Genomic DNA, 72,089 nt, shown 5'->3' with positions numbered 1-72,089 from the left:
CCGGCAATCTTAATTCCAACTTTTGATTCATCTAGCCCTGCCTTTTTCATGATGTGCTCTGCATATAAGTTAAATAGGCAGGGCGACAGTATACAGCCTTGCCAGACTCCTTTCCCAATTTTGAACCAATCAGTGGTTCCGTGTCCAGTTCTCATTGTTGCTTCCTGGCCCACATATAGGTTTCTCAAGAGACAAATAAGATGGTCTGGTACTCCCATCTCTTTAAGTACTTGCCACAGTTTGTTATGATCCACACAATCAAAGGCTTTAGCATAGTCAATGAAGCAAAAGTAGATGTTTTTCTGGAACTCTCTAGCTTTCTCCATGATCCAGCGTATGTTGGCAATTTGATCTCTAGTTCCTCTGCCTCTTCAAAATTCTGCCTGCACTTCTGTTAGTTCTCGATCCACATACTGCTGAAGTCTAGCTTGTAGGATTTTAAGCATAACTTTACTAGCATGAGAAATGAGTGCAATGGTGCAATAGTTTGAACATTCTTTGGAACTGCCTTTCTTTGGAATTGGAATGTAAACTGATCTTTTCCAATCCTGTGGCCACTGTTGAGTTTTCCAAATTTGCTGGCAAATTGAGTGTAGCACTTTTACTGCATCGTCTTTTAAGATTTTGAATAGCTCAGCTGGAATACTGTCACCTCCACTAGCTTTGTTGTTGCTCAGCTTTTCTAAGGCCCACTTCACTTCACATTCTAGGATGTCTGGCTCGAGGTCAGTGACCACCTCATTGTGATTATCAGGGACATTAAGCTCATTCTTGTATAGTTCTTCTGTGTAATTTTGCCACCTCTTCTTAATCTCTTCTGCCTCTGTTAGGTCCCTGCCGTTTTGGTCCTTTATCATGCCCATTTTTGCATTAAACGTTCCCTTCATCTCTCCAATTTTCTTGAAAACATCTCTGGTCCTCCCTATTTTATTGTTTTCTTTTATTTCTTTGCACTGTTCATTTAAGACGGCATTCTTATCTCTTCTAGCTATTCTCTGGAATTCTGCATTCAATTGGGCATATCTTTCTTTTTCTCCCTTGCCTTTCACTTCCCTCCTTTCCTCAGCTATTTGCAAAGGTTCCTCAGACAACCATTTTGCTTTCTTGCATTTCTTTTTCATTGGGATGATTTTAGTTGCTACCTCTTGTACAATGTTGCGAACCTCTGTCCATAGTTCTTCAGGCACTCTGTCTATCAGATCTAATTCCTTAAATCTATTTGTAACCTCTACTGTATATTCAACAGGGATATGATTTAATTCATACCTGAGTGGCCTAGTGCTTTTCCCTACTTTCTTCAGTTTAAGCCTAAACTTTGCAATGAGAAGCTCATGGTCTGAGCCACAGTCAGCTCCTGGTCTTGTTTTTACTGACTGTATAGAGCTTCTCCATCTTTGGCTGCAGAGCATATAGTCAATCTGATTTCTGTGTGACTGTCTGGTGATGTCCATGTGTAGAGCCGTCTCTTGGGTTGTTGGAAAAGAGTGTTTGCTATGACCATCGTATTCTCTTGACAAAATTCTATCAGCCTGTGCCCTGCTTCATTTTGTACTCCAAGGCCAAACTTGCCTGTTATTCCGGTTATCTTTTGGCTTCCTACTTTAGCATTCCAATCCCCCATGATGATAAAGACATCATTTTTTGGTGTTAGTTCTATAAGGTGCTGTAGGGCTTCATAGAACTGGTCAATTTCATCCTCTTCAACATTGGTGGTTGGGGCATAGACTTGGACTACTGTGATATTGAATGGTTTGCCTTGGATTCGAACTGAGATCATTCTGTCATTTTGAGGATTGTATCCCAGTATTGCTTTTCCTACTCTTATTGACTATGAAGGCTACTCCATTTCTTCTGTGGGATTCTTGCCCGCAGTAGTATACCTGATGGTCATCTGAATTAAATTCACCCATTCCTGTCCATTTTAGTTTGCTGATACCTAAGATGTCGATGTTCAGTCTTGTCATCTCTTGTTTGACCACGTCCAGCTTTCCTTGATTCATGGATCTTACATTCCAGGTTCCTATGGAAAAAAAATCTTTACAGCATCGGACTTTCCTTTCATCACCAGACACATCCACAGCTGAGCGTCCTTTCAGCTTTGGCCCAGTCGCTTCATTCTTTCTGGCGCTACTAGTACTAGCCCTCTGCTCTTCCCCAGTAGCATATTGGACGCCTTCCGACCTGAGGGGCTCATCTTCCAGCGTCATATCGTTTTGCCTTTTGGTACTGTCCATAGGGTTTTCATGGCAAAGATACTGGAGTGGGTTGCCATTTCCTTCTCCAGTGGATCATGTTTTGTCAGAACTCTCTGCTATGACCTGTCCGTCTTGGGTGGCCCTGCATGGCATAGCTCATAGCTTCATTGAATTACGCAAGCCCCTTCGCCACAACAAGGCAGTAATCCATGAAGGGGTTGGTATATTTAGGCAAGTACAAAAACTCATTTATTTGTAGAATGTTAAAAGAAACTATAGTTCATTAACCAAATGACAGGCTCGTTTCATTGTAAAGAATATGAGTTTCACTTTGGTTTATCTGTGCATTATGTTTTTTAAAATATGGTTTATTGAATAAAACACAATTGGCTTAGTTACACAGCACTCTAAACCAAGCCTAGAGAAGCCACCTTATGGCTTAGCATGATGTATGAACCTCGTCGTACATAAATATATGCATTTGCAAAAAGCAATTTAAAACATGTTCTGCCACCATAACCTTTAACAGCTTTTAATAATACTGCTGCATGTTGTGTGTTAATTGCTCTTAGGGGCTCTGATTACATTTTGAGAATGCCAAGTCAATAATACATTTACATTTCAATACTTTGTTGTTATAAAGCACCTTTGGTTCAATATAAGCAGAAACCATGATAGGTTTCTCCTGCTATAGGCAAAGAAAAAAATCTTGTGAAGAAAGCACACAGCTGTCTTTGTTAAAATTCACATTCCAGAAAGAAGGCAATGATCACAGTCAGGATTAAGTAGGCTAAATACGAAATGGAAGAGATAAATCATCCCAATGCACTAAAACTTGCAATGTGTAACTCTTCTGTTTCTTAGCTCCTTCTCTGGAGCAACATTGCATGTTGCCTAGCCTTCTGTCTCCTGAAGCATGTGGTTGCCTGTCTTTTGCCAATCAATTTTTTTCACTAGTCTCCATCCTTTATGTACCAAACTGATTCTAATAATCTGCAGAAAGTGTTGCCCTGTGGATAAAATGGCCCTCATGACCTCTGTTCCCTAGAGGCACTACTTATTTCTGATAGGAAAGGCCTACTTCATTTATAATCTTCATTTCTGCCTGGTTCCCACTTTAGCCATATTGGCACTTCCTTGTGTGAATTTATTCAGCCCTTGCTTGTTACTCATTATTACATGAGTAGTTTATTATTTATGGTTTGTAGCATTGTACAATGGTTCTCAAGCTTTTGGTATCTTTGGTATCTTTCAAGGAAGTTTTCCAAATTCTCACATTTGTTCCCTAAATGTGTGTGCATTTGGTACCTTTTTTCACTCATTTTAATATCATCCATTGGGGAACTTTTACAGACCTCTCTGCAAACCCCTTAAAGACTGGGTATTAAACTCGTTCGCACCACGACGTATCACATTTTTTTTTGCCTTTGGGGAGCTGGGGTGGGCGTGGCCTGCGTGTGATGCATCCCGCCCATGGGCCGCCGGTTTGACACCCTTGCCTTAAAACCTCATTCGGCACTCTGGGTGTGTTGTCACGCCCGATTAGAAACATCAAGTTAAGTGGACCGTGGCAGTTTCCAACAACGATTTGATGAACAATGTCTAAACAAATCCTCTCTGAAACTTGACTGTATGACATTGTCAACTGCTGCATTGTCCATAGTTCGTGAAACTGTGTGGTTCTAACATAGGAAAATTATCATAGTAGAAAGAGTGGTCTGATTTGGAACTGTTCCGCTATAATGGAATCGATCACGACATTGTAGTTTCCTTGAGTTGCATTAAGAGAATTGCATTTACAACACCCAGAGGGATTTCTTTAATAAACAAATTTCTTTAATTGGCGTGTTTGGAAGTATGCACATGACAAAATAACCACAATCATGTTCACTCTACCAGTTTGTTTGGTTTGAAATGAACATTGCTAAGTAAGGATCTTTAAACTCAAATTAGCGGGCCATGGTGACACAGCATTTGATTCTACTCCATCGATGTTCAGAACATTGTATTTGGTTTAACAGATTATCACTGCAATAACACTTTAGCCCTGGAGTTTCAAAATGATCTGTTCTCTCCAAATGCCATTTAAAAATATATCAAGCTGTTAGGAGTCATCTCATGCAAAGCCTCAAGTAAAGGACACAAGAATGGCCTTGAAGGCCAGTGGCAAGATCTGTTACCAAGGCAACGATCTGATAAGTGCAGCTTCAGTCCATTCCCCAAACCTAACTTAACCTACATACCTCAGACAGGCCCTCCTTAATTCCCCCCCCCCCCAAGATAAAGTGAAGGAGGAGGGAAACACATTGGTTTTACACCTATATGGTATTGGTTTATTAGTTTAGTCTACTTTACAGGGTGACACTTAATTTGTATGCTGATGAAATATTTTTTCTATATTATCTGAGTCAGGAAAGGTTATGCAAACCCTGGACTGGAATCTGAACATTGTAATGGATTGGAGGAACATCATAAACTGAGACCGGATCCCAGTAAGATAGAGACATAGGCAATTCCCTGGTGCAGGGATTTGGAAGTTTCAGATGAAGTTTCGTTTGAAAGAACAGATGCAAGACCAAAGATGTTCCCATATCCAACATTACTTATGGAAGTACCAACAGTTCCTTTTTCTGCCTCTAGTTGGTTTTCCACCTGGAGCTATGGGACAGCCAATGTAGTACAGCAGTTAAGGTATTTACCTTTAAGGATTTCACATATCCAGTGAGAGATTATTCCACGAGGGCTTTCCCAAGACCAAAATCCTTCAATTTCTTCTTCATTTCAGATAGAAGGTATGGCATCACTTTATTTGTATCTGTTCAGTTAAGTATTTAGCTCATTTCCTTTTCTGGTATAGTGCTGGATTTGAGTTGGAGGGGGTTTTATTTATTTATTTATTTATTTATTAAAATTGTTCACTTCAGTTTAGTTGTATATTACTCTTCATTGTTCTCCCACCTTTAAGAGATTTTTTTGTGATATTAGAGGTATTTTGAATTAATAAAAATAAATGAATTGTAAACCATAGTAGAAATTGTTCCTAAATTATTCTAAGCTTACCCTCTTTCAGAGCCCTGGTGACGCAGTGATCAAAATGCAGTATTGCAAGCAAACTCTGCCCACAGCCTGGAATTCGATCCTGACGGGGCTCAAGTTTGACTCAGCCTTGCATCCTTCCAAGGTTGGCAAAATGAGGTCCCAGATTGTTGAGGGCAAAATGCAAGTAATGCTTCTTCATTGTAAACTGCCCGGTGAATGCTATAAAGTGCTATAGGGTGATATATAAGTCTAACTGCTATTGCTATTGTTATATAGAATCAACATTTCCAATTTTCCCTAAACAGTTATTGCTTTGGATCTAAAACCTTTGTTTTTTATATATATTGCTTAATATAAAGAGAATCATGTTTTGAGATGGGCAGCTATAGCAATCAAATAAAAAAGTACAGTATTAATGTAACACTGTCCTTAATCTTTCAGAAAAAAGTCAGCATAAAAAATACCTACTTATGAGGAACACAAATGTCATAATGATATAAACTGTTAATCATTTATTTAAGATTCCCTGATACTTTTCAATACATCTAATATAAGCAGGGAAAAGCACCGTTCTTTACTTCAGAGCTTCTTTAGCATAGCAGTTATTATGCTTTGGAATGGAAAACGAATAATCATGAAAGGGCTATTTATTGCTTCCTTTAAATACAAACGATTAGTCTGTTGCCCCAAATCTGTAAACATTCCTCAACTTATTGTGGAAAGGTTTTTTTAAAAAAAATCTAAGCCAGTGTATCAATTAGTTCCATTTTCCTTTCACTGCCAATGCTTGAAAATGCAAATTCAATTGGAAACTGCTGAAATTCATTAAGCAGATGGTGATAAATTACATTGCTAACCTCCTCCTTGCTCCCAATAATGTAAAATGCATCACTGCTTCTTGTGAAAGAAGTATGTTTTGTTTTTATTAAAGCACAGGGCACCTGCAATAAAACAACATAAACTTTATAGTTTCACGTTGCTATCTTTCTGATGGCATCTACCCAAGTGTTGTTAAAGAACTCAGATGTCAAACTGTCCCATATTATGAAACCCAAACCAGGATCCCGGTGTTGAAGACACGGGGAGATGGCCAATGTGACACCAATTTTTCAAAACGAGATCCGGGGAAAATTATAGGCCAGTAAATTTTACATTTTTCCAGAGAAATTGGCGGAAACAAACCAAGAAAAATAAGCACATTAGAGGAACATGTCTTTTGAGAAAAATCAGCAACGATTCTGCAAAAGTAAATCATGCCATCCTGCTAGAGGTGTTTTTTTAAGAATCTAAAAGAAAATGGATTGAAGCAATCCTGCTAACACCATAAACCTGGACATTCGAACAAGAGCACCACCAAAAAAAACCCTAGATAAAGTTCAAAGTTTCTTGATTAAAACTGAGCACTTATGTCATGAGAAGAGCTAGTCCTTTATGAATAACCATGCTTTATGCACTTTCTGATTAACTTTGGCTTAATCTGGTGCTGTGGCTGGCAATCATTTTTGTGCAAAAAACCCCTTGTTTTGTTCTTAGGTAGTTTTCTTGTCAGGTTGCTTCTCTTGTTTTTGCTTTTAAATGCGGCGAATTTTAATTTTTTTAATAAACATATGTATGTTTTGCACTGTACTCCCACCTAGAAAAGGTATTCATTCAATTGATCAAATACCAGCATTTATATTAATTTACATTAGACCACACTCCAGTATCACTTTCATGAAAAAATACATTACAAGGTTACATGCAATAGCCTCTCTCTAACTCACGTCTCTAACATTGTGCTTAGTAGTGTTCAAACGCTGTTTCCCTCCAACACCCACCCCAGACACTTTTATAATCACAAAGAGTTTCCACTGAGTTTTCTTCTGGCTTTGATCTATTTAACTTTAGCAGCTCCTTGAAAATTCTGAAGATATTTGTGACAAGGAAATCATGTTCATCATATTCCCCTCCCGGTTTCAGCTTCTAATCTGCAGCATTTTGGAAGCACAGCCATTATAATTGTGGTCGACTTCTCTGGCTTTTGCTGGCAGAAATGTTACTTTTTGCAGGCAGAGGCACAGCGAATCCAGTTCAAGTTAATTCATAGCCTACAAAAGTCTCCAGTTATTTTATTAATAAGTTAAATTAACTTTAATAAGTGTTGAGGTTAGGCAAATTTCCACTTATTTTACAGGGTTATTGCCTTATCTACCTACAATTTATTTTTTACCATTTAGAAACCGCCAACTCCAGATGAGTTTGGGAAATGTAACAATTTTTAAGACTTGCTGGAGGGAGGATGCCTCAAAGGAGGTCTTGATTCTTGACAAGATTTGGCGGAGGCAAGGTTGAGGAGGGCAGTGCCAAAACAGTTTTCTTGGCAAGATTTTCAGAATTATTTTGCCCTTGTGTTCTTCCTAGGGCTGAGAGAGAATGACTGGACCAAGGCTACTAGATCAAAAATTACCAGGCTGGTCTTTATGTCTAAGGCAGGACTAGAACTCACGATCTCCCAGTTTCTAGGCTGATGCCTTAACCACACCAAACGTACAATTAAAAAAAAAACAAACCTCTGGATCATAAGCACCCAAAAAGAAACTAACTATAAAATGCTCTACAGGGGATCAACCATCACTTTATCCCAATGCCTGAAAGATCAGCCAAATTTCCAGTGATTTTCAGATCTGTATCTGGGTGGGGAGCCATATGGAACTTAGGCAACAGAAATGGTGATCCAGAGAGTGCAAGGCGGAATTATCATTTTTACTGCATTTCCTGCCAAATTCATTACCAACATGTATTCCACAATTAGGGATCTAAAAGAAATGTACTAGTGATTTCTGTGGGAGCAGATTGGGGGCATCCAGTGTAGTGTGGCCCAGACAGTATGGTTGAATTGAGTCTGCTAGGTCTATCAAATTAGCATCCTATTTGTGTATAAAAGTTTTGTCTAGAAGAGACATCTTGAGGTAAAGATTGCCCACTCAACCCATGAGGAAACAATTCAGCATTATGGACTGAACAAAGCTAGGTGGGATAATGTTACATGAGCCGCCCATATTAGCATTTGTAATATTAATATTTTATTGATTAGCCATAAGGTCATATCAGAATATAAAATACAGTGCAACAATAAGCCAGTTTGATCTAGTGATTCAGGCTAGAAACTGGGAGACTGGGAGTTTCAGTTCCACCTTAGCCATGAAAGGAAGCTGGGTGGCTTTGGGCCAATCATCGGGAGACTGGGAGTTTTAGTACCGCCTTAGGCATGAAAGCCAGCTGGGTAACTTTGGGCCAGTCCCTCACTCAGCAGCCCAATCTCCCTCGCTGGGTTGTTGTTATGAGGAAAATAGGAAGAGGGAGCACTGGGTATGTTTGACACCTTGAGTTATTTATAAAGATAATAAAAGCAGAATATAAATAAAATAAATATGAAAAAATAAATAGAATAAAATACAGTCAAAGGCAGAACTAACAGGAAAATTAGCATTTGTAGAATCCTCTACAAAGGACAATTATTATTGAAACACTTGGCAATTTTCTGTTCAGAATAGGAACTCCTAAGCAGAAAGGCTATGGTCTTCCCAGTTGTAATCTATGGCAGTGAAAGTTGGACCATAAGAAAAGCTGAGTGCCAAAGAATTGAGGCCTTTGAACTATGGTGCTGGAGAAGACTCCTGCGAGTCCCTTGGACTGCAAGGCGATCAAACCAGTCAGTCCTAGAGGAAATCCAACCCTGACTGCTCTTTAGAAGGCCAGATCCTGAAGTTGAAACTCAAATACTTTGGCCACCTAATGAGAAGGAAGGACTCACTGGAGAAGAGCCTAATGCTGGGAAAGGTTGAAGGCAAGAGAAGAAGGGGACGACAGAGAATGAGGTGGCTGGATGGAGTCACTGAAGCAGTAGGCGTGAGCTTAAATGGACTCCAGAAGATGGCAGGGGACAGGAAGGCCTGGAGGAACGTTGTCCATAGGGTCGCGATGGGTCGGACACGATTTCGCAGCTAACAACAACAAAGCAGAAAAAGATTTCAAAATATTTAAGGCTTGCATTTTGGCACTATAGATTTGACTCACCAATAGGGATATGAAACACTCTGGCTTTCTTAGCCCTCATACTTGCTTGCTTGATCAAGGCTAATCCTGCAACATATAATAAAACTCTTTCCTGAAGAAGCATTAAAATCCAGCACTGGGAAGGGGTCTGTGTGTGCCTGAATTAAATCCCTTGAGCACACATTGTAATAAAAGGTTGTCTTGGCTTGCAGTTCTGGAGGAATGTCTAAAAACAAATTGGAATGGGTAAGGAATGCCCTGAGCATTCCTCTTCCACCCAGCCTCATTGATTGATGGGAAAAGCAAGCACCAGTTGATCTCTTTAATACCTTGTGGGGTGGGATTTGTCAAGTGTAGGCAGGTGCTGTGAGGGCCGGATTCAGCCACCTCTCAAGTCTGCTTCAGCACCAAAACCTCAGTGTGTCTTTTCTTACATATCAGTCTAAAATCTATTGCCTTTTCCTAATTAAATGTTATCATTCACTTTGTAGGGGAAAATAATCTTTTAAATATTTCATTTGTTGACTACTGTGGTAATATAAAAGTAGAATAAAATTTAATCATTAAGGCATCAGTCTAAAAAGCAGGAGCCCATCAGTTCTGGTCCACTTTAGGCATGAAAGCCAGCTGGGTGACTCTGGGTCAATCACCAGTAGACGGTGAGTTCTAGTCCCGCCTTAGGCATGAAAGTCATCTTAGTGACTCTTGACCACTCTCTCAACCCAACCCACCTGACAGGGTGGTTGTTGAGGGGAAAATAGGAGGAAGAAGGAGTATCAGGTATGTTTGCCATCTTGACTTACCGGTACTTATAAAGTAATGAAACTGGATTTAAAATATAAATAAATGCTAAGCAAGCTTCTCCTTAATTTGGTGCAAACACAAAAGTATCCTTATTGAATTAAATGGTCTTCTGCTGATCAATCAATTAAAAGTTCTATTTGATTAATCTACTAGTTAAATCATTTATGTTGGAAGAGCTGTTTTACTTGATATTTCCAGGTATGATTCCCCAGCCTTATCCAAGAAATAAAGTTCATCAGACTTTGGCTATGAGAGAAATAATTATACTGTGAATTTTGTCCATGTAATTAACCCACAATGCTAATAAAACAGTGTCTGCATTAGCTTTCAGGACTTGATCAAAAAGATAATTGAAGTATAATAAGTTTATTCTATGTGGCCTGTTCATGGTTGTGTAGACACAAACCAGATGCTTTACAGCACTTGGTTGCAGCCATAAAATAGCCCACGCAATCTGCAATCATGTAACAAAGCTGTTACCAGATAACCTTGTATATCTGGAAAAAGTGAAGAGAAAAGCCAGAAGGCAAAGATCACATCCAGTCTCACCAAGAGGCAAGAGAACAAACTCTTTTTTTTTACCCTCAAAGACAAAGGACTTTACTTGGATTTTCTGTGACCAAGAGGTTATCAATAATAATCAATGTTCGAGGGAAATAAACAATAACCATGAGAGTTAAGGAGTCATCCAGTAGTCTTGGCGGGCAGTTTGAAAGACAAAAAAAATCCTTAATTTTATATTGTATTTCTTGAACTGGTATATTAGCTGATCTAGTATTTCTTGTCAATCCAGTCAAATCATTGTGGGATGCTTCAAACAGTTGTAAATGCATCTGTGTTACTAAGCACCCAAAATTCTGTCACAAGACTCAGAGAGGCTTTCATTGGAACTTCAAGTTAGGGCAGGGGTGGGCAACCTTGGCTCTTTTATGACTGGTGGACTTCAACTCCCAGAATTCCTGAGCCAGCATATCTCAGCTTGGAAACTCTCCCTTTCCCCTCAGCATGGCTGGCTCAGGAATTCTGGGAGTTTATTTATTTATTTATTTATTTATGTATTCGGTTTATATACCGCCCTATTCCCAAAGGACTCAGGGCGGTTTACAAGGCAAAATTTAAAAACAATCCAATATAAAATTAAAATAAATTAAATTAAGTCTAGCCACAAAAATTAAATCACAATTTAAAAACATTAAACCCCTCAGTCCAGACCAGATAGCTCAAAGAGCCAGGTTTTTAGGTCCTGGCGAAATGAACGAAGGTCGGGGGCAGTCCGGAGTTCCGTTGGCAGTTGATTCCATAGGGCAGGCGCGCCCACAGAGAACGCCCTTCCCCTGTGGATCGCCCGTTGGCAATCCTTGACCGGCGGTACCCTGAGGAGGCCCTCCCTGTGGGAGCGCACAGGACGATGGGAAATTGACGCTGGCAGCATCAATTGAAGTTGAAGTCCACGAGCCATAAAAGAGCCAAGGTTGCCTAGTTTTTCTTTTGGTAACTATTGCATTCCTTCCCAAAGATAATCTCTGTGGTTCTCTACAGTTGCATATTAAAGCAGAGTCACCAGAATGACACCTACAATTAAATTTTTTTTATTTATGTTTTTAGTGTGTTCTACCGGCCTGATTTTATGATGGAAAACACCAAGTCACTTGAAATTGTGGCAGTGTAAAAATGCAATCCATCCATCCATCCATCCATGTGAGAGCAGGCAGGCAAGCAAGGGTTTTCCGTAATAATCAGTCAACATGGCCAGCCGTAGTAGTGAGAAAATGTCTTTAAGATGAAAAGGGATTATCTTCCCCTCAGGCCTGACAGCATCATTCAGCTCCATTAGAACTGACATTAGAGAAGATCAAGGGTCAAGCCTCCAGGTTTTACTCCCCACTGAGCAATTATGAATTCTGAGGCTTTCACAGAAATTGCTCTCAAATATTTGTATTTCTCTCTAGTCTTTAGATGTTGAAAGTCCCAAGGCCAGGCATGGTAAGCTTTGCACTGACACGCACCCGGTTCTCCAGCGTTGTCTTAAGTTGGCTGCCCAGACAGAGCGGTAACTTTACAGCAGTGTTCAGTAAAATGCAGAGGTTTATTGTATAACATATATTGGTATAACATTCTTGTGACTGAAGCACCCTGTTGAACTGGGCAAGTTGCAGCTTTGATGACTCAGCAGGGAGTTTCCTTAGCTAGATATAGTCATGCCATAAACAGGTTTACCACTGTCTTGGGTGGGTGTGGCATTACAAAAGCTTTTCTTGGCTTGGAACAGGGTGGAGGACTTGCAGTTGCAAGGAAAGCAGTTTTCTATATTTCTCTTGTTTGGTGTGATACAGACTTGCTGGAATTTTTTTTGTAAAAATACCTTCTACTTTTGAAGCGCAAACATTGCAATAATTACATCTCTTGAGGAGTGTCTTTTAACAATGCCTATTTCAGTCGGTCATACGAAATGAGGATGCAAATGGATTTTATTTGTTAAGTTTCTGGCTGTCCTCTATTTACCACAAAACAATCTATATTTATTCCTGACTACCATAAAAGTGGAGAGGAGGGGGGGAGGTAAGGAAGAGGAGGAAGAGGGAGGGATCGAAACTCTGGACAGTGATGATCTTCCCTGTATTACCAACCCAAAATTGTCAATTCTCTTCCCAATACGCCTCTCCTATTTCAGTGTCTCTATATGCATGTTTGCATATACACTTCCTAGAAGCCATATTTTAAACATCAGGAAGTAACAGACTGAAATTAGATACCATAAAATAAGTTGTTCATTTATAAACTTGGCCCCTCCTGTACATAAATGATTCTCTTATGCACTAGTTAACACTCTACATATGTCATATATATAAATTCCTCTGCCTTTCTCTGGCCGGAATTTCTGATAGTCTACATAGTTGCTGCTCACTATGCAGAACACAATGTAGAACAGTGTAACACTAAATATATGGATTGGACTCCTATTGTTTTATATGGGAAGCCCATTTAATTCAGTGCGGCATATCCATCAGAATTGGGTGGCCAATAAATTTTAAACAAATAAATGTAGAGATCTTATTGCTTTGTGGGCTCATTTCCTAGACCAGGGGTCAGCAACCTGAAACAGTGAAAGAGCCACTCGGAACCGGTTCCCTCACAAAAGGAAAAACCGGGAGCCGCAAAAAATGTGTGCACATGTGCGTACATGCACGCATGCGCAGAACAGGGTTTGACTGAAGAGTGGAGCCAAGGCGAGATATGCACCTACCCTGCATATTTGAATTGGTTGAACTTTTTTAGTCCCACTTTTTTTTTTTTGGACTGCACATGGCAAAGGACTGGGAGCCGCAGGAGACGGCTGAAAGGGCCGCATGCGGCTCCGGAGCCGCGGGTTGCAGACCTGTGACCTAGACGTTTCTTTGCAACAGGCATATTTTCCACATCAGAAGCATTTCAGAAAAACAAAACATTCTGCTGTTCTTTTATTTACTAAGTTTGTTCCAAGTGGATCTTTAGGTGAATCTCACAAGAGATAAGTGCTCCTTGGTACAATCCCTGCAAAATCTCTACATAGGTATTTGCAGCACCGAGCAGCATCAGGCATTATTCCGCTGATAGAGGCATTATTTCAGTGGAATAAGCAATGCCCTGGGCACGCCACTGCCCTCCTTTAGAGGGGAAGGTTTTAGTGTCATTTTCAGATCGTTAGGAAGTTAAGCTGAGGCAAATATTATCCCTGTAATCGTGAAAAACAGTTGTAAGTCACTGTTTTCAGTGCCCTTGTAACTTTCAAAGGTCACTAAACAAACTGTTGTAAGTTGAAGACTGCCTGTAAAGAGATTTCTGGGAAGAGAGGTGTCAAGAACGCAGAACGTTCGTGCATGCATCTATTTTTTCTTAACAGCATTTCTGACTTGGAGGTTGAATGTAAAGCCTGGCTCACTCAAGAAGCTGCCACTTGGCCTTACGCTCTACATCACTCACGGTCTCTGAAGCTAGCAGGCCTAGTCTTAACCTTTCCTGAGCCTGTGAGTCAGGAAAGATGCTGAATCAGATGAAAAGCAACCGGTTTCATTAACCTTTTATCCTCACCTAGGGAGTTCTGACAATGGAATAATGAAACAGAGCTGTGTGTGCATGCAATTAAGTTATGCCTGCAAATACACATGCCTTGGTGAAAAATGTTTCTTAGGCAACAATAACTATTGGCAGTGGTCCAATCTCGGAATATCAAGCATCTGTGGAAGCCAGCAGATACAACTGTTCTCAGGCATAAACAACTGGCTAACTATGTGACCAACCATAATAGTAGCATTATTAATATTCGTGGCGGGGAACTCCAAATCATTGTCATAAATCAAACAAATTCATTCACAGAACATCCTTATTCTCCTTCATAAAACAGTGTAATTTGTGGGGGAGTAACTTCTGCTACCAAATCCTAGTACTTTAACTTATCTATTTATTATGATCTATTAATATGTCTAGAGCCTTCCAGAAATCTAATGGACTCCAGGTACTTGCAGAGCTTAGTGTAAACATACAATATAAAAATCAGTATTGCTTGAAATTAAGTAATTACTTAAAATAATAAAATCCAAACGTTAATTTCCAAATATTCAAAACAGTGAACTAAAATTACTCACTATGGCGACACTGTCTATAATTAAGAGCCAAAAGTTCTCTGGAAGTCATAATTTCACTTGCCAGGAGTATGGGGCCCAAAATCAGCATAACACCATGTCCTCCAACTCCTAGCCCTTGCAAAGGGTCCATAAGGTATTATGGTCTGCATCATCAGTTTGACACCTCTGAAAGATCTAGGCCAGGGGTGTCAAACTGCCAGCTGGTTGCATCATGCAGAAGCTGCACCCACGCCAGCTCCGGCAATGCAAAAAAAAAAAAAAGTCACAATATGTCGTGACACGTCACGTGGCAAGTTTGACACCTGTGATCTAGGATAAAAATGGTTGCACCTTTGCATCTTCTTCCTTCTCATCACAAAACAGCTGTAATTTGACTTCTGCTTTTTGCATTTTCTTTAACAGCTTTCCAACTCATGTCCACTAAAATGATATGCTCTAATGGTATCCCAAACAAGGTAATTCAATCTGGTTTGGTTCTTGTTTTAGAAACAGAAAAGTCTCTTTTGGCATTTGAATCATTGTAAAATGAAAAAAGGAAAATAACCTTTTAAATTAATGTAAAATATATTAGGGGAATTTTGAATATAATCCAATCCCATGAGACACTGGCCCAGAAGATCAACAAGGGAATGGCTAGCAGTATACCATTTATTAAAAGAACTCTGGCTTTTTATCAGAAACTTATATGGCGATTTTTCTTCCATGTGTTTTTAAACTTCAGAGAAACTGTATCAATATTGACATAACACTGGATAAAATAAAATATTTAATTACAAAATATTTTAATGTAGACATGTAAGTTGTTAATCAATATGTAAATTGTTAGTGTTTAAGCTCTGAGGTATTGAAGACCTTGTATTTAATGCCTCAGCGCAAAAATGCAACATGTCATCAGTGGACTTTGTGATTACAATCTCTGCTACAACTCACCCATCCTCAAACATTTAAATGTGTAAGATTTACTCACATTTGAATACCACTGAACTTTACACTCATATTCATGGACACAGGAACCTCAGGTGAGTTGAGATTATTACAGTAAAAACCAACCCTTGCTCACTTATGTTGCCAAAGCCTCCAGCATTCTGGCTTATCTTCTATCCTTAGAGGACTCTATAGTCACACACTTTAAATTAAAAGACTCATTTTCTAAAACACCTTATTTTTGCAAACCCGTGATCATAAAATGGTGTAATTATAGAAGCAGAAAAAATTCTATGCTTGTGAGACCTTCTAAAATCAGGACTTTTTAAGAAGCTGATAGCAGCAATAGCATCTCTAGTTCATTAAGACAGAGATCTTGGGTCATCCATTACAAGTGGCATACGTGTCTTATGACTGTGGGGTTGTAGAAGATAAAACAACTCTGCCTTTCATTACATAAAATACACAAATAGGGAAAAGGCAACGAGAATAATTAAATATGTTGCACCATATCTAGATTTAATAAAACAATTGTCTAAGCCTAAGAATCTTGTTTGGAGATGAGTTGAAAGTTACTTCATTTTTGCATGTGGATTTCTTTCTTAACTTCCTATTTTCCTAACACTAGTTTAGTGGTGATTTGTAAAACGACCAATTGTGCTTAACTTGTTTGAAACTTGAAAGCCATGTTTTGAGGCATTAGAAGTTTAGTTCCCAATGTGGCAACTATGGCTAGAGAACATCAGGAAATAGGGAATATACATGAAAGAAGAGATAAAATGGCAAGCCCATGACAATTTCCTGAGCACCCGTCAGTATTTACATAAAATATTAAGGCATATTTTTAATGATTTATGGAAGACGTCATGGTGGCTTGAATCGTAAGATAAAACTAATCCATAATTGGTGGGTTTGCATATGATGTACATGTGGTTGCTATTGAAAATTAGAGCTAAGCAGAGAATAATTCTGCACTTCCAATACAAAAAATAATATATTATGTACAATGTTACAAATTTCCTTTAGAGAAGAAAAAACTGAAAATCAAATAGACTGTGTGATAAGTAACAAATGATTTATTATAAAAAAGGGAGAGATATTGTGAAATAGGTGGTCTTGTTGTGACTGGAGTTCAAATATTTTCTTTGGCTTGTTATGCCATTTTTTTATATTTAAAATATGCAGCATCGAAATGAATTTGAGCAAATCTCAAATTTAATGTACAAATACATAAAAACCCAATTCCAAAACTTCCATCCAGCCAATGTTTTGGAATGATTATTATATACATATATGGCAGTGCTCTGCAATAACATTACCATTAAGCTTTATGAAAGCTGCCCATCAGCCTAATTTGTTAGATATTTACAACACTGAAGGGTTTTTAAAAGACCCCCTACCCAGGCTTCACTTGTTTTTATACAAAAAATTCCCAAACTTTTGCATAATTCCTCGAAACTTGTTTTCGTTTGGATGCAATGGGTGGTATAAACCAGGACTGTAACTAACCACCTGATTGCTCCTTCCATAACTATTATGGGTGGTCTTGCTATTTCCTTCTGGCAAATGACCGCCGGCTTTGGTTGCGTTGCTCATTGGGTGAGCTGAGTTTTCCATTTTGCAGAATGGTTCAAAGCGACTGTAAACCCGCCTTTCACTGAAGCGAGGCCTTATTAGCTCCTCGTGAGGCTTTGTGCTGGGCAGGCGAGAGCTTGGGCCCCCCATCCTTTGCGGAGGGATTGCTGGAGGAGCAGGCGCAGCTCCTCGCTCACGATTTGCATTCGCATGCAACTCTCTGACATCTTGGTACTGAATTTGTTCTGTGTTAAATCTGGGGGCAGACGGGTCGCCAGGAGGCACTTCTAACAGGATGCTTTCCAAGGGTTTCACAGTAGGACCTCTTTTAGCATTTTCATCGGATGGCGCTTTTGGAGGTTTGGGAGACTTTGGGGACCTGGGAGATTTGGGAGGCTTGGGAGATTTAGGCCTGATGGCAATGTCTTCTTTACTCTTATGTAGGCTTCCTTGTGAATTTGATGAGGAGGTTCTTTTCCTTCTTGGAGAACAATCCGTCTTTGTTTCAGAGGTTTTGGGCTTTTGATTTTCGTCACATTCTGATGTCAAAGTGTCAGAACTGCTACACATTCTATAAAAAGCAGGAGTTTTGTTTTTGGACAAATTTTCCTTCTTTTCTGGTGTAAGATTCAACAAAGATCTTAGTTTCTGTGATCCCTTTTTCAGGAAATTTGGGGAATTCTTATTTTCTTTCTTTGACGAGGCATCTTTATTAGGTTCTTCTTTGCTAGATTCAACTAAGGCAGCTACATAAACAGCCTTGGCAGTGGGTGAGCCTTTTGGTTCGACTTCATGGTTTTTATCCTTATCTGACACATGATTTTCCACACTGTGTAAGCTTTTCGAGTTTTTACAGATGTCCTCTAGAGGTGGCTTTGGATGCTTAAATCTATTCCTATTTAATGTACTGTAGACATAACTGGATGCCTCTTTGCTGTGTCCCTGACCCATAATAGAATTTGAATGATCAAAGATAGGAAAACTTCGCCTTTTCAATATATTTTCATTTTCATGATTCTTTCGAAATTCTCCTGGCTTGCTTCTGTTTAGAGATGAATACAGATAAGGAGGTTTCTCCTTAGCAACAGGTAGTGCTGCACTTGGTTTTATATCTTCTGAAATCTGCAAGTTATGATTTTTTACTACATCAGGCTCCAGTGGGATGTTAGGGCTTGGTTCGGCTTTAGTGTCATCAGTTTCATCTCTCTCTTTAAGGATATGATTGGGGGTTGCTTTAGGTGTTTCGCTGCCCTCTGAACCAATGATCGTTGAATTGGAAGAACTTGCACAGCTGTTTACTTCTTTCTGTTCTGGCAGCGTGGGCTTGAAAACAAATGAGGAGCGAAGCCGAGAATGGGCATAAAGGGCATGGGCCTTGATGTTATCTGCTGCATCGTAACTCTCAGGCCTATCTCCTACCCCTGAACCGTTTGAATCCACAGGGAAATCTGACTGATCATTTAAATATGATTCAATGCGCCAGTTACGTAGAAAAGATTTTGTGGTGCGCTCAAGGGTCGGCATTCTCTGCTGGAGAAAACGGATATGACTGTCAGTGCCATTGAAAGATCTCCGTACAATTGAGTTCCTGTCTGCAATATTGAGCTTTGGCTGTGGAAATCGGTCAGCTAAGCTCTGTTGTGGCACCTTGTGATTGGTATGGCTTCCGTGCAATGAAGATACAATACTGAGACTATCAGATGGTAATCTCCAAAGGTTTGATGGATTATTTGCTCGATTAGTTGTTCTATTGAGCATCAAATAAGGAGTCCTTTCTGGCTTCTCCCCTGCATAACTGTGCCTTTTCCAATGCTCGTTTACTTCATTGGGCTGATATTGTTGTATTCTATTCTGCATATGGAAACCTGGTGCAAATTGGGGTTTGTGAAGTGGATGATTTCTAGGATTGAAGTGGTCATTTTCATTTATTCCATATCTAGCAGTACCTCGTGTCTTCAGAACGGTGGGATCAAAATTATGAACTTTGTCTTGCCACCCGGAAAGGTTACGCTGACTAGAAATGGAAGCTAAAGAAGAACGTGAGTGCTGGTAGGCTTCATTTTCCCAGAGGGCTCGGCAGCTATTCATTCTAACTAATTCTGGAGCAAATGAACTGGGAACAGAAGAACGGGCATACAGTGTCCTAAATTCTTCATCAAAGGATTCAACAAGCTGTCCTGTGATTATCTGGACCATACTGAGATTGGCTTTTTCAAATGACCACATAAAGCTGAAAGTTAAAAAAAAAAGATAATTAATCATTTAAATCAGGAATAGATAAAAACTTTTGTGATATATTTGTGACACGTTTTTGTTTTGTAACTACTACTACATTCAGAAGTCAAAATCTCCAAAGGAAAGTTATGAAAGAACCAAAAACAGCAATCTGAAAGTCTCCTTGGAAAAAAGATATTCCTGATAGAACGAGAGGCTAAAATATAGTTCAGATGTTAACATGAAAAAAATCATGTTGATAAAAATATGGAATGTACAATGGATATAATGATCATTCAGAGATAATGTATTTCAAGTACTCTAAAGCAGGGCTTTTCAACCTTTTCACAGATTGTACCATTTTTAGGACATGACAATATTTGAGTACCACCAGTGCTTAGCGAGATGTCAAAAACTTGATGACTAAAAAAAAAGGGGGGGGGGATTTTGAGTTTTACTGATTAGATTCATTTGTTGTTATAGAAATGGCTAGTTTATAAAATTATGGAAAAGTAAAAAGTTGAGGTTCAATGTTAATGCTTCCGTCTACTGCAACAGAGGAAGTCTCTTCCTTTCCCCCCTTTTTCCTCCCCACTGTGTCCTAGCATTTGCTTTTGTATTTTTGTATTTTATTCTATAATCTAATAAACTATTACAAACTAGAAAAAAAGGGAAAAAAGTACCAGTTTTAATTTCTTCGTTGGCTGTTCCTTTGCTGAATCACTTTCCCTTTGCATTGACAAATGTATGATAAATTTATCCAAGCTTATTAATATGCACCACTACCAGCTAGCTCAGGGGTCTTCAAACTTGGCACTTTGAAGACTTGTGGCTGGTTGAAGAATTGTGGGAGTTGAAGTCCACAGGTTTAAAGTTGCTAAATTTGTAGACTCCTGAGCTAGCTGGTCGGCCCTTCTTCCTCTCTGACTTCTGAGCTCTTTCCAGTGTAGTAAAAATGCACACACACACACACACACACACACACACACACACACACACACACACACACCAATCCCTTCCCTGTACCCTTAAAGACACAGGAATGAAGTGCAAAGCAAGAAAGGCTCACAAAATAAAGAAAACACATAAACTCCAGGGTTTTTTTTTCTTCCTTTAAGCTGTCTCAGGCTTGTCACAATGTTGCAATCAGAGACTGAAAGGTTCTGGCAATTGAAAAGCTTTCCCTTTAAATTAAGCCTGTTTACCTTCAAAGAAGACTTTCTAAAAGCCACAGACAGACTCAAGATAAGGGGGTAAAATTAATTACATTTGTTTAAAGGGATTAAACCTTTCCCTGTTGTCTTTTCCCCCCCCCCTTTCCTTTCCTGCCCAAACCACCTCCTTTTATAGCCTCTCCTCTCCCACCTGCTTTTTTCAGTTCACCTCCAGCTCTGAGCTGCTTCCCGCAGGGCCAATCAGCTGGAGCCCTGCCCGCTCCTGGGGCTTCTGCGAGCCCAGAGAGCCCTACAGCTGCAGCTGCCTCTCCCTCAGACTTGGGTCGCTTTGGCTCATTCCCCTCCCTTGCTACACTTCTCTAGGAAGTGTACCGCCTGCCACGTGCCAAAGTACCGCAGGTGGTACCTGCACCACAGGTTGAAAAGCCCTGCTCTAAAATATGTATCAGGAATACATGGAATAGATAATTATAATTATCACCCAAACTTTAATTATGTTTCCCAAAAGGAAACTATTATTTTTAAACCATTGGCATTTTGTTAGGGTACATCTAGCCAAACGGACCCTTGCTGCAATTAATTTGCCTGCATTATTTAACAAGGGTCTAAATTGCTCCAACATTACTTCTATAATTTAGTTGTGAGACAGAATTCTAAAAATAATTGCTTTAGCCTAACTAATTAATATAGTTAGCACTGCAAACCAAAAATTATCATTTTTTCACAATCCAGCTCTGATGCATTAATTAGGCAATATAGATAGATAACCTTTATTGCCATTTTTTACTATGGGCACAATGGCACACATTAAAAATGAAATTTAGTTGCTTGCTGTCAAAGTGTATACATACATAACACACATTTAAACATACTATATACAACATATGCACTCAGTATGACTTGCACGGAAGCCTAACAACAGCATCTCTTTATTAAATGTCAAATTATACACAAGCCTAAAAAAGGGAGCTCCTGCATTAGACGTTCGCTCCTTAAATAAAGCCTGAAAAAAGACATTTTAGCTATTTTAACCTTAGGCTGATAGCCTGAAATCTGAAGCACTATTTGCACATCAGTTTTTGAAACTTGCCTAGCCTTAATACTATATGGAAAAAACTTAAATCTTGTTCACTTTCTCTTCTCTGCAACAGCATGGGGAGGTCATAAAAGTCAAGATGAGAGTCGTGACACAGAAACTGAAGTTCCACCAGTTTGTACATTGTGTAACATAATACAGGAAGGATAAGATTTTGATCACATGTCTGTGACAGCTATAGTGACTTATAAATCCCCCAGATGCTATTGTGCCTCTGCCATATAGAAATGTTTCAAAAACAACAGCAAATTAAGAATGACAGATCTGAAAAAAATACATGGCTCCCCATCTCTACCCAGAGTGGTTAACAACATATGAAAATACATTAAGAGCATGTTTTAATTATTCCCATTTCTACAAAGTATTATCAAAGGATCCTTGTATGGTATTACAGAAATAATAAATTTCTTTGAGCTGCATTATAGATGGAATAAACGTGTCTTTGGCCTTGAGCTAAGGCAATGGAAGGGATATAAAAGCAGCCTTGAAATACCTGGAACAACATTACATAGAAAGTTAAAACCTGTTCAGTTTCAGAATGTGGGACATGAAACAATGGAATTAAATAACAGGAAGGTTTGTTTTTTACTGTTTTTCTTTTATCTTTTTATTCCTTTTTCTCATTAGACTAGGATCCTGAGGGGGAAGGGACAGTTTCCTTTTGATTAATCTGTACAATCTTCTGGGAATCACTCTAAAGACCGGACTATAGTGAAAACACACACTCCCACACCAGTAGGATGACTTTGGGCCAGTCCTTTCTCTCAGCCCTAGGAATAAGATAACGGCAAACTGCCTCCAAAAATGTTGCTAAAATAACTGCAGGGACATGTTCAAGCAGTTGCCTGAGGCCAACTCAAAGGTACCATATATATTATTCATTTATAGTTTGCTCCTTATGTATATGAACTTCCTTCTTCCAAATAGTTCCAGACGACAAGTACAGGATTAAACAAATCAGCTGCGGACATCAAATGCTGAGCCACCATTAAAGAAAAATAGATAATGCACTTGATCAGTTCTGCCATTGGAAAGTGGAATATCCCAGGACAGCCATTCTGAACTTTCTAAACAATGCTTGCTTATTAGATTCACAGGCATTGTTATCACTTACCATCTGTGAACCTATTAAACAGAAATATTATATTAGGCAAAAAGAATACTTGCCTTAAAATACACAGTAAACGTCACAGCTGTGTAAAAAATTGAAATACGTGTGGAAAAACATGTCAGAATTTGATTTTAATTCTTCGGTCTCACCACACACAGCCCCAACTACCCTACTTCTTAAGGACAGGGTGGGTATAGGCCAGTGGTAGCCAAGGTTGCCTACCCCTGGTATAGGCATATGGATGATACTACCAGATTGGGGTGAGAGGGTAAAAAGGGTAGGGTTTGTGTTGTGACACTGCACTGCTAATTTCATCAATCTGACCTCCAACAGAAGAGGATATTGGTAGCTCAGGGTTGAACTGTGAGTCCTTGGTACTCTCTGAGCTTGGCTGTTTTCTTGCATTTCATTACCCAACTAGGTAACTTCCTCACCAACACTGAGAGGGCAAGCCATCTGTATATAAACAGAGAGTAACATCCATTCCCTTCTAGCTCTGAGGGTACTTGTTGGGTAATGAAACTTCTGCAAGAAAACAACCCAGCTCAGAGAGCACCAAGGAACTCACAATCTGACTTCCCTTCCCTCCCCCGAGAAAAGCCAAGGGTTCACTCATTACAGTCTTTAAAGTCCTGAAACTTACATCCCAAATAAATCCTGTCCTTATCCTCAACATGTTACACTATAGCTTGGGTAGCTTTTAACTGACAGAAGTGGTATTGTCCTCAAGCAGAATAACAGAAAGAAATATAGTATTTTCATTTATACTGAAAACAGATAAGTGTATAGATTCTTACCTATAGGTACCATACATAACTTTCTTACAGTCAACAAGAAGAAACTTTTGCTCCATTTTTCCATGAAATTTTGCCCCTGACTTGGAGAAATAATCTTGCCCTTTTACAGTACGTACTCTCATGTTCTGCAAAAGAAGGCAAAACATAACATAAAAAACTAGAATGTTGTATTACTGAAGTTGCATCTCAATGCAAAGTGTATTTACTTAGAAGTAACTCCCCAGAGGCTTAATACTAAGCAGGTATACATAAAATTGTATTTTACGAGTACATTACACACCACACACTTACAGTAGACATGTATTTTCTTTTCCTAAGACATCTTTAAATGAGTTCAGTAAAAGTGTATTGCCTAGTGAGCGAGTTTAGGAATACAGATTATTTTAAGTTCTTATTACAAATTATTTTAATGCTTAACCAGCAGTGTGTGCATGCAGAAAATGGTTTCCATATATAATCTTTCAGATAGATGTGAGAAATCTAGCAGCCACGGTGTTACCCAGTAACACTGGTAACATAGATCAACTATGATTCCTTCTAACCCTAACTTTTATTTAATTTTCCATCTGCGAGGAATGAGGCTTATTCAGTTAAGATGGATATAAAGATATAAATAATCCGCATTCCAAGGCCATCATAGGTCATCAAAAAGTACCATCAACGCCATCTCAGTGCGTCCATCTTGAAACCTGACTGAAAAGAATCTAAATAATCTGCTTCTTTCAGACTCCTCCAGGACCCTGACCTGCAGAGCCTCCAGGCATGGGGACAAGACTTAGATAGCACCACTTGGGTAGCCCAAGATGCCTAATTGGGTTTCATGTTGATACTTGACCCCAAAGTGACAGATAACCTCCTATAGTGGTTTCATGTAGATGTGAAACAGATTGCTAGAGCATCGAGCCTTGTAGTACCCCATAACTGAGGAACTGTTAGCTCAATCTCACTTATACCGTTTTAATACCAACTGAAATTGGCCACAAAGGCGACAAAAATTCCTGAAAGAGCAAATATTATGGACATTCTTCAAAGCAGGTGGAACGTCCCCTCACTCAAAGAAGCATTCACCATCACAGGCATCTACCTACATGTCATCTTCTGGGAGGACCTAGTCAATCTAGAGAAATAAAAATCTGGAACACAGGGGGCAGAACTCCAAGCCGCAAGTTCCCTGTCCCAAGAACTGACAGGCTCAAGTTCTTCCCAGCTAACCAAGCAAGATCGTATCTCAGGCAATTCCATGGGTTCTGAACAGCCAGAGCCAATTCTGAGTGACTTTATCCAACAGTTCAAATTCTCATAGTGGCCTTGCAAAGGTTGCCCTGGCTCCTCCTTACCTAGGAGGGATCAAGTCGCCTTAAAGAAGGCTACTAGTCAATGATCTGCAGGTGCAATAAGAATGGAAATATAAATACATGCTGGTGCTTTTATTGTCACAAAATACTCCTTAATAAAGGCTCCTATGTGTGCTTGGTTGAATTTATTCATTGTTTTCCTCCAGGAACACTTTGAGCATCTCTTGTGCTGTTTTATCTCTAGGACTTCCTTCGAAAACCACAAAGCCCTACACCAGGCATGTCAAACTGCTGGCCCGCGGGCCGGATGCATCATACTGAAACTGCGCCCACCCCATTGCTGGAAATGGGGAAAAAGTCACGATATGTCGCGCAACGTCACGAGTTTGACATGCCTGCCCTACACAATCTATACAAACACAGTATCTGTACAGGAGCATTCAATCCAAAGTTGCCATCACCTGCTCCATCCCAGCATGAATCACTCAAGCCATGAAGTAAAGCTTCAGGACTAACTTCAAGTTCTCTCTCTGAAACTGATCTGGGTTCATCAAGTACCTGGGGTAGACTGATTTAATAACTCCCAAATAGCCACAGAGAACTCCAAGGTAACTCTCTCCCATCAAAACTTGGACTGCATTCTGGAAACTCAGAAATCAAATGTGCCCAATGATCTCAATCGCAGCTTCCATTAAGACCTTGCATCACAGATTCAACGGCCACCACGTAGTAGTTTATCCTGTGGATATCCTAGAATCCAATGGCTGTAGAATGGCAACACCAGTGGATATTTTTGTTTACCATTCCATAAAAATATTGGTTTCTGCCACTTCTTCCCCATATATGATAATAAAACAATAACAACGGTAGCCCAGAGAGAGGACATTTTATCACTCTTTCTACTTCTCTACCAATTTAATATACTCATTCCGACTCACTAAGACAGTGTGGTATAATCCTTTGACTATCGGACAATTCACACATATGAAGCTAGCATATATATTCCAGCTATAGCTATTTTGTGAAGATTTTCAGACATTGTTGGTCCTTTTTAGTGCATTTTTGGTATTTGTTATAATTTATATATTTATGTATATAAAGTGGTATTTGTTAGAATTTATTTTAATAGTTCTCAAGCTCCTTTGTGATACCTTGAATAAAAATAACCATAATAACATAAAAATGAACAATCACAACAAAGGCAACAAAAGCCAAACAACAAAACTAATTGTATGTTTTGTGGGAGAAATGTATATTTGATCCTTCCAAATGACAGTTTAGAAAAAAAATGAACTTACACTTCCTCAGGAAGTTGATTCCCTAAAACTTTCTGGGCATTTCATTAAAGCCTTCCATTAGCCAGTGAAAACTCTAACTCTGAATAGCAAAGCAACAAAACTGACTTGCAATAGAGTATAAACGATGGAAGAGCTCATAGTAGAAGAATTTACATTTCTGTATATGATGGACTTTTTAAAAAGTTCCATAATCTGATAGGTTTGCTCAGCCATCACTCACCACATGTGAGACTACCTATCCACTGAAGGAACACTCCAAATAGAATATAAATTATCTTCTGTGTATCATTTTTAATCATCTTCTTACTATACTTTGGAGAACAACAACTGAGACCACTGCACATTTGATATGTAACATGAACTGGAATATTTCCTTTTGGAATGTTTTGCAGATACTGCTATTAAATAATATAATTACATAACACAGAATATGTGTGATCAACTTTAGGTTGGCATAAAATAATGAGCTGTAACCGAAAATGCAAAATATTAACATTGGTACCCTACGCAACCTCATTGACATCAATAAAATGTACTTTAGAAATGTGATTATTTTTATTATTACTAAAAGTAATAGTAGCAGCAGTAGTGTACACAGTACTGCTCTTCCTTCCTAGTGGTGCATAGGATCAGACTGTAACCTTGTCACTGGGAAAAAATACTAGAAATTAATAATAGTACAGTAATGTAAAAGAATTTCCAGTAGTAATCATCTCACCATTATAATCTATAATCAATAATAAAACATCTCATGTATGTATGACCCATTCATTATTAAGCAACTAGTGCACAGTTAAAGCTAGCATGTCAGTACTTGCCAAAATATTTGGATTGTCAGATTCATCAGCTTAATTGGAAAACATTTTGAAAATGAACTGTTTTAGAACTTTTTTTTTAGAAAGAAAAATCATATTGAAGCACTCCCCCGCAAAAAATCTTAGTCCCGTGGTAGTTGTTAACAAGCTTTGTTCCCATTATTTCTTTCCCCCCACTTTTCTCTTTGTTACATGGCTTTGTTTTTTCATTGTTTTCTAGTTCACAGCAGACCATAATTTGTAGTATCTTGAGGGCAAGGAAAGGTTTGCTTTTTTTCAGTAAGCAAACTTTCACCCAAAATTTTAAGCTTGTCCAGCATTTCAGATTCAATCTTGCATCAGAGCGTGGAGGAACGAAACATTACACCTGTCCACATTGCCTTTAAGTAACAAGTTTGTGTTATCATGGAACAATGCCATGCTTTATGATACTGCAGAAAGGTGCTACGCATGTCCTCCCACATGCCCTAAAGCATCTTTTAAAGATCAAAATAAGCTCATGCAGCCTACCAAACAGTACACATTCAGCTGAAAAAAAAGTGAGAAAGCTGGACCAGGAGTGGAGGAAAGAAAAGATGGGAGAAGAAAGTAGTTAATGGTTTAGAAAACAAAAACAAAAGAAACTACTTCACAAGTGTTTTGAGCTAGAGTTTGTAATTACGGCATAAACATGAAATATGCCTCTTTTAACCTTCTAATAATCTGTACATTATAAAGCAACAGAGCATAAAACTTTTCATTCGTTTGTTTGAATTCCCAATATATTAAACATTACATTTCTAGACTTACCCTGAGCCTTTGAACTTGGCAACCTTGTTTCTCTGTCATCTTAAGAAAATGGCTGAAGTTTGATTCATCTAGTAGCAGATAGACTGAAATTCCTCTGGTGGATGCTTCTACAATTTCTTTGAAAATATCTACATCTGTAAATATATCCATAACTATAGCAATAACCTAAAGGAAAGAAAGAGAAAGTTGTACCATTTTACATGTTAACCATAACTAATATTAAAATATTACAATTTCTTGTAACACACCATTCTGATACTGCACACAGGGTGTTACTATTTATAATGCACATAGGATGATACTATTTATTTATTAGTATGAGGCCTTACATATATGCCTGTAAATATTTCCTAGGTGCTTCACACAAAAATAAGCAATAAACTACAAAAAAATTAAATTCATCAGATATTATATAAAGGGATTTAAACCCGAGCTCATTGATTTGTTACTAAAAGCTTTGTTTCATGGTTAAAATCTGTCTGTTGCCATTGTAATCTTAGGATTTTCATCTGCAAGTACATTTTTTCCATACTTAGAGGTATCTCTCATAGTTTAGATTTTAAAATAAGCCAGATAACCTTCACAAATGAAGGTGAATATACATGTCTCAGGATAATGTTGCAGGATCCAATCTGGGTCGGTCACTGGGACCAGAGTTTTAGTCTTCCGAGCTTTCGGATTCATGCTTTTGGACTAAGCCAACCATCAACACACCCAATCAACATCTAAAAAGCCACATACAACAGGCATTGCAAATACCACACAGAGAACACCACACATTCTGCTAGAGAACTTCCCTCAGGATGGGGCCACAGCAGAAGTCCAAAAGCTGGTGGATTTTATAAGATTCCTCGGTAGAAAGTTATCTGCAGGATCCAATCTGGTTGATCACTGGGACCAGAGAGACAAAATCTCTGGTCCCAGTGATCAACCAGATTGGATCCTGCAGATAACTTTCTACTGAGGAATCTTATAAAATCCACCATACAATAAAATATGACCCACTGTTTCAGGATCAGTACCATTATAAGACAAAAACTGAGAAGTGGAAATTTTTGATATCTATTACATAGCATATTTGACGGTGACACATTTAATGTGGTTTTGAAATTTAATGTGGTTCTGCATTTACTTAAACATAAGCTATTCACATATATACAGAGTTGAAAAATATATCTATGATTAATTGCAGATGTTGCAGGTGAACACAATACTTTGGCTTTGTCCATTAATTCTTGTACTGAATTATCCCATAGTATTTGTCTGATACCATGAATTGTGAATGACATACCCCTATAGAATAAATAATTAGGAACAATGCCAATTTGACTAATCGTTTCAGTCACCTGTTTAAGCCACATACCTATAAAGGATTCATGTGGGATTTCCTGAAGCAGTCCTTCCTTGTTCTTAGAAACATATTATTTGTAACCAAAACTTAATAGCACTTAACCAAACTTTTGTTATCAAAGGGCACTGCCCAGTTTCCAAGAGATTAACTGAATTTGGACTACTGCTTGGGGCACTTCAAAAACATCTTTAAAAATTCACCTGCAAGCGTAAATGTGATCCAAATGGGAACTCCATATCAAATTTGAGATGTAATTCTGGCATTAAAAACTATTATTGCTGCAGGAACATTTTCTTTCTTTTGAGTAAAAATACTGAAGCGAGGCCATCATAGTAGATTTTGCTTTCAAACATTTTGCCTTACAATGATGTTGCCAAGTTAGAGCATGGTTAAATAAAATGCCAAATAACTAAAATTCTCAAGTTGTCTGATTATACGATCTTGAATTTTCCAAACAGACCTTTTCACTTTTTTCCCAAAAACCAAAATCTTATTTTTATCATAATTAATCTGCAATAGGTTTTCCTGACAATACAATATTTCAGGTCCAATTTAATAGATTAAAGAACGGCATCATTCATAAATATTAATGCATAAATTTTCCTTTTAGCTAATAATGGACAAAGTCCCTCAACCTGACTTAGTGTGATCTTCAGTTCATCAAGGCAAAAGTTAAATGATGTAGAGGCCAGGATGCAACCTTCTCACTCTGTTTGTTATTTCATTGAAATGCCAGCTAAGGGAAACTTTTATGTTTTATCTAAATTGCATTATACTATCTTAATATGGTACCCTCATTAGATATGTAAAATGCCTGTCAGGAACCAAATTCTTTAGTCCAAAGTTTGGTTCTGTTAACAAATCAAATAACCTGAAGTTTAAAGCAGTTAAAACATGCATAAATAAAACTACCAAGCGTTTTTATGCCTCACACATTTTAGAAGTGCAAACATAAAAGTATCTAATTAATGAAAAGTGGAACTGAAATAAGTTTTTAAAACCTGCTTAAATATCTACCACAACCAACTTTAAATTGGCCTATTATTAAATAATCACTTTCTTCTTTATGCAGGAGAGCAACCTGAGTTAATTTCTGAAGTCTTGCATCAAAACATTAAGGGTATTTTTTTAAATCACTGAGAGCTAATTCTAGCAAGCACCTGACTTCATTATCATTAATTTGGCACCCAAACTGATGTTCATGTACACGATTGCAGTGTAAGCTAGCCAGCTGACAAGGATAATATACTTATTAATTAAGAATAATATAGACTAAGACTAACATTACTATAATTGTTTATTTTGAAGTATCAGAAGGCTCTTTAGATTAACAGTTAAGACAAAGTATCTTGATGAAGTCATGCAATTCCATGATTTTTGTTATGTGGTTGGTAGTAGTAAATGAATGAAGCATTTTATGAAAGCAGGAAATTGCTGCAAAAATAGCATTATTTTAAATTATGGAATCATAGAATGCTAGGATTCAAAGGGTCTCTGAAAATCTTCCAGTTTAACTTCATATCTATTACAGAAATCCTGGATCACAAACACAAATTTCTGTCAAGAAAAATCTACTATTTCCTGAATAAGTCTGTTTTACTGTAGAATAGCAGTTTATATTATAGGTTTTTACCTTGATATTCACCCAAAATTTGCATCCTTCTTATCTGACCCTATTTTTTTAACAAGTCTGCCCTATGTTTCATACGATAGCCCCCCAGGTACTTGAAGAGAACAGTCATATCTCCTTGCAATCTTCTCACTTCTCACTTTCTAATTGTATCTTGCATATTTTTCCTTCCAGGGTCCCTACCATGTGGTTAAGAGACTGGAGCATGTTCACAGGAGAGAAAGCAGAAAGCAACGCTTTTTTTAATTTGTGGAACTCTAATGTTCTAGGTCACGGGTCGGCAACCCGCAGCTCCGGAGCCGCATGCGGCTCTTTGAGCCGTCTCCTGCGGCTCCCAGTCACCCGGTGCGCGCGCACCTCTCCGAACGGGCAGAGGTGCGTGCGCACCACTCCGAACAAGAGGTGCGTGCGCACCACTCCAAAGGTTTGGAGAGCTGCGCGCGCACCTCTCTCGCACCTCCGCCCGAACACCCGTTTGGAGACCTGCTGGTGTTCGGGCGGAGGTGCGGTTTGGAGACCTGCTGGTGCCGGTTTCAGCTTTCTAAACTGGCGCCAGCAGGTCCCCAAACTGCTGTTCGGGCGGAGCTGCGCGCGCACCTCTCCAAAGGTTTGGAGAGCTGCGGGACCTGCGCGCGCAGCTCTCCAAAGGTTTGGAGAGTTGCGGGCGCCCGCAGCTCTCCAAACCTTTGGAGAGGTGCGCGCGCAGCTCCGCCCGAACACCCATGTCGAGACCTGCTGGTGTCCGAGCGGAGGTGCGGTTTGGAGACCTGCTGGTGCCGGTTTCAGCTTTCTAAATGGGCGCTAGCAGGTCTCCAAACCGCTGTTCGGGCAGAGCTGCACGCGCACCTCTCCAAAGGTTTGGAGAGCTGCGCGCGCACCTCTCTCGCACCTCCGCCCGAACACCTGTTTGGAGACCTGCTGATGTTCGGGCGGAGGTGCGGTTTGGAGACCTGCTGGTGCCGGTTTCAGCTTTCTAAACGGGCGCTAGCAGGTTTCCAAACCGTTGTTCGGGCAGAGCTGCGCACGCAGCTCTCCAAAGGTTTGGAGAGTTGCGGGCGCCCGCAGCTCTCCAAACCTTTGGAGAGCTGCGTGCGCAGCTCCGCCCGAACACCCGTGTCGAGACCTGCTGGTGTTTGAGCGGCGTTGCGGTTTGGAGACCTGCTGGTGCCAGTTTCAGCTTTCTAAACCGGCGCCAGCAGGTCTCCAAACCGCTGTTCGGGCGGAGCTGTGCGCGCACCTCTCCAAAGGTTTGGAGAGCTGCGGGTGCAGGAGACCTGCACGCGTAGGTCTCCAAACCTTTGGAGAGGTGCGCGCGCAGCTCCGCCCAAACACCCGTGTCAAAACCTGCTGGTGTTTGAGCGGAGGTGCGGTTTGGAGACCTGCTGGTGCCGGTTTAACCGGCACCAGCAGGTCTCCAAACGGGTGTTTGGGCGGCAGTTTGGAGGTCCCGGGGGTGGCTCCAGCGACGCCCGGGCTGAAGGCGGCGCTGCAACCCAGCGCCCGTCACCACGGAGACCCGTCGCCGCTGGCGTGCAGGTGCGTCCACATAAAAAAGTGGAACCGCACACGTGTATACGCGTATGCATAGAAAACAATGTTTTGCGCATGCGCAAAACATTTTGTTTTATGCGCATGCGCGTGCGTGGATGCACGCACGCGGCTCCCACTTTTTTTATGTCTGATGGAACCGGTTCCCAGTGGCTCTTTTGCTTTTTCAGGTTGCCGACCCCTGTTCTAGGTGTAGCCTGATCAACACAAAACAGACAGGAATGTTGATATGTACATTACTCTTTAACTGAAACCACTCCTTATCCTAGATCCTGAGATTACAAAATTCAAGTAGATGACACAACATTGCAAATTACAGCACAAAACATTACTGAGAATCAGTTATGCTTGCAAAAGAGGAACAAAAGTGCTGATCAGGTGCATTTTTAGGGATGAGTGAGTAAAAGAGTTGGCAAGTAATAGCCGTCCAAATATTTCAATATTACCTGGACAACCACACACTGCTCATCTCTTATCTTATCTTCATTTTCTCATACCAAAGACAAAAAGCTATTATTTTTCAATATTTTATATCTCATTTCGTTTAATGGATATATTTACCAGGAAATCTTATTTAACTAAATGATTCCTTTTTACTTATGACTGGAATTGGTTTGTTAGATTTCTGACACTGACTCAAATAAAAAATTAGTCAGCTACTCAAAACAGCCCCTACTGACTACTAGGTAGGATGGAGGCAATTATCTTAGGAAGAAAGTTTGGATATTATAACAGAATATTGATTTAAAGCAATTGTAATTGTGGACTAGATAGCTAATGATGTTGCTTTATCATCTACCCATGAGTAGACTGTGGAGTCCTAGGTGATCTCTGAGCTTAGTTGCTTGCTTGTAGATGTTTCATTACCTGAACAGGTAACATCATCAGTGCGTGAGAGAGTGCTTATAGGCAGTAGCTTGCCCTGCTAGGGTTGGTGGAAGTGAATTTTCTCCTTTGTAGCTCCTTGATTAGGATATTGTTTTCCACATGATTGCTTGTCTGATGTTAATTCTTTCTTCTCTGGGTGTTGGTTGCTGGACAAGATATGTTCTAGTCTTTGTTTCCTTCTTAGCTTCTTAATCGTCTCCTTTGAATGGTGTGTAAACAAGGTTTACACACTGTGTCCATTGATGGTTGTTTTGTCTGAATGTCACACTTCTAAGAATTCTCTAGCATTTATCTTGGTCTAGGATGCTCACAGTTTTCCAGTGGAAACTATGATCAAGTCTGTCCAATTGTGAGACTAAAGAGTTTCCATTGGGTCTTCGGACTGCTATAAGGTGTTCATGTTAATGCTCTTCTACTCTTCTGCCTGTCTGTCCTACATAGTGAGTATTACAGTCCTTGCAATACATGTTGCAGATGACTTGTACTTGAAAATGAGACCTAGCTTGATTTTTGGGGTTGGGCCTAATATAAGCCCTACCGCCAAAAATAAGCCCTACTTAAGACCCTGCCCACTCCGTCCCACCGTAGGTTTTTGGGCAGGCCAGATCGCATGCTTCCCTTCACCTTACCTACTGCTGGTGCTGCTGCTGTGAAGTGGCCTGAACGTTAAGAGAGCCGGTGACTGAGGCAAGCAGAGGGTGTCTCCTTTCTATCCCTGTCATGGACTGGGGAATCCAGCAGGCAGGCGAGGGTGGGGACTGGCCAGGGCCTCAACGAGCAGCTTCTCTCTTTCACCCTCACCCCGAAGCAGCCTCTGGAGGCCTGCACTACCCCACAGGCTTTCTTCCTCTGCGGAAGGGCAGGAATGAAAGTTGGGCATCCTGAGACATCCTACTCTGGGAGGTGACTCAGGTTTCCCTCAGTGGGTGAGGAAGGTTTTGTAAACTGCCTTTTCATTTACATGCATCATCAATATTGTAATCCGTCCCTTTATTTTTCAAAAAAAAAAATGATTTGTATTTACCACGATTAGCCTCCTTGATCACCAATGGGAAGGCGCGGTGTGAATTCTGCACATGAGCCATGGAAATACACACACTCGCCCCCTCACAGCTTATGTCACTTCCTCGCTTGGGGTACACCACTGCTTTGCAGGCGCGTCCAACTTCCCATTGGCGATCAAGGAGGCTAATTGTGGCAAATACAAATCATTTTTTGAAAAATAAAGGGACGGATTACAATATTGAAATGGAACCCAAAAAGGAAATTATTTGAATAGAAAATACATTAAAAATGATGGGAAATGAATCTGCTGTCTCACAGGTTTAAATTTGAATCATAATAGCAGGCTCCAACCTTTTATGAAGGTTCTTCAAGTGTAAATTTTCTATTAGCACAAGCAACTGTACAATTTGTCAGAAAAAAGATAGCAGAAATAGAATTATTGAGTTACGTTTTTAAAATGTGGTGTCAGAATAATATTCTGGTGTGTAGAGTTCTACTCAGATGTATGTAAGAAATCTGTTTTATTCATAAATTTGACAACATTTATAAGTGAATATTCTATAGTGCATTAATGCAATGATCATAGAATGTATTTTAAAGCTTCAAAGAAACTTTAAAAAGAATATTATATATGAGGGATCTAAGAAAGTTGCATTTTTTTTAGCACACGATCAGCATAATCATCAAACAGCACTTTAATCAAGAAGCTTTGAAATGTGGTAGGGTTTTTTTTTTATTTGCTCCATTATATGCTAGCAATAGCTGTCCTTGGGAAGTTGTGTGCTTTGTATCAAGTCAGAAAGCCAGTTTGGTGTAGTGGTTAAAGATGCTAGGCTAGAAACCAGGAGACCTTACATTCTAATTCTACCTTATGCATGAAGCCATCAGGGTAATTTTGGGCCAGTCAGTCGCTCTCTCTAAGTCAAGAAAATTACAGGGGCTTGTCCAGACAGTTGCCAGGAGTCAAGATTGGCTTGAAGGCACAAACACTCACACAAAAGATGAGCAATAAGAAAATTAGAGTGCTAATAAGACAAACCCAAGTAATTCACAGGGATTGAATCAGTATTCACTGATCACTCAATATCAGCCATGAGTCAAACTGTTAAGCTGCTAACTTTGTGCTTTTAACTATCCATGAGAAACAAGATAATACTTGAAATTATGCAGGAATGAAAACAGCATCTGGCTTTTCAGTATGAGGATTAACTTGTAAATGCATTGTGGAACATTTGTTTGGTTTTTACCATCCCATCCTATCCTATCCTATCCTATCCTATCCTATCCTATCCTATCCTATCCTATCCTATCCTATTTTTTCAGCCACTCCGCTGTGTTTCATTAGGAATCCCATAGTAAAAGTTCCTCAGACAATGAAAAAAAATGGAGGAAGAAAAAAACCCAAAAGGGAATGTGCTGTATGACATCTTGGCTGTAATTCTTTGTAAGAAATTCCAGCATCCTATGCTAAATATCAAAAATTGAAGATATTTCTCCTTCAAGTAAAGATTAAGATGCTGCGATGCACTTTATCGGCAGAAAAGTACTGAAGAGAAGACTAACTCCTCTTGCTTTGAAAATAAAATGGTTAAAGCCAACTAAAGATGTTGCATTTCACTTCATCTTGTCTATAAGACATCATAGAATAATATCTTCTACAAATTTGTAGTCCATTTTCCTTTACATATGGTTTGAAAAGTAGATGGAGAGTGGTGATGTAGAACCATGTTACCTTTATGATTCTCCAAAGTATGTCATTGGCCAAGCCAACTGATCAGAATCCTCATTTCATTGTGGATAGCACTGGGCAGCATATAAATTTAATATTGTAATTATTAATGAATAAATAAATACATTTTCTGCATGTGTATCTATCTTGATTCTCTATCAATGAAGAAGTGAAGGAAAGTATATTTCTCTGGCCTTGGCTTAGTGCTATCAGTTGCAGATTTGTCATTTATACCATGATGTGACTACACAAAGACACACACACACACACACACACACACACACACACACACGTTATTCCTACTTAAGTTAATAAATATAATTTGTTTTATTTAGCTTAAGTGAGAATGATATCTAAAAGTTAAAAAGGAGATCTAGGATTGCTTGGAAAATGTAAAAGTAAGCTTTTAAAAAGTATTAGTACTGTATAAGAATCTTGAGCCTCAGCATATTTAAACTAGAAAGAATCACATCACTGTAAAACAAATGCCTCTTAAAGCTACATAGCATCAATATTTAATGTTTTGTCATTGACTGACTATCACAAATATTTTACCATTATTTCATTTTCACACAATTTTCATTGCCTTAAAGGTAAACGTAAAGGTTCCCCCGCATATGCGTGCTAGTCGTTTCCAACTCCAGGGGCTGGTACTCATCTCCGTTTCAAAGCCGAAGAGCCAGCGCTTGTCCGAGGACGTCTCCGTGGTCATGTGGCTGGCATGACTAGACACCAAAGGCGCACGGAACGCTGTTACCTTCCCACCGGAGTGGTCCCTATTTTTCTACTTGCATTTTTACGTGCTTTCAAACTGCTAGGTTGGCAGAAGCTGGGACGAGTAACAGGCGCTCACTCTGTTATGCGGCACTCGGGATTCGACCCGCCAAACTGCTGACCTTCTGATCGACAAGCTCAGCGTCCTAACCCACTGAGCCACTGCGTCCCTTTTTTTTTTTATTGAAAAGTTTTAACATACAGTTTATCTTTAACAGTCCCCCCTCCCCCTCCCCTCTCCCTCCCTCCCTACCCCTCCCCCCCTCCCCCCCCGACTTCCCAGAGCTAAATACAAGGTATAGAAAAAAAAACAATCATAAACAACCATATACTAACAACCATAAACTCTAAAATCCATCACTCTCTAGCTTATACAGGATAATACAAACCTTAATGATATTAAATATATATAGAAAAGAAAAAAGAAAAAAAAAGGAAATAAAGAAAGAAAAAGCGAAGGAAGACTTATTCAAATGCTACATGAAACTTCTTAACCCTATATTTGTTCTGGATGTACTCAACCCATTTTCTCCATTCCATAATATAACGTTCTTGCGAGTGATCTTTCAAGTAAGCCGAAATCTTTGCCATCTCTGCCAGGTCGGAAACCTTTAAAGTCCATTCTTCTATAGTCGGCAGTTCCTCTTTCTTCCAATACTGACCTATTAAAAGTCTTGCTGCCGTGATTAAATTCAACATCAGCTTAGTGTCCACAACCGTAGCATCTGTAATTATTCCCAACAAAAAGAGTTGCGGACAAAACTTTATCCTTTGCTTGAAAATCTTCTGCATATTCCACCAAATTTTTATCCAAAAGGCCTTAACCTTTTTACAAGTCCACCATACATGAAAATATGTTGCATCTTCATCACCACACCTCCAACATTTTGGTTGATAATTCGGATACATACTTGCAAGCTTTTTAGGATCTAAATGCCACCTATAAAACATTTTATAAAAGTTCTCTCTTAGATTTTGAGCTTGTGTAAATTTTACATTCCTCACCCAAATCTTTTCCCACGTGTCCATTGTAATAACTTCTTGAATATTTTGGGCCCATTTTATCATACAATCCTTAACAAGTTCTGTTTCTGAGTCAATCTCTATCAATGCAAGATATATCCGTTTAATATGTGCTGGACCCTGATTTCTGATTTGCTTTATCAGATTTTCATCAGTCATTGTAAAACCATTTTTCTGATCTTAACATAAACAACCACTCCGTTTTTCTTATTCATTGCTGAGGCAACGAATTGCGTACCCAATCTTGAATTCAGTAAAAGCTTTTGGTCCATAGCCCTAATATGCGTTTCTTGCAAACATATAACATCAGTCTTAAATTGTTTTAAATATTGAAAAACTTTCTTCCTCTTCTGAGGCGAATTTAATCCATTAACAGTCCAAGTTAAAAATTTAGTCGCCATACTTGTCGCCCCGAAGCTTCTGGAGCACCTCTCCAATGGCCCTGTCTCCTTTAGGCCGCGCTCCTCCCACTGCCTCGCTGTAAGTGCGCTTTGAAAGTTCCATAAACTTCTGCTGGTCTTGTTCTTTTGTTTGTTTTGCTCTTTTTAAAGCAGCACGTGTCACCCTTAGCTCTCCAGCATCAGCCAACAAAGTTGTAATTTGATCCCTTCCAGCACCATCCTCCTCTGTCTGACCATCTTCAGCCTCATGAGGTTTTTCTTCACCAAATCCCTTTGCCGCTTCCAAAAGTGATAGTGGGGTTGCTTTTAAAACATTATTGTAGAAATCACGCGCCTGTGCCACAGTAACCAGGCGGTATCTTTTACCTTCATACATCGCCACCAGCCCAACTGGAATCTCCCATCTGAACCTTATATCACGTTGCTTAAGTTCCTGCACAAGAAATGCAAAGTCCTTTCTTCTCCTTAAAATCTTTGGAGGAATTTCCTTTAAGACCAAAACTTCTTGGTCAGCAACCACTACTTTAGTATCGTAGGCAGCTTGAATAACTTCATCTCTGATTTCTCTCTTTGTAAAATAAACCACCACATCTTTAGGTAGCTTCCTCTGTCTGGCAATCCATGAGTTAACACGAAAAACTTTATCCATACATCCCTTTATTTCAGATGCTGGCTGACCCAATACTGCTTCCAGGGCTTCAGAAATCAGCTGCTTTAAGTCTTCTTTAATATTTTCTTTTAAGCCTCTGATTCTAACAGCATACTGCATCTGGTGAAACTGAACAAGGCTTAACTCTCTGTCCATTTTGTCTCTTAAGTCTTCATTCTCCAATACCTTTACTTCTAGTACAGCATTTTTTTGAGTCAAATCTTCCACTTTTTCTTCCAAACCTTGCACACATTCAGCCACACTTTCCACTGTAGACAAAATGTCTACCCTCATCGCACTAAATTTCTCTTCCATCCTCTCTTCTACTGTATTCTCTCCTCCATTTTTGCCAATTTATCACCCAATGTTTCTAAAATTACCTGGGCATGTTTTTCAAGGGCATCTTGTAAATCCTTCGATGTCAATGCAGCAGGAGGAAGCAAGGCTTGCAACGATGTCTGTTGCACCGGAGAAGTTCCAGCACTCCGAAGGGTTTTTGAGGGAGGTTTAGCCGCCATCTTTTACTTTCACTTGTGACGCACTTTCACTTTAAGTTTAAAAAGTCCATTAAGCTCGAGAGTAAAAATAAAGATCCTCTTCACCTTTTCCTCTTGTACCGCTCTGCCTGCTCCTTTTATTCCAGAGTCTTTCCTTCTGGCAGGGGTGGTCGTAAACGCCTGGCTCTGCTCCAAGAAATCCGGAGCAGAGACGCTGACCAGCTGGGAGCAACCCAGGCTACGGGGGAGTTCGATCCTTCAGCCGCCCAAGCTTTAAACTCAGGCGGCCCCGGAGAACTCGACCCCTACCTGGGGCCTCACCCCCTCCTCTTCTCCCGAGGAGGGGGCTTCAAATTCACCCGAACAGCTGATCGGCGCTGTTTCGGGTGAAATCTACACAGCTGAGCCGCGGGCAGCCCGAAAAGGCTGTCTCCGGCGCTCCGCCGCCACCGGAAGTCCCCCCCACTGTGTCCCTTTTATTGCCTTACTTTCTGGTATTTGGGTTCTAACTATTTAAAAAAGCTGAGGATAACCTAAAATAAATGCATTAGGCATGGATCTTTGTTAAAACAATAATTAGCATTGAGCACTGAAAGCTCTGATAAAAGTACAGTTTTCATTACAAAAAAACCCTCCGTAACAAATGCATCAACCCAACTGGGGAGAATTCTTCAGATTGCTGCAACTCAAAACACCTGTTCTCTTTTCCTCTAGGACAGGGCTTTTCAACCAGTGGTATGGATACCACCTGTGGTACATTGGCACCTGGCGGGTGGTATGCGACCATCCTAGAAAAGTGGTAGCGGGGGAAGGGAATGAGCTGAACCAGTGGCAGCACCGCACAAGCCTGAGTGAGAGATTGCTGGACTGCAGGATTGTCACGGCTCAACAGAAGAGCCAGGATCAGCGCCAGGATCCAGCTGGGGCTCGGCACTGATCCTGGCACTTCTGAGCCCAGAAGAAGCGCTGATCAGCTGGAATGTTGCAGCATCTCCAGGGTCTTGTGATTTACATTCAGATGCTTGGCAACTGATTCATATTTATGACGGTCACAGTGTCCCAGGGTCATGTGAAGTGACCAAAACCAGCTGCAACCACCCAGCAGACGGGGGGAATAAAAACCAAACACCTCCCCCCCACCCCCACTGCCAATCCTCAACAGAAATGCTCACAACAATGAAAACCTCGGACAGGAGGAAGAGCGCTGCCGGGCGGGCCAGCAGGTGTCTTCCTCGGCTGTGGATTGGGGGGCAGTTTTTTCAGTCCCATTGTAACTTCGAACAGTCACTAAGAGAACTGTTGTAAGTCGACTACCTGTACTTCATTACTTTTTTCCTTTTTTTTTTTGGTCATCAAGTTTTTGACACCTTGCTAGGCGACTGGTGGTACTCGGATGTTGCCATATCCTAAAAATGGTACAATGGGTGAAAAGGTTCAAAAACCCTGCTGTAGGAAGCAGAAAGTACATCTTCAAATGAATTTCTGGAGCTGTGATATTTTCAGAGTAGGAAGTGGCTTTTTAGATTCCAAGCTGTTAAAGCCTGAAAACAAATAAAAAGCTAATCTGTTTGCAGTTTGCAAACTGTTGAAGAGCAAAGCAAGAACATATTGTATTACAATAATCTCGGTATGATTTCTACTTCATCCTGACAGGAGACAATCCACTTTCCTAGAAAGTCAGAGAATTGGCACAGAAGCTGAAAATCAGCAATGGAATTCTTGGCCACCACTAACACCTGATCATCCAGGAACAATGTTAGACTGGAGAATCGGATAATATGGCACAGAGATGCAAGACCATCTACTGCCATTCTGTCTCACCATACAGTTTAAATTGGAAGACAATGAGGCTGTTGCAAACACTCCTGCTTTCAAAATCTCTTATCCTGAGCAACATGTTCTTTACCCAAGTGGAGAAGGAGATATAATATTCCCTAAGCCAAGTATTTTGTATTGTTAAACAAGATGTGTCATTACTCTTAGAGCAAATAGTTTTGGGGAGAAATGCTGAATCATTTCCAGTTTCTCCTTATTCACTCTCTACGGGAACTTAACTGGCCCATAAAATCGACCCACAAAAAAAGAAGAGGAAATCCTACATCTTCTGAAAATGAACACGTGCAATGTGCATAAAAGCTTTTAATATCATTCACTTCATTTACAGACATATATTATGTATATAAATAAAAAGGGATTATAGTAAAGGTAAACTACAGTATTTATGAAAAGTAAAAAAGAACACCACTAAGAGAAAATCGAATTCTGCAACTTAGAAGCATGACATTTTTAAAGTATAACTCAGCACGTCTTTATACAGGTAATCCTCAAGTCACAAACGTAATGGAGCCTGCCAATTACATTCATAACCTGAGGATTTGTAGGGGTGAATCACATAACTTGAATGTGATCACTCCCTGCTTTTGCCCACGCATTCAAAAATCAAATGTGTGGGCCGTTAAGTACATGAGGTATCTCAGGGTGGGGAAAGCCACAGGGGGGGGCTTGTGCTTCTGACCACCCAAGGCCTCCCCTGAACCACTATTTCATGCTACTCGCTCCCACCCATCCTACCTGACCATGTCACTTACTTTACGAAAATCTCGATGATCAAGGGAGCTGTCTCTTCTCCAGCCTTTCCGCCACGGTTTCACCTTGAGCAAAGGCTTGCCGAGGCCTGCAGGGATGGGAGATTGCGTCCCTATAGGCTCCGGTTGTCTTTGCAAAAAGCCTTTGTTGCTGAAAACAGAGGGCAGAAAGGGCGTGTGTGTCCCTCAGGGACACCGTTTTTGGTGGCAAAGGCCAGCCTCTGTCACTGAGAATGGAGTCCAGGGCTGCAAAGGCCAGCCTTTGCCACCATAAACAGAGGCCTGGAGGGACCCGCGCACCCCTCCCGGCCTCCATTCTCGGCGGCAAACTCTTTTTGCAAAGATGGCAAAAGTCTTTGCAAATGAAGGGAAGGCTTTGGTACTTCAGGCCTTCTCTCTATTTGCCAAGCCTTTTGCCACAGATCTCGTCCAGGCATCTGTTTGCAGAGAACAGAGGTCTAAAGTACCATGACATCACACGAGATCAGTAGTGTGCGATCTCGCACAATCTCGCAGTACTTTAGGCCTCCATCCTCTGCAGATGCACCAAAGGTTTGACGCATTGAAGCTGGCCAAGAAACCGAAGGCTCGTTAGATCTTTGCAAGGTGAATAGGCAAGATGAATGTTGCAGTGCCTCTGTGGTCATTTGTAAGGGTGAACGACTGCCGATGTGCTGCAACATTTGTAACTTCAGGACTGTCAATAAGTACTTGGGGACGGAGGTTTATGTTGTAACTTCAAATGGTCACTAAGCGAACTGTCATAACTCAAAGATTACATGTACAGCTTTCAGAATGCATTCAGTGCCAGAGGCCCAAGTTATCTTTGAAAAAGAAAACTGTGATTTAAAATTCCAAGGCACCATTAAAAGTTTTATAGAATTATTCCATACATAAAACAAAAGGTTGAGATTCCAGAATTAACAAATGAAAAGAATGAGTTCATTTCTGAATTCATTTAAATCATCACTGACTTTCTTCCCAAGGACTCCACCAATTTCAATTTCATAATCAGTATCTCCCAAAGGTTAATTAAAACTCTCTTTTTCATGTTAGGCTGCATTTCATTGTTCCATCTGTAGGCTTTGAAATTTATTGCAAGGTGAACTTTCCAAAACTGTACACAAAATTAATTTGCTTTCAAAGGAACCCTTAAGAACACCATTATGCTTTATAAAATACTAGACATATCATAAAATACCCTAAATTTGACAATCCATTCATAGGCACAACCCTCCCTCATACACAAACACACACACACGTCCTTGCACTTTGAGAAACTCATTCAACTGGAGATTAAAAAAAAGTATGTAGAAATCCCCTGACTTAAAGAAGGAAGAAAGAGAAGGAAGAAAGAGAAGGGAAAGGTTAGGAAATTCAGAAACAGAGAGGAAGGGAGCTAATTATTTCATCACAGGGAAGAAATGAGTGGGAAATCACTTTAGAAGGCCTTGGGAATAAAATAGTACGTAGTTTGAGAAAAGAGTTTTGTGGGTCTGAGAGAAAATTATTTGGATGTGTTATTTCTATTTGGAAGAAATACATTAGAGGAATTATTTTCAGAACCCAATAATTTTAGAATAATGTATTTAGAACTGGTAAAAATAAGACTTGTGTCTTCATGGCAAGAAATGATAGGCTTAAAGAAATGTATTTCTAGCTTCACTGACATATCTTTTCTTTTAAAAAATGGGATTTTGTTGCAATTGTAAATAATTTGTTTGCTTATGCCCCAGGATTGGTATTGTGTGTCAGTGCTTCCATGCTTAAAAATTCACATGTAGCCAGAGACTACCAAAACATAGAAGATTCATGGTGAAGATCCATTACAAAATTCTCAAACACTCTAAAAACAAGACCAAGATATTATTCAACATTAAACTGAAGCATAGATGTCTCTAATCTGTGAGCCTAGTGACATAAGTACTTCATGGGAACCATGACATGTGACCAGTTTAATTAAAACATTTAATACATCTTTGAATATATCATGCACTGCTTCAAATAAAAATATATAACATCCTAGCAACAGTACAACAATTCTTCCTAACACAGCACTAATTAACATTCGCATTAACTCTCCCAATCAGCTCTTTTGTGCTTTTGAAAATTTTAAGAGTGGGGATGGAACATTTTATTATGAGGTTTTATATTTCCTTTCCTGCCTTATTTCAATATTTTTCTATTAAAAATCACAAATGAATTTAGCCAAATTTCATTGTGTGATTTCAAGATGTTGGGGATTGCCTTTAATCTGTGACTCCAGTTTGGTCATTCCTGTCTAATACAAAGAACAATGACTTTTTTTAGAACTGTCAGAATTGCAACTATAGAATTAAAAACTCTCAATTATACACTACATTTCAAAAAAAAAGGCATGTGTGTTAAACGTAAACACAAATTTAATGTCACATGTAGAATGGGCATCAGTTGCGCCAGTGGTTACAAATCTTTAACCAGTCAGGTGATGGCCAAAAGCAAACACTGCTGAACCTGGATTAAATTTAGTTTCGTTCTATTTAGTGCCTAAGAGATTTTGTCATATAATTGTTCAGTTCAATAGCAAATATCTTAATCCCTGTAACCACAGAGCTAATTTACTTGCCTGTTTTATACAAATATGGGATGTAACGTAAATATCTCATTTGTGAACTTCTGGAAAAGTAAAGTTGGCAGTGATTCCATTTCACTGCCAATTTTATTTTTCCAGGTTTTCTGACTTACATCACCTGATGATGGAGTGAACTATCAATTATTAGAAAAGCATATAAGCATGAACAAGCTAAAATTCTAGCAAAGGGAAGAGTGTCATATTACATAGTATCAGAAGTACTGGTCTATAACCATTTTCTGGTTACGGTATTTAAAATAAGGAAAACATGTTTAGAGCGCGGATCTCATAGTTGTCAATATTGATCCCCAAGGGTCAATGGGACTATGCGGGGGATTTGCTGCAGTCAGTCAGATGTTCAAACTGGATTTGGCATTTTTGCCCACCTATCGAGCCCTTCCCAAGCATTTGGATAAGGTGTGGATGTTTGATGGTGTTACAGGTATCGTTGCAGGATGTAAGACAGTAATTTGTCAATGCCAATTAAGTGTAAGTGGTGCTCCTGTGTTCTGGGATTGCACTAAAGGTGCCTATCAATATTAGTACTACCTTTGTTCTTTTTTTGCCACAGTTGTCAAATATTTATTTTTTATTTTAATCCCATTTATATCCCGCCCTTCTCTGAAGACTCAAGGCGGCTTACAATCTAAAGCACAATGTGCTTAGCAATAGCCTTCATTCTATGTGTATGCCTGCTTATTAGGGCTTTTGCCCCCGCCCCCAAGCGTCATTATTACAAAGTCAGCTTATTGCCCCCAACAATCTGGGTCCTCATTTTACCTACCTCGGAAGGATGGAAGGCTGAGTCAACCTTGAGCCTGGTGGGACGCGAACCTGCACTAATTCCAGGCAGCTGGTGTTACTTAAGGAGGCATTAGCCCACTGTTCCACCAAGGCTCTTCTATCCTCTTCTTGTTGGGCTTGATCTTTAATAACAGTTCATTATGTCTTTGTTTTCTATCTGCAACATTTACAATGTATAGACATCTTTCCTTCCCATAGTTCTGTAGCTGCTGGCCCTGGCTGCTCAGCCAACAGTCCCATTTTACACCAGATGTCCAGGAATTCCAACACTTAGCATGATCCTTAGTAGATTTGTTGACCTGGACAATGACCAAATATATTTCTGTAATTTACATCTCACCATTTTTTGTGGGAGACACACTCTTCATCTGGCTCCTCTGTTGTGATCTGTCCAGTATGGCTGAATCTCTGGCATAGCTCTCATCTTCCTCAGAGCGCACAAGCCCCACACAGTCAGCCAGATGTTTAGACTAGCTTGGGCATTTTTGTCTGCCTATCATGTCCTTCCCAAGGACCTGGGATGATGATGATGATTAGAGATTTAAACAATTTTTAGGTCTATTCTAAATATACCAAATAATTACTGAATTGGCAGACATCCAACAACTTTTTATCTTGCACCTGACTGTTTTTAAGAAAATACAGAATACATTTCTTAAATATCCTTTCAATAATGACCTGTTACCAAACTTAAGAAGCTACCACAAATGGTTTCCTTTCTTTAACAAATATGAATATAGAACACCTCATATAGCCAGAAGGAAGAGGAGATTGAATACTCAAAATGATAAACATTTTGTGTTCTACCATTTTATGAACATAACTCACAAAATGGTAGAAGCTGGCTTAGAAAAACAGAAGTATAAAATTGCATTTGCTGAAAATGCAGCTACTGTTTGAAATCATCCAGGACCGGCGATGCCTGTAATTAAATGTTAGAATACTTGTTCCAAACTCTTTAAGTTCAATAACTCATAGCTTTAACTCCCACATAGCATAAACTCTCTTTATATGATTTCTCTGAGATTTCATTCTCACCTTCTAGAGAACTGAAATGGCTGAGGCTGCAATTAGCAATCAGTATACAAAAGCTAAGATTCCAAAGTAGGAATCATACTTTTTTTGGCATACAGATAGTCCTTGATTTACAGTCACAATTGGGACCAGAATTACCATTGCTAAGCAAAGTGGTTGTTAAGTGAGTCATGCCTAATTTTATGACCTTTTTGCCAGAGTTGTTAAATGAGTCACTGCAATTGTTAAGTTAATCACACAGTCCTAAAGCATACCTGGCTTCCCCCTTGACTTTGCTTATCGGAAGCCTGCTGGGAAGGTAACAAATGACAATCACATGATCCTGGGACTCTGAAATCATCATAAATAAATGTTGGTTTCCAAGCACCAGAATTTTAATCACATGACAGTGGAATGTTGCGATAGTCATAAATGCAAGGACCACTTTTACCAGTGCTGCTGTAACTTCAAACGGTTAGTAAACAAATGGATTAGGACTACTTTTATAACAACAAATGTGTAAGAGCTGGTAGATAAGTATAATAAAGACATTTACAATTCTCAAAAGATTTTTTTACTGCTGACTTGTTATTACAGTCAGGATGGTTAAGTTATTTCAATGAAATGAATTTCCCCCAGAATAAAACGTGCCATTCACAAGATGACTATTAGATGGTATTAAACACCAATTTACAGAATGTTATCTTGCAGAATGCTCCCTATTTCTCTTGCTTACCTTTTTTTCCCTTTTCTATGCAAGACAACACCCTTTATAAAAGGACTGGGTTACAACCATGTTATATTTTTATTTTCTAAAAAGCATATGGGTGCTGTTCAGAGATACAAGTACTCTTAGAAATAGAGGCTGACACTTCATAATTCATTTTCTACTTTTTAGATTAAAAGTATGTCTTAAAATGCAAGAAGTCAGATATGAAAAGGCCCCTGACAGAATCAAGGAAGAAATCTTTAGCAATACAGGAGCCATTGGTAGAAAGCAGTAAACTTCAAATAAACAAACAAAAATCAACAAGGCAGAAAATACAAATTAAAAACCTGCTAAAAAATCAAATCAATAACATATCCAATTTTCATTGCTTCTGAATTTTATTTAAAATTAGTGTTCATTTAACACTAAATGAACAAGAGGCATTTCTGTCCATATCAACACTATATTTTCATGCCAGAGAAGTTTGGACTCCAAAAGCAGATATGTTATTTATTTTATTTTATTTTATTTTATTTTAGTTGCTTGCTTGCATGCTTGCTTGCAATGGAATCAGCTTACTTTATATCCTTGATGATAAAAATCTAATTCTTATTTGCAATTAATGGGATTACCAATTAGTTGGGAAGAAAAAAAAAAACTTAGTCCAGCCTGCTTTTCTAACTGCAGCCTGAAGTGCAGAAGACAAAAATCACCAGAAACAGCTTTCCACAGAGCTGATACTAATATTATCACTTGCCTATGAAGTAATTGAAGGTCCAGTTAAAGGGAACAGCAAAGCAATTTTAGTACCATGTACTTTCATCATGAACAATGCATCTGAAACAAATTGTTTCAGATACTGTTTCAGATACTGTTTCATCAGTTATACCTATTTAAATACAAGAAGCTTAAGATTTCATAATGATGTTCTTATATTATTTTGGATTTCAAAGATAATATATGTGCTTATGAGGAATGTGTGATGATGACACCCGCTTTATCACTTTCACATGGGCAGAACTCCAAGACAAAGGCTGAAAAACAGACTTTATAATCAATACAAATATTACCTATAAGCAGCACTGTATTTTTCTCTTTACACACCTGGTAACTCACAAGCAATTCTTCCTTTATAAATATTTATAGATAGATAGATAGAAAGATAGACAGACAGTGTATTTTAGTCTATTTATGTGATAGTACAGTATATGAGGCCATCCTTTCCTAAATGCATGTGTGCCTGTGTGTGTGTGCGACCTCATATACTACCACATAAGTAGCCCTTCAGATTAAAAAGTAAGTACAAAACTTCAGTCAGAATTAAAATTTCTTAGATCAAATCATGGTAAGGTGAATTTCACCATTCCCATCCTATTTACATGTAACTTGGGGAAATGAGAGCAATTAGGAATTTGCTGTTAGAAAAATGAAGTACCGTATATACTTGAGTATAAGCCGAATTTTTCAGCCCACTTTTTGGGCTGAAAAATTCCACTTCGGCTTATACTCCAGTCAACAAAAAAACTTACCGAGGACTTGTGCGCGGCCGAGGCTTTGGTGCTTCCGGGATCGCCCGCACCTCTCCCAAGCCACCGCCGTCCGAGACCTGCCGAAGTTTGGGGAGGTTTGGGGAGGTGCGCGCGCACCTCCCCAAACTCCGCGCCTTGCCTGCCTGCTTCTTTCCGCAGCGGAAAGAAGCAGGCAGGCAGGGCGCGGAGGAACGGAGATTTGCCGACGTTTGGGGAGGTTTGGGCGCCTCCCCAAACCTCGGCAGGTCTCCGTTCCTCCGCGCAGACCTGCCGACGTTTGGGGAGGTTTGGGCGCCTCCCCAAACCTCGGCAGGTCTCCGTTCCTCCTGCCGACCTTTGGGGAGGTTTGGGCGCCTCCCCAAACCTCCCCAGGTCTCCGTTCCTCCTGCCGACCTTTGGGGAGGTTTGGGCGCCTCCCCAAACGTCCCCAAACCTCGGCAGGTCTCCGTTCCTCCTGCCGACCTTTGGGGAGGTTTGGGCGCCTCCCCAAACCTCCCCAAACCTCGGCAGGTCTCCGTTCCTCCTGCCGACCTTTGGGGAGGTTTGGGCGCCTCCCCAAACGTCCCCAAACCTCGGCAGGTCTCCGTTCCTCCTGCCGACCTTTGGGGAGGTTTGGGCGCCTCCCCAAACCTCCCCAAACCTCGGCAGGTCTCCGTTCCTCCGCGCAGACCTGCCGACCTTTGGGGAGGTTTGGGCGCCTCCCCAAACGTCCCCAAACCTCGGCAGGTCTCCGTTCCTGTTTGGGGAGGTTTGGGCGCCTCCCCAAACCTCCCCAAACCTCGGAAGGTCTCCGTTCCTCCGCGCAGACCTGCCGACCTTTGGGGAGGTTTGGGCGCCTCCCCAAACGTCCCCAAACCTCGGCAGGTCTCCGTTCCTGTTTGGGGAGGTTTGGGCGCCTCCCCAAACCTCGGCAGGTCTCCGTTCCTCCGCGCAGACCTGCCGACCTTTGGGGAGGTTTGGGCGCCTCCCCAAACGTCCCCAAACCTCGGCAGGTCTCCGTTCCTCCGCGCAGACCTGCCGACCTTTGGGGAGGTTTGGGCGCCTCCCCAAACCTCCCCAAACAGGAACGGAGACCTGCCGAGGTTTGGGGACGTTTGGGGAGGCGCCCAAACCTCCCCAAAGGTCGGCAGGTCTGCGCGGAGGAACGGAGACCTGCCGAGGTTTGGGGAGGCGCCCAAACCTCCCCAAACAGGAACGGAGACCTGCCGAGGTTTGGGGACGTTTGGGGAGGCGCCCAAACCTCCCCAAAGGTCGGCAGGTCTGCGCGGAGGAACGGAGACCTGCCGAGGTTTGGGGAGGTTTGGGGAGGCGCCCAAACCTCCCCAAACAGGAACGGACACCTGCCGAGGTTTGGGGACGTTTGGGGAGGCGCCCAAACCTCCCCAAAGGTCGGCAGGTCTGCGCGGAGGAACGGAGACCTGCCGAGGTTTGGGGACGTTTGGGGAGGCGCCCAAACCTCCCCAAACAGGAACGGAGACCTGCCGAGGTTTGGGGACGTTTGGGGAGGCGCCCAAACCTCCCCAAAGGTCGGCAGGTCTGCGCGGAGGAACGGAGACCTGCCGAGGTTTGGGGAGGTTTGGGGAGGCGCCCAAACCTCCCCAAACAGGAACGGAGACCTGCCGAGGTTTGGGGAGGCGCCCAAACCTCCCCAAAGGTCGGCAGGTCTGCGCGGAGGAACGGAGACCTGCCGAGGTTTGGGGAGGTTTGGGGAGGCGCCCAAACCTCCCCAAACAGGAACGGAGACCTGCCGAGGTTTGGGGAGGTTTGGGGAGGCGCCCAAACCTCCCCAAACGTCGGCAGGTCTGCGCGGAGGAACGGAGACCTGCCGAGGTTTGGGGAGGTTTGGGGAGGCGCCCAAACCTCCCCAAACAGGAACGGAGACCTGCCGAGGTTTGGGGACGTTTGGGGAGGCGCCCAAACCTCCCCAAAGGTCGGCAGGTCTGCGCGGAGGAACGGAGACCTGCCGAGGTTTGGGGAGGCGCCCAAACCTCCCCAAAGGTCGGCAGGAGGAACGGAGACCTGCCGAGGTTTGGGGAGGCGCCCAAACCTCCCCAAAGGTCGGCAGGAGGAACGGAGACCTGCCGAGGTTTGGGGAGGCGCCCAAACCTCCCCAAAGGTCGGCAGGAGGAACGGAGACCTGCCGAGGTTTGGGGAGGCGCCCAAACCTCCCCAAAGGTCGGCAGGAGGAACGGAGACCTGGGGAGGTTTGGGGAGGCGCCCAAACCTCCCCAAAGGTCGGCAGGAGGAACGGAGACCTGCCGACGTTTGGGGAGGTTTGGGGAGGCGCCCAAACCTCCCCAAAGGTCGGCAGGAGGAACGGAGACCTGCCGACGAGCCGCGGCCACACAGGGTATTCCTGTGTATTCAGGCTTGCAAAATGGCGGATCGAGCCTCTGCTGGCGGCAGAGGCTTGCAGAACGGCGGATCGGCTTATACTCGAGTCAATAACTTTTTCCAGTTTTGGGGGGTGAAATTGGGGGTCTCGGCTTATACTCGAGTCGGCTTATACTCAAGTATATACGGTAGTCCTTTCCCACCACCAATAAACCTTTTCTTGCTATTCTATTATCATTATCATACTTCAATTAGGATAAAAACAAATGACAGTCCCTGTATTTTTAATCCATCCACGGGAAGTCACAGTATGTTCAATTGAGGGCTAAATCAGTCTACAGGCCATTTGACTTTAGTTCTGAAATTTCAAGCCATTATGTACTGCACTATTGGTTACAAAAATTGCTATGGATAATCAAATATGTACCAAGCCACCTGTTGAGGATAAAGCTGTTCTAAATGTAATGGTTTTGGGGAATATTTTTAACATGCTATGCCATTCTTGTTCATAATAATTTATTTTTATTACATTCAACTTTGTAAAAACAAATTACCACTTATGCCAACAAAAATTCTCTTTACTCCTCTATTGTATCCCTAAACCTAAAACTAATTCAGAAGGATCTGCAACTTTCCAAAACAAATTTCATGGCAGGCTAGAAGGAAAAGAGAACTTTTTATCATTGACAATTATGCTTTTTATCAGGAAGCATTACTGGACAAAACTCCACTTGTGTAATCTTTTTGAATATATTGTTCTTGTTTTATGTCAAATATCTTCCACATATTTTAGAATCAGTATGTCAATACTGTCATAGCAACAGATGGCATACAAATAGTGTAATGTTTTCAAATTCTCCTTAAATGTATTTTCAACACAACTAACAAATGGAATACATATCTCCTAAAATTCAGATTTCTACTATGTCCTTCATTACAAATAATAACCCTACCCTATGAGGAAGTTTTAAATGTTTTAAATAAAATAAGTAATGTACATATGCAGTGTTAACTTTATAAATGTTAATTATAAATGTCAGACAATTATTAAGTCGTCTACATTCTGGAAAAAAGTGAGAATGAAGAATGTAGAATAATTATTGAACAAGATTAACAATTGTACGGCATTGTCCTAATTCTATCAACTTTGTTACACCAATGAAATTTCACTCATTTATAAACTCTCTGACAATAAAAGATCTGAAAAAGCACAGATTTTATTTATACAGAATTCACTAACTTGGAACTCCAAAGAGCTGTAAATCTGAATATATGATAATTGGTTGGGTTTTGTAAATATCACACTCACACAAATGTCTGAAAGCTGATCAATACTTTTTCAAATTACCGGTAGCTCAATTTACAAATTGATCTACGATAATGCCATATCAAGTTATTTCTACCACTCTGTGTTGTAATGTTTGGAATACACTGAGCAAGCTTTTGAACAATTATTAAAAATAATTGCACTGATGCAACTGTTCTTTTAAATTATATGGCACTAAATAATATTAATGATTTAATTACGAGTTCCATGTGAGAACAAAAGTGCTCATAAAGTTCCATTTATTTTCCATGAAAAATCTATGTATCATATGCAAATAAATCCCTGTAAATTCAGTTTCCTTCATTGAAACAAATGGAGATATTTTGGCAAGTAACTTAAAGTAAATACATATGTATAAAACAATATAGAAGAAAGGCATGTACCCCAAGTTCTAAAATATTACATGTGGGGCAAATGGGGGAAGCAACAGTTGTGGCTTAAACCTGGCTTACCTAAGGAAACTGAATCACTTCAAAGATATAACATAATTTTATTGGGCATACAAACAATACAGTGTACACTGGACACCCAGCAATGTAGTGGCAACTTGTTGGCAGCCCTGAGCAAAGCAGAATCATTTTTACATGCCCTTGGTCTACTACACTGCAAATGCAAGACCAAAAAATGGTAGCAACATCTGATTTACAACATGCTGTTGGAATGCTTTGATAAACTTATCTGGGTGACCTTCTTGTTATTTATCCCTTCCTACTAGGTCAACATGTCAATTATATTGTCTCCGAAATAGTCAAGAGAATATAAACAATTTATTTATTATGTCTTAAGTTTAAAACGTCTGTTGTCAAACTCTAGCTATTTCTCCATACTGTGGACTTTATCTACAGGTGAAACTCGAAAAATTAGAATATCGTGCAAAAGTTCATTTATTTCAGTAATGCAACTTAAAAGGGGAAACTAATATATGAGATAGACTCAAGCAAGATAGTTCAAGCCGTGATTTGTCATAATTGTGATGATTATGGCGTACAGCTCATGAAAACCCCAAATCCACAATCTCAGAAAATTAGAATATTGTGAAAAGGTGCAATATTCCAGGCTCAAAGTGTCCCACTCTAATCAGCTAATTAAGCCATAACACCTGCAAAGGGTTCCTGAGCCTTTAAATGGTCTCTCAGTCTGGTTCAGTAGGAATCACAATCATGGGGAAGACTGCTGACCTGACAGTTGTGCAGAAAACCATCACTGACACCCTCCATAAGGAGGGAAAGCCTCAAAAGGTAATTGCAAAAGAAGTTGGATGTTCCCAAAGTGCTGTATCAAAGCACATTAATAGAAAGTTATGTGGAAGGCAAAAGTGTGGAAGAAAAAGGTGCACAAGCAGCAGGGATGACCGCAGTCTGGAGACGATTGTCAGGAAAAGGCCATTCAAAAGTGTTGGGGACTTTCACAAGGAGTGGACTGAGGCTGGAGTCAGTGCATCAAGAGCCACCACACACAGACGGATCCTGGACATGGGTTTCAAATGTTGTATTCCTCTTGTCAAGCCGCTCCTGAACAACAAACAACGTCAGAAGCATCTTACCTGGGCTAAAGAAAAACAGACCTGGTCTGTTGCTCAGTGGTCCAAAGTTCTCTTTTCTGATGAGAGCAACTTTTGCATCCCATTTGGAAACCAAGGACCCAGAGTCTGGAGGAAGAATGGAGAGGCACACACTGCAAGATGCTTGAAGTCCAGTGTGAAGTTTCCACAGTCTGTGTTGATTTGGGGAGCCATGTCATCTGCTGGTGTTGGTCCACTGTGCTTCATTAACTCCAGGGTCAACGCAGCCGTCTACCAGGAGATTTTGGAGCACTTCATGCTTCCTTCCGCAGAGGAGCTTTATGGCGATGCTGACTTCATTTTCCAGCAGGACTTGGCACCTGCCCACACTGCCAAAAGCACCAAAACCTGGTTCAATGACCGTGGGATTACTGTGTTTGATTGGCCAGCAAACACGCCTGACCTGAACCTCATGGGGCATTGCCAAGAGAAAGATGAGACATGAGACCGAACAATGCAGAAGAGCTGAAGGCCGCTATTGAAGCATCCTGGTCTTCCATAACACCTCAGCAGTGCCACAGGCTGATAGCTTCCATGCCACGCCGCATTGAGGCAGTAATTGCTGCAAAAGGGGCCCAAACCAAGTACTGAGTACATATGCATGCTTATACTTTTCAGAGCTCCGATATTGTTCTATGTACAGTCCTTGTTTTATTGATTGCATGTAATATTCTAATTTTCTGAGATTGTGGATTTGGGGTTTTCATGAGCTGTACGCCATAATCATCCCAATTATGACAAATCACAGCTTGAACTATCTTGCTTTGCATGTAATGAGTCTATCTCATATATTAGTTTCCCCTTTTAAGTTGCATTACTGAAATCAATGAACTTTTGCACGATATTCTAATTTTTCGAGTTTCACCCGTAGTTTATATCAATAGCTATAATTAGCCAGGCAATGAAACAAAGGTTAGATCTTTCTCCCTTATGTCAACCACATTCCCATTTCTACAGTTACTTTTAAAAAAAGAAAATGTGGGTTTGACTCAGAATATTTTTTCTTTCTTTCTATTTTTCCAGCTACTTCTTTAACTTTACCTTTCCAAAGATTCTCAGAATTTTGGAGACATTTGTAAGTTGCTTGAAAGAATATGAGGCAACTGAGTAGACAAAAAAAAAATCATTTTTAATTTTGATAAACTTTGGTTGAATAATAGATACTGATTTGAATCAAAATCAAAGTCATATACTCATGATCAATATATATTTTATTTTTTAATAGAAAGAGGAAATAATTTACCTTTCTTGCTTCTTTGATCATCTTTCTAATAGTTTCTTTTATTGTAAAGGGTTGCATTCGTGGTGGGTGGAAAAGCAGCTCAATATTTGTACCACCAGAAATTCCAGGCATTACATAAGGCCAGCCCAAGTCAAGATTAGGTGCTTCCACATCTGATTCCATAGGCCAGTATGTTCCTGAGGAAGAGGCATCATCTACACTGTTGTCAATAGCGTAAACTGTGTTTGGGGGGATTTTCTGAACAGTGTTTAATATATAATTAATCTCATTTTCTGCCAGGAACTCAGAACATCTTTCCTTAGCAAGAAATTCTTGGTAAGCCTCTGAACCACTTTCAATTAACACATCAATGGCAAGTCTGTAACATTCCTTGTAGTGTGGCTCAAGGTAGTTGTCGGATCGGCATTCATCATGTAAAGATGACAGCAAAGATGAGGTTTCCATTTTCAGAGTTATTTTGGATCAAAGACTTCTTAAATCTCCATCCATACACTATGGAATATACCTAAAAGAAAAAGAGGAATTCAGAACAGTTAAAATTTGTGTAAGCAAATGCAAAGCAAGTTCAATATGATTCAAATTAGAATGTATATTTCATGTGGGTTGGGATTTATCACTATTTTTAACAAATAAGAAGGTATTTTATTAAGCATATTTTAAAGTGATCAGAAATTAAATTAGCTTTAGAAACACTAATGCAGACAAAATGTTTTCAGTACAATGACCAATCATATATTATGCAACAGCCTATTTGCATTTCTCAATATTTTTTAACATATGCATTTGGTACAGTAAACTCAGCAAACTAAATATCTATTTTTTTATTTTTTTATATATTTCCTTTATTATTCTTGTAAATAACTCAGGGCAGCAAATACCTAATACACCTACATGCTTTAATCACTAGACCAAACTGGTTTTCATGCCAGACAAAGTATATAATCTCTCAAAGTATACAATCTCTCAGAAATCTTATGTATTTATTTCTAGCCATCCAGTCCAAGTGGCTCTCACCCTAGGTACCAGTCTCTTAGATTAGGTTGGAGGAGCAGAAAGTCTAGCAATGGCTAAAAAAGCAGGTGTCAACTCTTTGAGATAGACTAGACAAGCACAATTCATGAGTACTATCACTAATAGGTTTTTAGTAACAGAATTTTGCAAGCTTGAAAGCATTTATCTCCTCACTTACTTATACTTTTCAGAAAACTACGGAGGGTCCCTCTGATGTTCCCTACGCCCTCGTTCCTTCTGTGGGCTGAGATATCTTTTGCATGTCTAGGCTGCAGCTTTTCCTCTTGTCTCCCAAGGTCATTCTCATATCTCAATACAGCAGGTTTCCAAATTTATAAGCCATAAAAAGATTTGTTTAGCTTTGACCAAGCACCTAATAATTTATATTAAATGAACTATGGCTTACCTAAATATATAGACCCAAACAATTGTTGTTTAACAAATAATAATTAGACTAGCCAGTAGTAGCAGCACTGTTATTAGATGCAGATGAGCACTGAGTCAGATCAACTTTAAATAATGATGCAGACTCAATGATTACCAAACAATCTACACTAAATACTTCTGAGTAACCTTAAGTTATGTCTTCCATTTCAAAAACAGACCTACATGTTGGTAGAGCTTAATTGATTGGTCATTAATAGAACAGAAAAATCTCAAGCTCTCTGTTTTAGATAGCCCATTTGTTTCAGTGACACAATCCAAAGTCAAATCCTTTTTTAAAAGGGATCGTTACTGACGTTCAGACAATTTTGAAGAATCTGACATATTCTGAGAATTTACTTTTCCTAATAAAGGTATTGTATCATGAGCCTGGTGGGCTGTTCTTGTTTATAGAATCACATTTCTAAATACATGAATTGCCAGTTATAAATGTTATCTGATGTCTGGGACTGCAGCAGTGCTTTAACACTGCCAAAAATCCTGTGAATATGAAAGAATGTGTCTGTATCATAAAGACAGTCAGTTTGAGCTTGACTCTTGGTGATTGTGTCCTGAGAAGTGGTCTGGGCCTGTCTTCTTCAAGAATGCTTTTTCAACTTCATAGCCTAATAGTCCTGAAGTGTTTTGTGGTTCCCTCACACAAGTATTAGGCAGGCCTGCTTTGGCTTAGCTTCCAAACCCATCTTGGAATTTCTATGTGGTTCCCTCATCCAAGTGTCAAACAAGCCTGATCTGGCTTAGCTTCCAAGTCCAGACAGGTTCTGCTAGGTGTTGTAACTGGTTGCAAAAGTTTAACTGAGTAGCTTCTTTACATTACATCTATTGAAATGTAGATGTGAAATTCAACCTATGCCTTTCCCTCTTCAAACTCTTTTCTTTCTCAAATCTTTTATATGGAAATATTATAAATATTATATCAGTATGTTCAAACCTGAACCCTCCAATGTCTTTGGACCTCAACTCACAGATCCCAAATTCCTTAGCTAGCATGCTCTTCATATTGTAGTCCCAAACTGGGAGAAAACTGGGCTTTAAAAAGGCATGCAACTTATCTCCAGTATACAGAATCTGAGTGCTCATTTTATTAGCTGATTTAATCCATTTTCTGCTTGCATACCCCATCAACCTAAATCACTTCCATGACCAATTAAAAGACCAACCCTTAGGAATTACTCTTCTCCCTCACATTGGAAGAGACATTAAATCAGTAAGCTGTTAATAGGTTTAGACCCTTGAAAGCAACACCCCTTTAAAATCTACAGGTTTATTTTTAATCAAAATTTGTTCATTATGAAAGAGTCCTATGACTGAAAAACAGTGTTGCCATTAAAATCACCCTAAAACTATTTAGTCAAAGAATAAGTAACCTCACCAGGTATTTCAAATTTCAACTGGCCTCAGCCCAATCAGTTCATCCAAAAGCAAGGCATTATGGCAATATTTGACAAGACATCTGGATGGTGCTAGATCAGGGGTGTCAAACTCAATTTCATTGAGGGACGCATCAGCATTGCGGTTGCCCTCAGGGGGCCGGGTGGGTATGGCCTGGGTGGGCGTGGCCTACTGGGTGGCCGTGGCCAGAGTGCATATGTCCTACTGGGCGGGTGTGGCCAGCTCTACAGGGTTCGCATCAACGGTGCCTATGGGGGCCTGGGCAGGAGTGGGACAGATCTGAGGGTCTCTGGCAGAAGGAGGGTCTCTGGGCCAGGGCCAAGGCAGTGGGGGCCGTTCCCTCACTGTTTCCAGGATGGCTTTGCGGGCCACATGAAACCACTTCGTGGGCCGGATCCAGCCCCCGGGCCTTGTGTTTGACATGTCTGTGTTAGATCAAGGAAGAGATAGTAATAAATATGGAGCTTCTGCATGCACAAGCTGGTTTGCTGGGTATTGGAAACTGCTTTCACTATATGTTTCCATGTAGCAAAATAATCTATGTGCAGTTTCCAAAAGACAGCGCTTTATTGAACTGAAATTTAAAACAGATTTATCAAACACAGTTGTCTATTTGCAGACCTAAATTTTATTATAGTAACTTCACTAACTTTGAATTTGAATTCCATAAATGATGGAATGTTCTATTTATCCTAGTCAAAACCAACAGCAGCATGACAAGTATATACTGTTGTATCTCTACAACTGAAAGCAATACCTGTCATCCTGTTATTTCAAAATAGCACAAAATATTATAAAATGGAGACAAGTGAACATTTGATAGCTTTGATAAACTATATTCCCAGTAAGTAAAGTCAAGAAATAAAAAAAAATCTTATTAAATGTGTGTAAATAGTTACTGACAGAGCTGCATATATATCTTTTAACAGATTCTCCAAAATTTAAATGTTGAATGATAAAGTATTAAAGGTATACAAGTAAAAACATGAATTAACAGATTTCAGATAGTTCGTGTTAAATCTTTTAATTCATGTTTTTACTTGTATACAATGAACAGTTCTTACCCCTTGTCCCTCAGTTTATACATTCTAACTGTTTCCACGTTACTGATATTGTTATTTTATATTATTGTAATGTGGTGGTGGGGAAATTGTGCTACAGGGCAGGCAAGAGAAGGCATTTCTCTAAGGAACCATTACATGACACAACTTTAATGAGGAGACTCCCCTCACCACATGCAACTTTGTGGGATGAGCAATGCTAACCAGAGAGAGGCAGTCCAATAAACAACCTATCTCTATGTCTTGTAGGGCTTTGTAGGTGATAACCAACACTGTGAATTGTACCCAGAAGCCAATACAGCTCAGAGAGTAGTGGTATTATATAGATTATGAAAATGCCCCCATTACTACCTGCACCAATGCATTTAAACCAACTGCTACATCCTGGTTTGAAACCTGGGGTCCTGATTTCCTGCAAAGCTCTTTAAAGCTGCAACCAATTTTCTTCTCAATAATTTTCCCTTAAAAAGGAAGGTTAGAGAGTAGAGGGACATTGTCCCATTGCACTGTATTCAGCAATGACCTCTTAAAGAGGTTGAACCAATTGTTTCTTACATACTAGTACTATATGCCTTCTTTCATAAGCGGCATTAGAGGTTTGAACAATAAAATTGGCTTTAACTGATTTTCTTTAATTCTTGATTACCTTCTTTTATACAGTATGTTGAATGAAAATTTTTCTCATTCCATAACAGAATTCTCCTTTTCAAGGAATATTATCTTGATGTAATTATTTGTATAAATATTAGAAAACTTTAATATTTAATTATCATTTATTAAAACAATAAAAATTGTATTAACTTAAGGTTGGTAAAAGAGAACACTAAGGGGAAAAGAGGAAATCAAGTAGTTATCATGTGGATTATAGAGTTTAGAATTTAATTGTTACTGAATGTTTTTAAATGTAAACCCAGACAATGCACTGTCTACCAAATATTAAGGTGATTATGTTGAAAAATTAATAAAACATACTTAAAAAAAGAATTGTCCTTTTCAAAAATCCTCAAAAGTTTAATTTCAAGTAAACTATGAATAGTTTGATAAATTGGTTACAAATCAGTCGGTATTCGATTCTTAAATTAGGCTTTCAAATCAGGACTTCAAAATCAAGATGTCAGCAATTATATATGGAAAACCTTAATACTTTACCACTTATCCAAGGTTTATCCATATTTTTGCAGTCAACATCTACTACCCTTAACTTAAAACCTCATTTTTTAGCAAATATAATTTTGATTTCTTTAACAATCTTGTTTTAGCACACCCATATTTAATATACTTTAAAATTAAGTTATTTCAAAGTATAAAACCTGATCAAGGCAATGAGTTTAAAATCTGTTCTCCTATTGTCCTCCTACAAATCCTAAAATTATTCACTTTTCAGCTAACCATGGGTTCTTGTGTCTGTCAAGCTAGAAGATATGATTTACTGTTATGTGTAGATCCAAATTAAATTAATTTCAAATGATATGATAGCCAACAGGAATACTGAAATATCAATTAACACAGTATAGATAGTCCTCGACTTATGACAATTGAACAATTGTCCAGGAGAATGCTACAATGGTAATAAGTGTGAAAAACAGTCATAAGTCACTTTTTTCAGTGCCGTTGTAACTCCAGTCACAAAATGAACTCTTGTAATTCAAAGACTACATGTACTCACCTAGACAGTGATACTAAATTTAACTATTGCAAAAAGTGGCAGAAGAAAACATTACCCCCCAAAGGGGAGATAGGTAGCTCATTAGGTGGAAGCAGCAAGGGGAACAGAAATGTTTGCTTTCTATAGGTGCTAGAATTATTTCAAATATTTATAACTTTTCTTCAGTTAAAAAAAGGCTTACTGAAAGTCCGTGGATTTATTGTCTGCTTGGCGCCAATTCTACTTACTGGGTAGACCCTAACTGCCTTCTTATCTACTGAACAAACAACACTGAGCTACAGTTGCAAGAAAAAGTATGTGAACCCTTTGGGATTACGTGGAGTTTTGCATGAATTGGCCATAAAATGCGCTCTAAATGTCATGTAAGTCACAACAATAGAAAAACACAGTCTGCTTAAAATAATACTACACAAACATTAGCTGTTGTCATTTTTTAATTGAACATAAGATGGAAACAAACAGTGCAGTACATTCTGGTCCTGGAGGCTCAACATTTTTTGTTGGAAACTGCTGGAAAGGCCTGTTTCTGGCAAAAGAAGTTGTAAATTGCATATGCAGAATACTGCAAATGGCTGTAGAAATGCGATGATACAACCACAGGGGTGTGTGTACTGCCATCAGAACTCTGGAACCAGGTCATAAGTACCTTTCAGGGGTGTCTATTATAACTTCGAACAGTCGCTAAGCAACTGGTCCTTTAGCAACTGGTCCTTAAGCAAGGACTATCTGTTTGCATACATGGGTAAGTGGTAGATTTGGTAAGAGATTCCAATGAATCTCAACAAGGGCTTTCAAAATTTCCTTCAACCTTAATTCATATATAGAAAAGTTACTTACTTGAAGATAATCTGTAAATGCAACTCCATCTCTTAATCTGGCTCTCGTATTATGATTTTAAAATTTTCTGCTTATCATTCAAATATTATTACAAGTGAATAAACTGAAATTGAATTTTAAAAAGTATGTGATAGTGCACATCACATTGCTTTAATGTAACAATAGTTTGGAGTGTAGTTTTTGTGAATTACTTGAAAAGAAAAACTCTATATTTTTATATCTCAGAATATCAGCATATTAGTGTAACATGTTGCATGTTGGGCTCTCCATGAAGATCACTGAAGGTTCCAGCTGCTAACAAATCCAGTCAAGGGTTGTTTTTTTCTCATACAACACTAAGGCACTGTATAAGTTAGTTTAGTTTAGCCTCAATTTTGAACCAACCTATTCTGCCTTAACATAGGGCAGACATGTCAAACACAAGGCCCGGGGGCCAGATCCGGCCAGCGAAGTGGTTTCATGTGGCCCACGAAGCCATCCTGGAAACAGTGAGGGAACGGCCCCCACTGCCTTGGCCCTGGCCCAGAGACCCTCCTCCTGCCAGAGACCCTCAGATCTGTCCCACTCCTGCCCAGGCCCCCATAGGCACCCTAAATGCGAACGATGTAGAGCTGGCCATGCCCACCCTGTAGGCCATACGCACGTTAGCCATGCCCACCCAGCAGGCCACGCTCACCCAGGCCACACCCACCCGGCCCCCTGAGGGCAACCGCAATGCTGATGCGGCCCTCAATGAAATTTGAGTTTGACACCCCTGACATAGGGTAATCAAGCTACTATGGCTTGTTAAATTAAGTGTTTTTAAAATAACCTATTTTAGAATTTATGTGTGAAGTCAGCAATAATATTTATCAACGATAAAATCACTAATTTACAGTAAGAAATACTATAATTCCTCATAACTTTATATATATTTATATAGCACTATATAAATACTATATAAAATCACTTGATAGTGAGATGTGCAGCATACAAATTTAATAAATAATAAAATGCACAAAATATTTGGCTTGGTCTACAAACAACGGTTGCTGGACAGGATGGTTTAAAATTGATCTCAAAGCTTCTGAGACGAAATCTGTAAGACTACATTGTAAATGACCAAAACTTGGCAAGTGAAAAAAGATTTGTAACGTAATTACAAAAATGTACACTAGGGAATAAAATAAATGCAGCTAAACCTGAACAATAAAATAATCCATATCTTTCACATTACCTAAACTGAACTTTGTTAGAATAATGGCTAATTAAAAAGTTTATATCCCACCTGTGACAAAAACTTTTTTTTGGCAGTTTTAGGCAATTTATAATACAATTTCTCATGCTTTACAATGAACGGTTCTTTACATTGAACCGTTACCTATATTTCAATCATTGTTTGTGGATGACATGTTTTAAATGAATGCAAATATTAAGCAGTCTGTTGAAACACTTGTGTTCCACAGAAAACCCTTTCCCTTTCATGATTCATTACAATTAAAGATTTGTTCTATAAAGATCTACTGTGTATGGCTTTGGCTGGTGATTACTGTATCTTGCTTTGCAATGTGCATTAATCCCGTCATTTATTTTCATCACCCCACACTTCATGAATAGATTATTCAATTAATGGGTATGAAGCTGGGAGTTTGACAAAACAGTTCCACATACACACAAATGCATATAGCTATACAGGCCCTTGTATCCATTACATTAAATAGTTACAACAGAAATAAAGAAAAATTCTCTATTTTTTCATAATTTTAGCTATGGAATACAAATGCATTAATCTTTTGCTAAGGTGTACTTTATCTTTTGATATTTTTCCAATGAACCCCAAGAAAAGCATTGCTTTCAATAAAACATATTAAAATTTCTATCTCAAACTTTTGTTAAAATAAGCAAATTGTAAACAGCCTGAATTATTATTATTAATTATTATTATTATTATTATTATTATTATTATTATTATTATTATTATTATTATTATTATTATTATTATTATTATTATTATTATTATTAATTTTATTTGTATACCGCCCTTCTCCCGAAGGACTCGGGGCGGTGAACAGGGCAAACATATAAAAGTACAAAAATACAAAAATTAAGAATTAAACGAGATGCCCAAGCTACAACAATAGGTTAAATACATTTAAAACAACAATAAAATCCAAACCCATCCCCTATCAGGCCAGGCCGGCTTGTTCGAACAAATAAGTCCTCAGATCGCGTCGGAAGGAGCGAAGGTCGGGTGCCATCTGGAGCTCAACCGGCAACCGATTCCATAAATCTGGGGCACCCACAGAGAAGGACCTCCCCCGGGGGGCCACCAGACGACATTCTCTGACCGGTGGCACCCTGAGGAGGCCCTCTATGTGGGAACGCACAGGGCGGAGGGAAGTTGACGCCGGCAGCAGGTGATCCCTAAGGTACTCAGGACCCATGCCATGTAGGGCCTTGAACACCATTACCAGAACCTTGAATCTCACCCGGAAGACAACTGGGAGCCAATGCAGCTCACGGAGCAGAGGTGTAACATGGGAATATCGGGAAACTCCCAACACAACTCTCACGGCTGCATTCTGTACCAGTTTGAGCCTCCGAGTGGTCCTCAAGGGCAGCCCCATGTACAGAGCGTTGCAGTAGTCTAAACGAGAGGTCACGAGCGCATGAGTGACCGTATGCAGGGCATCCCGGTCTAGATAGGGCCGCAACTAGCACACCAGGCGAACCTGGGCGAAGCCCCCCCTAGTCACAGTTATTATGTGGTCTTCCAAAGAAAGCTGTGAATCTAGGAGGACTCCCAAGTTGCGAGCCCTATCTACGGGGGGTAATAGCTCACCCCCAATAGAAAGAAATGGAATATTCTGAATATCCCGAGATGCCGGTACGCACAGCCACTCAGTCTTGTCGGGGTTGAGTCGAAGCCTGTTCCTCCCCATCCAGACCCAAACCGCTTCCAGGCAACGGGACATCACGTCGAGGGCATCACTGGGGTGGTTTGGGGTCGAAATAAAAAGCTGGGTATCATCAGCATACTGATGATACCCAGCTCCAAAACCACAAATGATCTCACCCAGCGGTTTCATGTAGATGTTGAACAGGAGAGGCGAGAGGACCAATTCCTGAGGAACTCCACAAGCGAGAGGCCTCAAGGTCAACCTCTGCCCCCCTGCCAACACCGACTGCGAACGTTCCAGGAGATAGGAGAACCACTGAAAAACTGTGCCTCCCACTCCCAATCCCGAGACGCCGCAGCAGGATACCATGGTCGATGGTATCGAAAGCCGCTGAGAGGTCTAATAGGACTAGGACAGAGGAATATCCCCTGTATTATTATTACTTGGCTCCAAGAGAGGATATTTGAGATACAGTAAAAAGTTCTTGCCAAGTTTCCTCATTAGTATACAATATTCTAAACTGTGAAGGCCTCAATGGAGTACAGGAGTGTCAAACATGGGCCAGAGGCATCATCGGGAAGCCACGCTCACCCCATTGCCAGCAATGGTGAAAAAGCTCCGATACGCTGCGTGACGTCACGTGACGTTGCAAGTTTGACATGTCTGGACTAAGACGTCTTTTTTTTTATCCTGAGTTTTCTTCCCTAAGTAGTAAATATGCTGCTTGAGAGAAAAAAGTACATTGATCCGTTTATTTCTTTCATAATCTTTAAGGAATGTTTTAGCTTCTCATAGTATAAATATCTAGGTTATATCATTTAAAGATATATAAATAAAACAGCTACAAAAGATACAAGAATAAAATGGAGCAATTTCTAGAAGTGTTAATTCAAGGTGGCCAAAATGTAGAAAACAGAGAAAATGTAATTATCATCTTGTACAAGCCCAACTTGTCAGGGTTCTATACTCACCACCAGAACTCATCAACTTAACTAACTTGCAATCTTTCCTAGCACACCCAAAAAGTAAAATAATGTTGATCATAAATTGAAATACCTCATCTTATCTTGAAATGATTTTAAAATCATGGTTTTAAATGACAAGTACTTTGGAAATAGTGCTGCACTGGGAGTATATTCAATGCTTAGATTTCTATTCCATTTAATATTCACGTTTTAACTTTAATGTCTGGGGTTTTAATGTTTAAATCCTGTAATCGTTTTATTCTATTATTTATGATACTGCAAGCCACCCAGAGTTGCTTGATAGAGATGGGTGAGATCCTTTCATACATTAAAGCTCAGTGGCAGATGCATGACTCAAACCTTACTGTGCTCCTATCACGTGATGAGTCTAATTTTGAAAGCAAAAAGGAAGCCTGGTTGAAAAGCGCTATAGTACCGTCTTATTTAGGTATCTCCCTTATCTTTGAATTTTCCTTAGTCAGACTTGGATTGGGGGAGGGGGGAAGAGGAGAGAATCCTAGTGGGGTAAAAGAGCCGCAAGGAGAGAAAAGGAGCTTTTAAAACCCTCCCTTCCCAATATGAAATTGGAAGCAAAACCAACTGCTGTCTTTAGAAGGTAAATAAACCTGTACAGAATTTCAACCCCCATGACGGCCTTCGTTCCTTCAAATTTCACCTTCGCATTCGAAACACAGCCAGTTATTCTCGTTTTTTTTTTAAAAAAAAACACACAACACAATTCAAATATCACAAAGCGGTCCGAAAAATCTCCTCAGGAAAAGTAACAGAAGTTTGTGGAAACGACTATCCTCATAGCTTTTATCTGTTTGTTTTTTTCCCCCTCAAACCGTCCGTGGGAGGCGAAGAAAGAGATGGCCAGATTCTGCCTAAAGGTAATACTCGCGGTTGCCTTCGCTGAGGGAACCTTCCAGTCACACAGAAGTTTTGGCCGGTTTATTTGGCCTCTTAAGGGCTCCCGCCTCGCCTTTTCTTTCTTTCTTTCCTTTCGTTTACCTACCGGTAATTCGAACCTGCGGAACCATTTCCCCTCCCCCCCTCGCCTAATTTGCCACATTGTGAGGCGACTTTGAAGGATACCGTCTCTCGCGTTTCCCGCCGGCAAAGCTCCCCCTCACAGGACAGCCTCAAATAACCTCAAATATGATCCATTCTTTGCCTCTTCTTCATTCCAAACTAAGACAGCCCACCCCCTTTATTCCCACACCTTTCTCCTTTTTTAACCCCAAACTTCAGCTACACGCATTCTTTCCCCCCCCCCGACCCCCCAGCCCTGGCTTGGCAACCCAAGCCCGGCAATCGGAGTCGTCCACCTTTCCGCCCTTAGAAGAGAGGGAGAGAGGGAGGGAGGGCGGCGGCAGAAGCCTCTCCCCCCCAGCCCTTCTCCGCGACGCAGAGCTTTAGAAACGCAGCCACCCACAATAACAACATCACAGCAGGGTGTCGCCTGGGGCTCGCGCAAAGCGGGAATTTCCTTCGGCCGGCCGGCCGGTCTGCCTGCCGAAAGCCTCCCCCAGCGCCCCCACCCCCCAAACCGCCCCGAAGTGCGAGGGAAAGCCGACGGGACGCACCGCATCTCCCCACCCCCACTTACTCAACGCGAGGATCCCCCGAGCTCTTCCCGCCGCTCGGCTGCTCAAAACACCCGGGTCTGTTGGGAAAGAAAAAAAAAAGTGCTGAGAGCTTCAAGTCGGGACACTGTTCCGTCTTCCTCTCAGGTATTTCCCGCCCTTCCCTCTCTCGGGAGCATTGTGGGCAGGGACGGGCGTGGAAACGAGTTCCAGCACGTCGGGAAAAGTGTTAAACGCACCAAACCCTGCCCTGACGGCTGCCGCCAAAAGAGCAGGAGCAGGAACCTGTTTGAAGTTTGAACCCGGAGGACCCAGCCCTTCCCTTCCCTTCCTCGAACGAAATACAACATGTCCCGCTGCTGCTTCGGAGTTGCAGCCGCGGGATGGACGTGGAAAGCGGAAAAGCCCCGGACCTCGCCTGGGCGACGGAAAAATGGGAAGCGGAGAGAGTGCGAGGAAGTGAATTCACTCCAGACCCGCGCGCAGCAACTTCTCCGTTACTCACAAGAAATTGGGATCTGGATGAACATTAACTGCTGGGTGAATAAGGAAATAGAAAGACAAACCTCGATTTAAGTGAGGAACGTAGGATTGAGCTCCGTAACGGCAGACGTTAAATAAAGAGATGGGGCAGAGGGGAGAGGAATGGTCTTAAGTATTTGTTTTTAAGATTACCTTACTTTTGAATAAGCGGTAACATCACAAAGCCGTCTCTTTTTGATAGCATAGATAGTCCTCGACTTACAACAATTGGTTTAGTGCCTGTTTGAAGTTACACGGGCACTGAAAAAAAGGTACTTGTGGCTATTTTTTTGCATTTAGACAAAGTCGGCTTGCGACCCCCAGGGGAAGAGCCTTCTCTGTGGGAGCGCCAGCCCTGTGGAACCAGCTCCCCCCTGAGCTTCGGATGGCCCAAGATCTCCAGTCCTTTCGCGGCGGCCTCAAAACACTCCTTTTCCACCTGGCTGACCTAGACTGACAGGGATTTTAATTATGTTTACAATTCTAACTCTATTCTTTAATTTATTTTAATTTATTTCAAATTTTTATTTTTAATTTACTGTACAGAGACCTTTAAGTTTTGTTGTTGTTAGCCGCCCTGAGTCCCTCGGGAGATAGAGCGGGATATAAATCCCATTAATAAATAAATAAATAAATAAATTTAACAACCGTTGCAGTATCCTCATGATCACATGATCAAAATTCAAACTTTGGCAACCGACTCTTGTTTATGATCATTGCAGTGAACATCTTTTACAACCTTCAGGTAAGCAAAGTCAGTGGGGAAGCCAGATTAACAGCTGTGTTACGACTTAAAACTGCAGCGGTGAAGGTGGCAAGAAAGGTTGTAAAATGGGGCAAAACTCACTTTAAAAATGTCTCACTTAGCAACAGAAATGTTGGGCTAAATTGTGATTGTACATCAAGGACTACCTGTATCCTAAATATTATGATTACATTTCGGAATTTAAACAGGGCCATCAGTTGTCCCTACAATGCCACAGAATACAGTTAATAGCATTGATTCAAGACTTAGCTTTACTAGGATTCTCTAGCAGACTCAAATACCATGGGGACTAATATGCATAGATAGTGGGTAAGCCATAACTGGATAAGTTCACATTACTTTCTAATCTAAATAACCCAAACTATCAGGATTTAGCATTTGCCGTGAACCTGCATAGATTATTATGCCCAGTTTGTTTCAAAAATAACATGCTTTCAATCTTTCATATAATAAGATGGGATCTGTGTAAATTAATGAGGATCCACATAGATCTGATCCTCAGGTTGTAATGGTATCCTCCCCAATCATGTTTACAGTTTTATCTATGGCCACAATTGTGATCAGTGATTTGTTTGTGGTTTTAGGTGGATCTCTACTTCAGAGACTGAAAAAAGGAAGGAGGAGGAAAGCTCCTGCCTTCTCTTGTTCACCTGCACCTAACCTTAGACAAGGGAAAAGAGATATTAAGGGATTTTCCCTTACTTCTGTATGCCTGTACTGAGAGGAAAAAGAGACAAGGCTGTTGTGTAGTTGTAATGTTTGGTCTCTTTTTACCCATCCTGTAAAATAAGAAAGAAAGGCAGGGCTCAAACTTCTTCTGAAAGCCATTATTTATTTTAACCTTGGTTAACTGAATAAGTCATAAGCTAGTGTTCGCAATTCAGGCTTAGCTGAAACCATGCAAAGCACTTACTTACAGTTTATTATGATGTATAATTCCAATTATTTTCTCTTTTGGCAGATTAGAATTAACTACACTTCTCAGTACTACTCAGACTAGAGGCGAATGCATTAGAGGCTAATGTACTCCAGAGAATTAAACAAGAACTGGTTAGCAGCAAAGACCTGGTTGTGATGCTGAACTCAGTCTAAACTGCCACCCTGTTCATAGGAAGAAACCGCCAAGCTACTTTCTTGTGGTTAAGAAACATTTTGGATGGAGAGGTTGTGAATGATGACATGAGTATGTTATTAGTGTCAAAAGGGTAATTTTTCATTCCATGTTTTGCCATTAGGATAGGATTAATGAGAAAATGGGTATTTTAAGTCCCAGAAATGTACAAGACGTGTCCCTTGTTTACACGAATGCCATGTAAAATAATGTTGCTCAATTTTGGTAACTATTGTAATGATGTTCTGGGGGAGAATAATTGGGTGCCTGACCTTCCTCTCAGGGATCACCTTTTTGGTTTATTTTTTGTTTCCCGCTTCCAAGAAACATAGCAGGTATTGGAATAATACAATAATGTCAACATAATTGACAGAGCCAATTTTTTCCTAGAAGATCTGTGGTGTTTACATAAAAAAGTTTCCTAGAGGTTTATTTATGTTAGTTTTGTATTTTTTTAAAATTTACAAGGGTGTCATAAATTTATCTCGTCAGATTGTGTTATGGTATATTAGAGAATTTAACTTTAAAACTAGACGACTATTACCTGTTGGGTCATCATTTTAGAGATTTTTTTTTTCAGAGTCCTCAGTGCTTTCAATAATGGCAGAGCTTCTAATGTACATGAAAAATTTCTAAAAATTCAGTGACATATTCAAAGATGGATTTGCCTTGAAAGTAGTCTCTGTTGAACTGTACAGCACAGTCGAACATCAGGAGTTGACCGTAGGAAACATTTATGGCATTTGGTATTATGTCATAAAATGCTTTATAATAACTTTTGTTTCATAAAATGTTTTATAAAATTTTCCAAATCTCAGTTCCACAGGAGACATGGGTCCCAGATTTTGGATGTATTATTTATTTATTTATTTGTTTGTTTGTTTTATATACCGCCCTTCTCCCGGAGGACTCAGGGCGGTGTACAGAGCAATAAAGTAAGAATACAATAAAGCAATAAAGTGAGAAAATTTTAAAACCCAAATCCATCAGGCCAGGCCGGCTTGTTGGAATAGATAAGTTTTTAGATCACGCCGGAAGGAGCGAAGGTCGGGGGCCATCCGGATTTCAGCTGGTAAGCTGTTCCAAAGGATTGGTGCACCTACCAAGAATGCTCTCCCCCTGGGGGTCACCAGCTGACATTCTCTGACCGGTGGCACCCTGAGGAGGCCCTCTCTGTGGGAGCGCACAGGACGGAGGGATGTTGACACTGGCAGTAGGTGCTCCCGTAGGTAATCCGGACCCACGCCATGTAGGGCTTTGTATGTCATCACTAGCACCTTGAATTTCACCCGGAAGGCAACTGGAAGCCAGTGCAGCTCACGGAGCAGAGGTGTAATATGGGAGTATCGGGAGACCCCCAAAAGCACTTGTGCAGCTGCACTCTGCACCAGCTGAAGCTTCCGAGTGGTTCTCAAGGGCAGCCCCATGTAAAGAGTGTTGCAGTAGTCAAGACGAGAGGTCACAAGTGCATGGGTGACTGTACGCAAGGCATCCAGGTCCAGATAGGGTCGCAGCTGGCGCACCAGACGAACCTGGGCGAAGGCCCCTCTAGTCACAGCTCCTATATGATCTTCTAAGGAGAGCTGTGAATCTAAGAGGACACCCAGATTGTTAGCCCATTTGATGTACTTAGGTTGAAAAAATTCTGCGCTAGGATGCACCATTTCACCCAGTTAAGGTTAAGACACGAGAGATTTAATAGCATGTAGATAATACATATTTTTAAAATATAAAACAATATTTATAAATAAAACAATATTTTGCATTGTCTTTGTTGTGTTCAATCCAGTTTGATTCTTGTTGATTACATGGACAAATTCATGCTGTTTTCTTGTCACAGGACAGAAATGACTTGCTACTTTCTTCTTGAAGATACTTTTTTGTTTACTTCCCACTCTAGGCTTATAGCTTTGAGAGAACAAAGACAATCTGTCTCATACATGCATGGTGTAAGTTATTTATTTAGTTTACAGTTCTTATAATCTACTCAATCAAAAACTAGGTGGGGCTACAATATGTTAAACTAGCAACAATAGCAATAAATTATAACATAATCCAGGTAGTATTAAATTAGTTATTTCAATCAATCTTTCTTCAAAATGGATGCCAATGAACCTATCTAAAACTGAAGATCCTATGAAATAAAATGATCTTTAAAGTTGTAAAAGAACGGAGGAAGGAGCTTCAAATGTGCAAACTAGGCAGACACTGACAATTGCTGCTATAAGTTAAAAATTAACTCGAGACAGAGAGGACAAACATTAAATGTCAAAAGATGCCTTCAGAAATAGATAATAAGGAGATAAGTTGTTAAGAGGCAAAAGACATGAAAAAAATCCATCAAAAGACAACAAAGGGAAGCTGGGTACAAAGTCCAAGGAAAACTTAATGTCATTGACAGTTGCCAAATTTACAAATCAATCAAGGATATAGGGATAAAAAGGGGCACCCCAGTTCTTTGAGTAGTTGAGTATGGATTTGGTGGCTCCTATTCCTCTGGTTAGTGCCCGGCCAGCCTAGTTGGATGGCATTTGGGTAAGTGGAATGTGAACAAGAAAGAGTGAATGATTGCCTGCTACACATTAAATCAATAAAGTTTCTGATTGGAAAGTTCTGTCGAAGACATGGATATTCATGTGACGGAAATGGAGTCAGATGCTAAAAAGTGCCTCCTGATGTTACAAGGTAAAATGTGACCTTTTATATGTGCATCACAATATGTAAGTATGTAAGGTATGTATGTCAAGTATGTAAGTGTGAACTGTGAAGTATGCATAATACAAAGCTTGCATTCTAACATAATGCATGTTCAATCATTTTAATGAAATTTTAGTTTGCTGTAGACACTGC

General features: G+C 40.1%; 1 protein-coding gene across 1 annotated transcript; it reads right to left on the bottom strand.

Moving 5' to 3' along the window:
* Positions 1 to 16,824: 16,824 nt before the first annotated feature.
* On the bottom strand, positions 16,825 to 56,023 carry FAM83B (family with sequence similarity 83 member B). Its single transcript, XM_081314335.1, has 4 exons — positions 54,997 to 56,023; positions 27,785 to 27,949; positions 23,588 to 23,712; positions 16,825 to 19,424 (listed from the first exon to the last, which is right to left on the bottom strand). The coding sequence occupies exons 1-4, from the start codon at positions 55,438 to 55,440 to the stop codon at positions 17,027 to 17,029; spliced, it is 3,132 nt and encodes a 1,043-aa protein (XP_081170461.1). The 5' UTR covers positions 55,441 to 56,023; the 3' UTR covers positions 16,825 to 17,026.
* Between the last annotated feature and the right edge of the window lie 16,066 nt (positions 56,024 to 72,089).

This window comes from Vipera berus (assembly GCF_964194415.1).
Source record: "Vipera berus genome assembly, chromosome: 1".
Lineage (NCBI taxonomy): Eukaryota > Metazoa > Chordata > Lepidosauria > Squamata > Viperidae > Vipera > Vipera berus.
The sequence above is the reverse complement of the archived record's forward strand: the minus strand, read 5'-3'. Positions and strand labels throughout refer to the sequence as shown.

Coding starts and splice junctions, on each gene's coding strand:
- FAM83B (XM_081314335.1), bottom strand. CDS start 55,440: ATGGAAACCTCATCTTTGCTGTCATCTTTACATGATGAATGCCGATCC. Junction 27,950..54,996: donor TGATCAAAGAAGCAAGAAAG/GTAAATTATTTC, acceptor TCTTTCCTTTAG/GTTATTGCTATAGTTATGGA. Junction 19,425..23,587: donor GTTATGTATGGTACCTATAG/GTAAGAATCTAT, acceptor TTTAACTTTCAG/CTTTATGTGGTCATTTGAAA.